The sequence below is a fragment of the Chenopodium album genome, chromosome 16, assembly GCF_948465745.1.
Source record: "Chenopodium album chromosome 16, dcCheAlbu1.1, whole genome shotgun sequence".
Classification (NCBI taxonomy): Eukaryota; Viridiplantae; Streptophyta; class Magnoliopsida; order Caryophyllales; family Amaranthaceae; genus Chenopodium; species Chenopodium album.
Window position 1 is genome coordinate 36,176,886 of NC_137849.1, and position 72,089 is coordinate 36,248,974.

General features: G+C 34.6%; 2 protein-coding genes, 1 long non-coding RNA gene and 1 pseudogene across 13 annotated transcripts; 2 read left to right on the forward strand and 2 right to left on the reverse strand.

The window, feature by feature from the left end:
- Nucleotides 1-3,355: 3,355 nt before the first annotated feature.
- Nucleotides 3,356-5,334, forward strand: LOC145584163 (uncharacterized; annotated as a pseudogene).
- Nucleotides 5,335-8,319: 2,985 nt separating this feature from the next.
- LOC145584164 (uncharacterized) lies at nucleotides 8,320-9,807 on the reverse strand. The gene has a single exon (XM_081641078.1). It carries the CDS (start codon nucleotides 9,805-9,807, stop codon nucleotides 8,320-8,322), a length of 1,488 nt encoding a protein of 495 aa, XP_081497204.1.
- A 6,747-nt stretch (nucleotides 9,808-16,554) lies between these two features.
- LOC145585187 (uncharacterized) lies at nucleotides 16,555-22,262 on the reverse strand. Of its 11 annotated transcripts, none has more exons than XR_014100593.1 (10): nucleotides 22,105-22,262; nucleotides 21,330-21,423; nucleotides 21,119-21,246; nucleotides 20,862-20,912; nucleotides 19,834-19,966; nucleotides 19,620-19,721; nucleotides 19,064-19,151; nucleotides 18,794-18,872; nucleotides 17,809-17,918; nucleotides 16,555-16,853 (listed from the first exon to the last, which is right to left on the reverse strand). It is a non-coding gene; the product is annotated as an uncharacterized LOC145585187 (long non-coding RNA). The 11 variants fall into 11 exon arrangements; XR_014100594.1 differs by having other exon boundaries at nucleotides 20,862-20,967; XR_014100586.1 differs by lacking the exon at nucleotides 21,330-21,423 and having other exon boundaries at nucleotides 17,809-17,886.
- Nucleotides 22,263-53,815: 31,553 nt separating this feature from the next.
- On the forward strand, nucleotides 53,816-54,753 carry LOC145584165 (uncharacterized). Its single transcript, XM_081641079.1, has 3 exons — nucleotides 53,816-54,214; nucleotides 54,312-54,480; nucleotides 54,563-54,753. The coding sequence occupies exons 1-3, from the start codon at nucleotides 53,816-53,818 to the stop codon at nucleotides 54,751-54,753; spliced, it is 759 nt and encodes a 252-aa protein (XP_081497205.1).
- Nucleotides 54,754-72,089: the final 17,336 nt, after the last annotated feature.

Genomic DNA, 72,089 nt, shown 5'->3' on the forward strand with positions numbered 1-72,089 from the left:
TACTATGGGCAACGACGTAACACGTATTGGGCCATTGGGGCAAAGATGGGCGTCGAATAAGTTCGTTGCCCAAAATATTATGGCAACGAAAAATACTTTGTCGCCCAAAGTATCAAATATAGGGCAACGAACTTGGTCGTCGCCCAAAATATTATGGGCGACGAAATGAACAGCACGTAGGCAACTAACTTGTTCGTTGCACAAAATAACCTTTGTGCAACGAAATACAAATTCATCGCCCAATATGTAATGGGCTTCAACCTTTGGGCTTCGGACCCATGTCTAAACCCAATTCGTCGCCCAAGACTTTGGGCGACGAAATATTGGTTTTGGGCTTCGAGTTTAGTTGTTGCCCAAAGTCGAATTTCTTGTAGTGATGTCAAGGTGGACTGACTAAGAAAGAGAAGGCCAAAACTGGAACAGCCCCAAAGCAAGCCAAATCTGGAGCAGCCCCAAAGCAAGCTCCAAAACACAAGAAAAGGAGTCAGTCTAAGCCAACCAGATCCTGCTACACTAGCATCTTCATCACAGCCAGTAAGACAGTCACCTAGAACCAGGGCAAAGACAGGAGTTTCAACATCACAACCTTGTTAGATTATGCATTTCAGAGTTGAATTGTAATGTATGGCTGTTTTTTTGTAATCAAACAATGTATGCCTTTTGTAGGTTGCCAAATCCTGACTTGGAGATTTTTTTTTGGTTGTTTTTTGAACAAGTATGGTTTGGTTCAATATGACAATATGAATTTGTCCTGTGATTATTGTTTCAATACAATCTCTGTTTTTGTTCAATTATTTGCGCTATCAGTTTTGGTTCAAAGTGAATAAGCCAACATTTGTTCTTGGATAATTTAAACATAACTTTGGATAACACTTGTAATTGCAAACAATCTTATGTAAAATAAAGTGCTTTTATTCATGAAAATACAGTACATAATTTGAGATTTGTTCTAACAACCTTATCCATAAAACATACCCCCACCATCCTAACAACCTTAATCATCACTTAGAAACCACAAATAAAAGCACAAAATACATTATCAGGGCCACCCTAACAATTAATTTGATAAATTTCAGCAACTCATCAAGCCTATCAGTAACACCCAAAACACTACCACCTTGCTCTACCTCCATTTCCTCCCCAACCCTAATTATATCCCCTTCCTTCAACCACGCAAAGAAATTGCAGCTTATGCACTTGAAGAACAGCCTCCGTGGGTTTCTTGTGTTTCCCTGAAATCATAACAGCAGCAATCTGGGGAGGAGAACAATCGCAGCGAGTATGCTTCACCCACGCAAAGCTGTCATCCATGGTGATTGCTTTCCTAGCAGTAGACGAGCGAGAATTTCTCATCGAAAATGGTGGAAATTGGGGGATAATTGCTGGCAGACAGAGAGAAATGAACAGAGTTAGAAGTTAGGGTTCATACGAATTAGGGGAAATGATAATATATAGACTTGGGGAGGGGACATTCGTTTAGGAGGGAATTAGGGAAATAATTTTGGAGGGAAATCTTGTTTTTTAGGGATAAGTTAGTAATTACTGTTATAATTAACCATGGTGGTTAAATAATTAGATTAAATGACCATTAAGGTTACCAATGGATAAGTAATTCTAAGTAAGGTTTATCGTTGATAATTAATTTTAAGAACGTTTACCACTTGTAAAATTAAGTAATTGGAGTTCACCAGTGAGAATTTCCCTTTATTTATTTATTTATTTATTTTTACTGTGAACTTTTCCCTACAAACAAATAAGAGAAGTCAATTTTACAGTTATATTTCCTTTGAAAATTGTTTTCATTTGAAAAAAGTAATTGACTTTCATTAAAAATGTCATTTATCAAAACAAACGGAGCCTAATTAACTATAAACTATATGTAATTTATCTTTACTAATCAAGTTACGCAAATCTCTTATGTTTTACCGTCACTTGACCAGTGGCGATTCCAGGAATTTGCTATTATGGGTTTGAAATTTCCAATCGTATACAGTAAAATCAAGTGTCATCGTAATTTAAATAAAATTTTAAATTGATAATTTGGGTGTGCATAATACATTTCAATTTGAAGTGTTTGAGGTTCATTTTAAGGTGGAGATATCAACTTGAATTTTATTTGGGGAGGAATGAGTGTACAATTTTATGATTTTGACTCACGATTTCCCCAAAAAAATACTCTAAACCTTTCATCTCCAAACTGTAAAAAGCCCAAAATATATCAATATTGACATTTACTATTTCACGTCATTTACACATTATCCATTAAATAATTTGATATGAAGTATTAACAATTTTACAACTTCAATCAACAAATTAACTACTTTAATCAATAAATATATTAACAATTTCAATCAACGATTTCACAACTTCAATCAACAATATTGGTATATAACTTCACTCAACAATTCGATCTACAACCTCAAGTCTTCAATCAACAATTTTACAAGCTTAACTAACAATTTTAAAACTTCAAAATTTCAAATTAAACCTTTTAGGATGAGATTGAGGAGAGAGAAATAATCAAACCTTCTTGTATGAGAATGAGAGTGAGGAGAGAGAAATAAGCTAGGAGTAGTATCTTGTCAAAAAAAGAAAAAAAAAAAGCTAGGAGTAGTATACTAGTATGTACGTAGCATTGGGAATTGGGGGATTAAGTAATAAAATAAGAACAAAGTAAAAAAAAAAAAATAAATAAATAAATAAATAAAAAAAATAAAGCACTTCAGCATTTGATAGGTTTCGAACCTTGTGCCTTTGTCTAAAAAAATTTAAGACCTCAACCACTAGACTGTTGTGCATATACTAATGTTCTGTACACTGTTTTAAATTTAACCTTTTTTCTTTACAAAAAAACTTTACGATTTTTTCCGGATCCAGTATGGGTTCAGTTGAACTCACTGAACCCATACTAGAATCGCCACTGCACTTGACCCACTACCTAAACGTTAATTGGCCGAGGAAGTGAGAAACTTCTAAAACACACTGAGTAACTAAAGAATTGTGTTGCCAAAAAAAAAAAAAAAAAACAGTAAAAAAATGATCAACCTATAATTAGTTCTAGGAGTTCATATCTATAAAGCATCCAAATAAATATATTTGCATCAAAAAATCATACTATAAAGCACTTCACTTTGTACCATTTATATTATATAATTGTAATTACACTTGTATACTACACAAAACAAAGCTCTAACTACGAGTACTAATACGTAGTATACTACACCTGAAGAAGATGAAGCATTCATGGATATGGCTAACATTGGAAGTGCCGACCTTAATGCTTATTAGTTTGGTTATCCAGGCATGACTGGCATTTCTTGCACCCCTCAGAAAAAGCAGTGCAAAGGGACTTCTGATGGTCGTCCTGTGGCTGCTTTATTTGTCTGCTAATTCAGTCGCGCTCTTAGTCATTGGATTGATCAGTCGTAGCCCCCAAAGTGATAATGATCCGAGATCAGACATCCTAGCATTTTGGGCACCCTTTCTTCTCCTGCACCTTGGTGGGCCAGACACAATCACTGCTCTGGCTCTCGAAGACAACGAGCTGCGGCATCGCCACGCACTTCAGCTGGCCACCCAAACGGTGGTCACCCTTTATGTCTTTGGGATGTCTATTGCTCCAGGAAGGCATAATCGTCTATGGCTTCCCATGCTCTTCATGTTTGTAGACGGCTTTATTAAATATACTGAGCGAACATGTGCTTTGTATTTTGCAAGCAGGGAAGGTATTAGAGCCTCTCTAGGGGGAAGAACCAATAAGTTCCCTTAATAAGTGGGCTGATGAGTATTATTCTGCTGAAACTTCTCATATTCCGTCTAAATTTGAAGTAATTAACCATTCTCCTAGCGCGAAAGAAGACAATATTATTGACTACAATGATGATTCGGAATCTCATTACAATAAGGAGGCCAAGATTGAGGAGATGGTAAATCATGCCTACAACCTTTATGATAACTTCAAAGGTATTCTAGCAGACGATGTATTGAGCTTAAAGGATGATCACAACCTTGTTGAGCTACTCTTCCTCAAACAACCTATCATTATAGGAGTTAAGATCATAATGACTGAGCTCAACTTGATTTATGATATCTTGCACACAAAGGTGTTTTTGGTATACAAGAAACGAGGTATTTTGCGCATTGCTTGCTTCCTCTCGGTAGTTACGGCATCCTTATTGTTCTTCTTCGCTGTTGGTAGTAAGAAATACAATCCCATTGATGTTGGTGTGACCTTTGCCTTACTCGCGGGTGCTATAGTTCTAGACATAGCTGCTTTTGTTAGGTTCCTGCTTTCCGATTGGTTCATTATCATGGTAACCAAGCTGACGGTTGACAAGCCATCAAGCCTCCTCAATAATGTTTTGCCAGTGTTGCTTAAGTGGTCCATTTGGAGCAGAGACCCTAATGCTGAAAGTTGGTGCCAATTCACCTCAAGCTACAATTTGTTAGACTGCAGTGTCAACCCGGAAGCCTCTAAAGTCCTCGATTTAATTTTTATTAAGCGGATCAAAGATTACTTGATTGACTGGTTTTACGTGGGACAAAAACCAATTAATCATTCTTATCTCAAGTTCATCTTTGAAGAGCTACAACGGAAGGCCAGGCTAGCATTTGGACAAAAAGCGCGCATGGAACAAGTATGTTCAGCTAAAGGTAATTTGGTATTCGAAGATGAATACTTTCTGGTTTCCGAGTACTTGCATCCTTGGACCATGGAAGTTCATGATTATTGTAAAAGCTTGTTGACGTGGCACCTCGCTACTGATTTTTGCTACTGGATGGAGTCTCCTTACTGCAAGGAGCAAAAGCGTGAGCTACATTGTGGAATTTGCAAGCAACTCTCTGATTACTTGGTGTACCTTGTACTAAGACGACAGGAACTGGTGCCACTGGTGGTGAGTAAGTCTGAGGTTCATTTTAAAAGCACGAAAAAAGATATAATTGAGGCATATAGTAAATCAGCAGACCCATCACTTACTAAAATTGATGATAGAATGAGAAAGTTTTGTGATCATGTGGTTACAAACAAATTAGACGATAGAAATGCAGCTGAAGTATCCCAGTACAACGACAGCCAATCCGTCTTCGATGAAGCGTGTTGCTTAGCTAAGCAACTGAATATGTTAGGAGACAATGCAAGAAGTGGGAGGTAATAAGCAAAGTTTAGGTGGAAATGTTGTGTTACGCTGCAATCCGATCCTCGCCTTCGCTAATTTGAGCAAAGGCGGAGAGCTCATAACATTGGTGTGGCTTTTCATGAGTCATCTTGGTTTTCGCCTACCTCTCCCTGAAATAGAAACCCTTCGCACTGCTAAACTCATCATTGGCAAGTGAGAGTAGTACGAATATGTTTCAATGATGCAAATTTAATTTAATTGTCCGTATGTGTTAATTGCTTGATTTTCTATTTCCTTTAAAGCATTGTTAAATAAATTGTTACTAATATCTCTTGGGGATTTATTCACACAATTACATCTTCTATTACAAGCCATATATACCAGTAGCAGCAGTCATTCAAGTGATTGTATTGTGATTTCTAATTCAATAACATTGTACTTATTGTTTGTTATATTAGAAATGAGGCAACAATAATTTGTAAAAAAACCATCCGTTTTTAAAAAGTGGGGTAGTTATAAAAACACAGAGGGAGTATGAAGTTGATTGACTCACGTGAATCTATAGTCTACAAAAGATTTTTCATCGGCCCTTATCAGTTTTACCGAAACTAAAGGAAAGGCTTTGGCCAAGAGCTATAGTATCAAACGCTTGTAACACACACACACACACAAAAAAAAAAATAATATCACTCCGTGTCTAACTTTTATACCTTGCCATTATTTTTCAACATCATCGAAGCGTTCTACTATAAATTAAAGTGGTCATTTTAACTTGAACAGCTTTCCTAAGCTTTAATATAAATTAAAGTATTAGTTCTTGAAGTACGTGGTAAGCAATGAATTGAATAAAGCATGAAGTAATTAATAACTTGCCCAAGTTATTTTTGTAAAAATGAAAAAGATTAAAGGTGGTGATGAATAAAATATTATTGGAGCATGAAGTAAAAGGATAATATTAATTAGCCGGTAATTTTTAAGATAAGGAGATAGATCCTAACCGTACCTCAACCTTTACGGTTTTTTTAGTCTGGTATTTGTGGGTCAGACACTTTAAGAGTGAGGGGGAGGGTAAGGGATCACCATCCTCAAAATGTCCCTATTTTAAGTGGGAATTGAACCCCCAATCTCAAGATCGGAAGGTGACAATCCTTATTACTAGACCAAGCTTAGCTTGGTAGTTAGCCGGTAATTTTTGTTTAAAAAAATGCATATAGTTAAGTAGGAGCCCTTTTTAGAGGTGTTGAGCCTATGAGTAAACCCACATGTGATGATGTGAGTGCAACCGCTGTCACATATTGAAAGAGGGTAAAAGCGAAGAGAAGTATTGGGATGTGTATCCCACATTGAAGAAAAAAGAGAAAGGTGTGTCCACCTTATAAGGCTAAGGGGCTACTCCCATCATTGCCATATAGTTTTGAGGTGGAACCTCCTTGGTCGTATAAAGTGAATAGTTGTGACAGGTGTGGCTTAGACCCATATGTATTCACACGATGTGGCCATCTATCATGAGTGTTACTTTGTCTCCATTTTTTTTAATTATTATTATTATATATATTTTTTATTATTATCCCAACTAAGGTTTATTATCTAATAATCTCAATAATGAGGTTAATTTGCCTCCAATGGTCCTAATGACCAGTGACCTGCTGAAAGAGTTTTTTGTTTTTTTTTTCAATATCCATGTGGCAACACGTGAATGTTCTAAAATTTAAAATTTTAAAAAACATATCAAAATTTTTTTTAAAGAGTGAAAAAAAACTAAAATTCCGATCTAGCCACCCATTTCCCCACCCTTACCTTTGCCGCTGGAACCCTAACCCATCCCCTAAGTTTGTCAGAAACCGGCCGGCTACCCCCATTAACCACCGAAATCGGCCGACAAGCCATATACCACCATATTTAAGCTACCCCCAACCCCAAAAACCAGCCACTCCAACCCCAACCACCACCAACGTAGATCCAAGAATCACCGCTAACCTACTTTATGAGGCATACCCCTCCATCTTCCCTCTCACCGCCACCCTCTTCAATCAAAAAATGGTGGAAACCCATCGTCGTGTTGGTGGTTTTTGGGGTCTGGTTGGTTGGGTGAGTGGTTTTGTAGGTCAGGGTTAGGTTAAATGGTGCGGTTGAGATTCGGCCAGCGGGTTTTGGTGGTTAATGGGGGTGGTCAGCTAGTTTTCCGGCGTATTAATGGGTGGGGTTAGGGTTTGGCGGTGGTTGTTGGTGGCTGAGACTTTTTGTTTTTTTAAGTCTTTTTTTTTTGTTTTTTTTAGACCAATCATGTGTTAACACGTGTCATGGTAACCTATTTAATAGGTTGTTGACTTTGTGTTGACCGGTTGGGATCATTAGAGGCCCATAGTTGGGATTATTAGAAAATCAACCTTAGTTGGGATTATTAAAAGTAAATCGCCAATAATAATTAGAATTATTAAAGTGTATTTTTCCTAATTTTTATTATAAATTTAGAAGGTAATCTAATTGCATAGCAATTCATGTGATTTGTTTTTCTTTCCTTTTTGACTCCATTTTGTCTTCTCCTAAATTTGGAAATATTCGTTCTTATTAAATTTGGTACTCTAATAAGTGTGTTTTTCACGAATATAATTAATGAGTAGCTCATAAATATAAATAAATTAGTGTTTTGTGAACATAAATAAACGAGTTGTTTATGAATTTTTATGAACGAGCATATTTATATTCGTGTTTAAAGTCAATTATTAAACCGAGTTTGAACCCGAGTAGTTTATTGATCACCTCGGTTCATTTACACCCCTGTACATGCATAGCACATCCTATAATTCTCAAATGTGAGGCATTTGGTTCTTGCTCGGAATCTAATTGTAATTGTCTCTCTCTCTCTCTCTATATATATATATATATATATATATTGTAACGAAATTGTTAGAAACTCTCGCTCCTACTTTATTCACCTTTTTTCTACACAAGTTCATATTTTTACATTATCTTATCACTAATAACATTTTTTTTTAACAATTTTTTAAAATTACTTAACTATAATAAGTGAGTAAACCATGAAAGAATGAAAGTAGTATTTACAATATGTGAAAATATGTCAACTAAAAAAAGAGAAAGTAATAATTACATTACTCAGCTAAAATTTTATTGATTAATTGATGTAAGAGAAATTATTGATCATCAAAAAGTAAGAACAAGTGTTAAGATGAGAGTATTTACTTTAATTTCCAAGATGATTCCACTCACCATTTTGGTCGCACGGCATGGGAGTAAGATTGGGACATTCATAAATCTGAAGGTAACTCAAGCTTGGAAATAAGAGCTTTAATTCATGCCAATAGATGTGAAGTTCAGGTAAATGCCGAAGAAGCAATATCTTAACATGTGGGAAGGAATATTGATCAGAATACAGCTTCTGAAGACTACCTAGTCTGACGTATAGCTTTTCGAGGCTGCGAATACTGCTGTGGCTAGACAGTTCTAGCAGTCGTGAAGCTGTGCTGTCATCAGGAGGAGCCTGGAGCTCTAGTTTCTCTATGGTTTTCGGGAGCCCCTGTGTGTATACATATTTCTCGCTTGCCACGTCAGCAGAAGTGTTCAGAACAAAGGCTTTCACCCAAGTGATTTTCAATGTCCTGAGCTCCTGCATCAGGTTGAGAGTTTTGAGATCTTCGTTTGTGGGAAAGCTCATTCTTCTACTGCGAATGCTCAATTTGATGAGCTTGGTCAGGTGTTCCAAATCGTCGAATTCAGCAAATCGCTCATTTGAATCTTTTGGCTGTTGCAGGTTATCAGTAATTATGAACCCCAGGAGTACTCTAAGCTCGGTCAGTAGGGTGATTCCATAGGGGATGTGATTCAGCTGATAGCACTCCGATAAGTCCAAGCATACAAGATCGATTAAGCACCCAATATCGTTGGGAAGAGAAATTAAGTCTTGACATGATCTGAGATCCAATACCCTTTGTTTCTTAAGCTTGCAAACCGAATGTGGTAGCCGTTGAATTCTCAATATCCCTCTAAGGCTCAAAAACCTTATGTCTTTCTCCTCCTTCAATAACCGATCAAATACGCTTATAAACGTGTCTTCCACCATAACATGGCCGCCCATGCCACGGTGAATGTTACCGAGGTGTACTACCTGTAATGTCCAGTTATCGGCTTCATCAAGTCCTCTAGGCTTTTTTATCACCTGTTCGTTCAGCCTATATGCACTTTTGTTGACCATCATCAATAATTTTTTGTTGCCTTTACGCCATTTGTATGCAAATGGACCAGCAGATGATACTTTTTCTCTACCGCTTTCTCGAAGAAAATATGATATTGATTCCAAGCACCAGATGAAACCTGGGCTTATTAGAATTTTGCTGCTTCTGTTGGCACGGATCAGGTTGAAAGACGGCTCAGCTACAAGCTCGGCCAGAAATTGTTCTCCCTCCAACGGATCATCTATTATATCTATTCCTATCAACCAATTAATTAACACTCCTTTGTTAATCTCCAGATTCGATGAAGTTAAGGACTCGAGACTAGTGTAAAGTCCTGAGAATTGGCTGCAACTTACAAGCCGATCTCTCTCAATGAGTGGAAGCCCCATAAATGCTTCCTCGAGATGATATATATCTGTATTATAAGGCTGCATGTCTTGATGAATCGATGGCGATAACCCAGAACCGTTAGCACTCGGCTTTTGAGAATCATACTTCATCGAATCAAGCTCTTCAAGTAGCTCCTTGTACCTTTTCTCATTTTCATGGTCAACAGAAATCAACTCTTCAACAACACCTCGAACTTTTTCAATGACTTTAAATCCGTCCCTGTCAAAAGAGTAGCAAGGTGGTGCTAGGCTTTGTTTGGCTTTTGTCAACTCTTACTTAAATCTTTTTATTTCGTTGACAATATTAAAAGATTCAATTATCCTAATATTTTGATGACCATCTTTTTTCGTCATATTATGATGTAGGGCTGCAAGACTAGAACCATATTTGAATAGGAAACCAAGATGTTGAGTTGATATATACGAACACGACTCCGACATGGATTGTTTTTTTTTTTTTTTTTTTTTTTTTTTTTTGTAAAAATAACAACATACAATTTAATTGTACTACAATACGATTATAATACAATTCAAATATGATGAGAATCTTGAAATAGGAGCAACTGACCTAGTGACTTGCTTAATGACGATGTAGCATTGGTCGTGAAATAAAGAATTTGATTTGGATTTGGTCTTGGACTTGGGACATAGTAATAAAAACAAAGAACTTATAGCAAAAGGCAACGAATTTCTTTAGTTTGGCAAAGGAAAGTAGAGTGCAAGAAAATCACAATTGCCAAATCTCTTTTTCCTGTACTAAGAGATAAAGATGTCTGAAGTAGTGAAAAAGTTGCCAAAAACATACTTTATTTCTTTAAAATACAACACTTCTCGTTACATGCTAGTCAATACATTATTTCAATCTTAATATCTTTTGTTACTTGTTGTTTGAATGATATACTACAAGATGGGGTGAACTATAGTATGTTCTCGAGTGCCTACTTTTCCAGAATATAAAACAAATTACTCTAAGGAATTTATGTAGTGCAAATCAGGTTTAACAAAGAAAACAACCTAGTCTCAATTGGAAGTAAAACCTCAACCCACTTAGAGATTTTTATTAATAACACACATTTTCATTACATCAGGACAAGGGCAAACAACTAGTGAAACATACTAACACTTATTTTTAAATCATATCATGTTTCTATCAGTTATTATATAGAAAATAAAACAAAATAAGCAATAATCTGCAAACACTAATCAACAGACCCCACCAAACTAAAGTAGGATTGTAGACAAAGGGATGGAATGGAAAGAATAAAATAAGATATGGAGCGCGTGCGCAGCCCCCTTTCCCACTTTGCGTTATGAAATGTATTTAATGTTAATCGTGTGTGGTTATCTTGATGATGATTATAAAAATATACGTAAGTTAGGTTTATGGAAATGTGTTTTATTATTGAAGTAAATTTGACCATTTATTATATAAATATACGTAGTGTATCAGTGTATGTTGATTTAAAGTTAAATGTATTTGAATGCTATTGGTTAGGATTTCCCTTGGTTAACATATTAGTTGATAGTTATGTTGGTTAAACATGGATTGTGTTTATTGAAATGTTGGTCAATTTCTTATAAAAAGATCTAAATGAAGATTATGGCTTTATTGGGTCATGAAACTATTTGTTATTGGGTTATGACTTATGAGTACAAGTGATAAAAATAATACAGTAACATTTAGTGTAAAAAAGAGCTTGTACATTTCTGAAAAAGTATACTAAATACATTATGAAAATTAGTATGATATATTATCGTGTCATTACATGCAATGTAATAATATATATATATATATATATATATATATATATATATAGGGAAGGGATCCGGTAAGAAGCCCTTCTTATATAAGAACTCTTTCTTATGTAAGAACATCTTATGTTCTAAACTTTTTCCTATGTTCTAAATTTTTTCAGTTTATGTTCTAAATTTTTTCCATTCTAAAATTTTTCTACTTATGTTCCAAATTATTTCCTACTCCATATGTTCTAATTTTTTTTTAAGCTTATGCTCTAAATTTGTTCCTATGATCTAAATTATTTTTTCAGCTTATGTTTTAAATTTTTTTCCTATGTTCTAAATTATTTTTTCAGCTTATGTTATAAATTTTTTCATGTGCTATAAATTATTTTTCTTATGTTCTAAATTTTTGTTCGCTTATATTCTAAATTTTTGCTATCTTCTAATTTTTTTTTCTTATGTTACTAAATTTTTTCGACTTATGTTCTAAAATCTTTCCAATGTTCTAAATTTATTTCCATATTCTAATTTTTTTTTTCTATGTTCTAAACATTAACTCCTCAAAATTACAAAAATGTCAATACTAAAGGATCATTTTAGATGGTTAGATCAAAACTAATAAAGGGCTAAGATTGGTTCTTATATAACATTGGGTTCTTATATAGAGGAGGGTTCTTACATGAGCATTCCTTTATATATATATATATATATATATATATATATATATATATATATATATATATATATATATATATATATATATATATATATATATATATATATATATGATATGATCTGGTAAGAACCCTTCTTATATAAGAACTCTTTCTTATGTAAGAATACCTTATGTTCTAAACTTTTTCCTATGTTCTAAATTTTTTTCTACTTATGTTCTAAAGTTTTTCCCATATTCTAAATTTTTTCTAGTTATGTTTCAAATTATTTCCAATGTTCTATTTTATTTTTAGCTTATGTTCTAAATTTATTCCTATGTTCTAAATTAATATTTCAGCTTATATTCAAAAAAAATTCTTATATTTTAAAAATTTTCTACTTACGTTCCAAATTATTTTCTATGTTCTAAATTTTTTTAGCTCATGTTCTAAATTTGTTCCTATGTCCCAAATTATTTTTTCAAATTATGTTCTAAATTTTTTCCTATGTTCTAGATTATTTTTTCAGCTTATGCTATAAATTATTTTTTCAACTATAAATTATTTTTTCAACTTATGTTCTAAATTATTTTTCTTATGTTCTAATTTTTTGTCTGATACTTATGTTCTAAATTTTTTCTGCTTATGTTCTAAAAAATTTTCTATGTTCTAAATTTTTTCCTCTATTCTAAATATGAACTCCTCAAAATTACAGAAATGTCATTATTAAAGAATCATTTTAGATGGTTAGATCAAAACTAATAAAGGGTTGAGATTGGTTCTTATATAAGATTGAGTTTTTATATGGAGGAAGGTTCTTACATGAGTCTCTCTCTCTCTCTCTCTCTCTCTCTCTCTCTCTCTCTCTCTCTCTCTCTCTCTCTCTCTCTCTCTCTCTCTCTCTCTCTCTCTCTCTCTCTCTCTCTATATATATATATATATATATATATATATATATATATATATATATATATATATATATATATATATATATATATATATATATATCCCTTTTATTATTTCCATTTTTTTTTTTTGGTGTTTAGAGAGCCACAAGGATGGGTAATGAGAATATATGTTGTCCCTGTTCTATCCTCTAAAAGGCTTTGAAAATTAAAGGTTGCACTTTCTCTTCTCCCCCCGACTCTCTTCTCTCCCGGCTTTTCTCTGCCACCCTCTTTATTTTAGCATCCCTCTCAATCTTTCTCTCCCGACCCGGCCAATCTTTCTCTCCTGGAGTATCTCTCTTTACTAACCCATCTCTCTCTTTATCGTTGTATCACTCTTATCCCCTCTCTCTCACACTCTCTCTCTTTATCACTTTATTTCTTTCTCTTATGGTCTTTCTCCTCTCTGTCCTAGCCCTTGCCTTTTATCTCTATATATATCTCACTTTTTTTCTCCCACCTCTCTCTCTCTCTCTCTCTCTCTCTCTCTCCCTCTCTCTCTCTCTCTCTCTTCGATATTCTATTTATATGTTACTCCGTCCTCAACAACCACTCCATTTCCTTCATGGACATTAACTCTCTCCTATACAATGACCTGACTAATTTTTCTCATACCCATTTTCAAACCCAGCCCCAAAAGCCCTTAGTTTTCCACTAGGTCATATTCGAGATGAGAGAGAAATAATCAACATAATATTTAAAAGAGAAAAGACCATAAACATGGTAATAAAGACAATTTAGTTGATTATTAACCAAGAATATTTTGAAGTACAACTAGATCTATGATTCTTAAACTGAGAAAATTACCAATAAAGAGAAAGTGAAAATTACATAGCATTAAAACAAGGCTTCGTGCTATTGACCCAGAAAAAAGTAAAAAATTAAGGCAATTTCTTTATTGTTCGACTTTTGAACTAAAGAGAGTGAAAATTAAGGCTCTTTGTTTATATGAGTTAAGTATAATACAAGGACCTCACTTTTCAGTTTTTTCACCTTTAAAGACCTCCCACTTTTTTTTCACATTTAAGGACCTAAGGTTAAATTTCAGGCCAATTAACTCACATGCCCTCCGGCCAAAATGTTAGATCCTTGATTATGATAAGTTAAGTCCTTCAAGCATTAATTATATCAAAAAGGAGGTCCTTTCCTCCTAGTAACAATTAAATAGATTATTTCTATAATTATTCAAACAAACTGAAGCTACATATGATACAAACGGATGTTATGAATTTATTAGACAACAAGATAGATTCCATGGCATGATGAAACAAAAACAAAAATTAATACCAACAAACACAAAGTAAATTTTTTAAACTCAGATCACTCTTGGCTTAGGATAAATCGAGTCGGATAAAAAAACACGCTGAACATCTTTTCAACAAATTAATCCAAACAAAAGCAATAATGTCCCCAATACCAAACTTACAGATTCAACCAACAAAACTAAAATTTGAGCTAATTTATCTAAATATATCAAAGTAAAGTAATCAAATTTCAACAAAGTAAGATCTATATTTTACTATTAGCAACAATAATCAGCTTAAAAAAATCCAATTAAAAACAAACCCAATTCAATTAAACTAAAAACACAAACCAAATTAACTCACAATGCCGAGAAATCAAAGAAAGAACACAGAAATTCGAAAAATATAGCATTTTCAATCGATCACCAATGGAACCCAACCAAAGGGAAACAAACTCCGTCAAATAAAGATCATCATCATCTTCTATCTATCTCCTCCTTTAACTCATTAGAAAATTTTGCCCCATAAACCCTAACATTAAAAAATCCCCAAATTCAAACTTTTAATTTCGTCATCAATTTTTTTCCAATCATACCTCTAATGTAATGATGTTGCTAAAATGCCTAGGCAGTTTTTGCTCGGAGTGCTCAAGAGTTCGGAGGATATTGTGAGTTTAAGCTCTGTTGGTGTTGTTAATGGCATGTAGTAGGTTACTCCCTTTTGTCGAGTGCCCTTGTTGTATCCTTTGGTGTAGTGTTTGCAAAATTTGTGATCGGAATCATTAAATGGTTGTTTATTTAATTATGATGAAGAAGTGAAGGTGTGATTAGTTTATCCGAATTTATGCTTTGATTGTTTACCGGCGGATTGTTAAGCATGCAACCCCTACAATGGAAGAAAAGCCATGAGCAGGGGAAGAGAAAGTGCAACCTCATTATGCCATGTCGGTTGTTATTAATTATTGGTGAATTTAGGGTCCACGTGTAAACCATACTTGGGTTAACCTTGGTTAATTTTGGCCGGAAAAGTAAAGTGAGATCCTTAAAGGTGAAAAAAAAAGTGGGAGGTCCTTAAAGGTGAAAAAGTGAAAAGTGAGGTCCTTATATTTAACTCTTGTTTATATAGAAAAAGAAAGGTAAAAAAGAGAAGATGGAAGGATAAGGATGGGTGTGTGAGATATGTCAAGAGTTCATTAAAAAAACTCATAGTCTAAATTGGTTTTATTAATTTCAAGGTTAGGCCAATTGCTATTAATAACCTAATTTTTGATTATTTTTAATAATCCCAACTTTAGGGGGCGTTTTCTTTTAACAGGTTGGGTTAGGGAATTAATTTTGGGGGTTAGGGAAGGGATTGGGGGCGATTTCAAGGTTGGGTTAAGGGAGAGGGGTGTTATACGCAGTGGTCGGTGGGGGAGGCCTACACGGTGGCTTTCGGGGGTTGGGGAAAGGGGTTTTCAGGGTGGGGCTGACTTTGCCGGCACGGGAAGGGTGAGGGTGGGGCTGTTTTCCGGTAAGGGGCAAGGGAGAGGGTTGGGGCTGGTGGTTTTTTTTCTTATTATTTTTATTTTTTTTAAAAAAAAATTATTTTACCTTTTATTTTTTAGACCAATCAGGGATCGCCACGTGTCAAGTAATATGTTATAATAGCTTGTTGACTTTTGTTGACCGGTCGTGACCTAATAGAAAAAAAACGACCTTAAAGTTAAAGTTATTAGAAAATAATCAATAGTTGGGATTAATAATAGTAAATGGTGCAAAGTTGAGATTAATAAAAACCAATTTGTTCTTAAAGAAATAAAAGATTGAATAATTTTTTATATAGTTTTTTGACAATAGTCTAAAAAAAAGCTAGCTCCCAATTGACTCAATACTACAAAGTGAGTAATTAACTCTCTTAACCAAACTAATACAAGAACTAAAATGGGGATTGTGAGTTCAATCATTGTGAGCCGCTTGATATTGCAAATAAAAAGATTGAAGAGATCTATCGCCGGTATTAGCCATAAGATGTTCCATATTTGTTCCCTTTCAACTTGGTAGAGAGTGGATATAACATAGAAATGTAGGTAAAATACGGTGATAGTTTGGGAGCTAAATTATAACAAAAAAAAAAAAAAAAAGACTACAAGAGGAAAGATTCAATATTATTTAATCTTTCTAAAACGCCCAAAATAAAAAGTGGGATTATTACAGTGATACAAAAAGAATATTTTAAAGCCTAATGTAACAGCTAAAGCACTACCCCAATAAAAAAAAATAAAAAAAAAAAAAAAAAAAACCAATTTCATTTCTATTATTATAAATAAAAAACTAATTTAATGTCTCATAAACAAGAAATTTATGCAATAATATATGGAGTAGAACAGAAATATTAGAACGGGGTACATGACATTTACAATTGCTAGGAGCCTATATGTAATATGATCAATATTTAGCAATTTTGCACATGGTGCAAAGATTAAATTCATGGATGCCAAGTTAGATCATCTAGGGGCTTAGTGCAGCGACAACGAGCTCTGCTGAGTGACCACCCTGTTGGAGTGAATGCGAGGGTTCGTTAACATTCTTATCCTGCAATCAATCACAAGAGAACACTTTAATAACTCAACCAAAGGAATGAGAAATTTCCAAACAAGTATAAATAAAATCACGTCATGGATACTCTTGGCTAAAAAGATGTAGCCCTGAATATAATTACGACAGGGGAAGCTGTAAGGAGAAAAGGAGTACTTTCAGAAAAGAGAATACCCTAAACTCCAAATTTGGGGGTGTGAGGGGCGGGGGGGTCAAAGAGTTTTAAAAACATAGGTACTGTGAAGCACACAATTTATGCTTTAAACTCGTAACAAAACCCCTATTACCTTGCAACATGGGGTTGAGATACGGATTTTAAGAAGAGGAGAGACAGAGGAGTAAAGATAAAGACCTATGTGATGAGGAGAGAGAGAAAACATGTTCAAAAAGAAAATGTTGCAATATTTGTGAAACTCCTAAAATAGTATTGTTGCAATATTTGTGAATGAAAAATTAAAACAACAATCTTTACAAAAATTGGTCAATAGGTTATATCTACATGGAAAATATATGTCATATGCACAAGAAAGTAGCTACCAAAACTCAGAAAACACGGGCTACTTGCACAAACTTTATAACATCAAATATTTCAACCTTTTGGGTTTATATATCTAGGAGATTTAAAGGGGAAAATGCCACAACCATCTGGAAGTTGGATCAACATTTTATGACAATTTTAACTACATAAACTCGTAAAATATTAGGCCCTGGAACTGTGAGGAGCTGAGGACTCTCTCCCACTAACATAAGCTATCAGGCAAGAAATATCAGCAACGATTACCAATCTAACCAAATATACCAGAGATAGAAATCAGAAGACTTGATGAGGTTATACTTTAAGAGAATATTCATCAGGTTAAAAAAATCATAATCTGAGTAATTAAGCTACAAAGAAATCATCAATCATGCAGACGCAATATTTTAACAATAATTGAGTCATGGAATAGTTCACCTCCAAATGCCTTTGATGCAGTAGAGGATGAGGTTGCTCGATCCATATCTGTCATTGACTTGATGTAGCATTTATCAGCTGCATATAACAGTAGCACCATGGGACTAAAGCTACATATCATAATCCATGCAAGAAACTCAAAAGGTTAAAACATAGCTTGGAGAGACGCTATTCTTGTTTGACTAAAAAAGCCAATCAATTTCAAAATGCATAAAGGCATACAATTTCCATTACAAGTACTGATACCAAAAGCCTCCAGAACAATATAACCAAACACTGGCATGTGGCATGTGGTGCTTTGTAAATTATTATTTATGTCTTAGTTAGGATATCAGCAGGAATGTTTTCTCGATATTATCTCTGTATTTTCCCTTGCTTTCTTAATTATTTTTTACATGTACATTTCTCAATTTACACGTGCCAATGCAATGTTTCATTTACTAATATATGTTATTATCAAAATAAGTAAAAGTTTGAATCGAGGTGAATATAACTAAGATCCCACATGAAATACTTTTCCTTACTATTACTTGACAAAGTTATTCAAAGTAGAGTAAGCGAATAATGCATAGGTCACAATCAAGGAATTTTACTTTACATATTTTATAAAGTAAATTCCTACTTACTTCCCCACTCTTTTTCAGTCTCCCTCACTTGTTTTTGGTATCTTTCCTCCATCCATTCTCCCTCCTTTTAACCCTAACATTCTCTATCCCTCTCTCAATAAATCTGTTCCCTCTCTCTTCGTCCCCTTACATCTCCTAATTCCTCTTTCCTTGGCGCTCATTTCAAATAAAAAAAAAATCAACAAAAGTCATTATTTCAAACACTCTCTACCTGGACCCGATGAAAAAAACAGGATCACTCATTTCAAATAAAAAAATCAACAAAAGTCATTATTTGAAACACCCTCCACAAAGTAATCAATTTTAATCACAACAAAAAATAAATTTTAAAAAAAATTATTAACCTAGAAGATACATACCTGGAGTACAAATTAACCGTAGCCATCACTGTAGCAGTTGCCATTGCCATCTATTCATAGTGGTGGTGGCTGAAGATCTCTGAATCAGTTTAAAAACAAAAGATGAACAACTTCAAGTGGCATATTTTTTCCCGATTAAGGAAACAAAACAAGAGAAAAAACACAACTTTATTATTTGCTACGACTAATTTGTGCCCTTAATTTGATCTGGTAAAAATACTATAGTTAAATTGCTCCAAATGCTGAACTACTGTCTGTTCATGTTCTCACCAAATGGGTGCACAAGCTCCTTAGATATTGATGCAACATGTTATTTCCAAATCCAAACTCCCAGGAAGTTAGATTAATGCCTGAAAGGCTGAAATACAGAGAAATTGATGGAAAACTTGAAATATATAAGCAAAAAAAGATTAAGCTTAAGCAGCAAAAGGGAATTTTCCAGGAATCACATACTTTATATGGATCGTATAATTATTTACTATATATAATTTGTTGTTCTTGAGCTATAAGGCTACAAGTGATGTCAAATAAAAGACCAACATCAATATCATGTAAAAAAAAAAAAAAAAAAAATTCCACGGGAATTTCCAATTTGCTAATAGAGCTAAAAAGTACCGCATTAAATTTCCAAATAAAAACCTAAACGTACATAACGGTCATTACTAAAAGCCAGAAGAAAATAATAATAAGGTCACAACTGAACATAAAACAAGAAATGGTAAAAAAAAAAAAAAATAAAAAAAAAAAAAACCAAATAAAAAAAATAAAAATAAAAAAAAAAAACCTTAAAATAGCATGAACAAAGCAATTGTAAAGCTTACTCAACTCCTAGTTTCCTGCTCGCCCCCACCCAGCTTCTCATTGTACTCTTTTAAAAGTACTCATCGCATATTTCTCCCTCTTAATTATCTCACTTCCCTTCCTATCCCTATAATTTCAACGTGACTATGTTCAGAAAGCCAATATCTAAGCTCAAAACCAGCAAACATCCTAGAAAACCATCATTTATCTAAAAAGCCATTTAAAAATTTAAATCATACCATGATATTGGCATTGGCATTATCTCAGAAGAGATTCCAGAAACCTAAGACAAATATGCCCATCAACAGCGAAAATTTCAAACTCACTGGAAATTGATCAATAGATTCATCTTCCTACTGCCAAACTCATTTCCTACAATCAAATAATAAACATGCCCATAAGATAGAAGATATCATGCCATCAAAATTACGTATTAAAGTATAGAAAATAAGAGCTGAGAGGCCTGACCTATTACCAAACTATACAAAAAAAGAAATGAAACGAAGAATAAGAAACTAAAAGTTGCAGATTAATTGACAATTTTATGAAAAAAAAGTTTTATAAATATTTCTATTCCTGAAATTAAAATAATACGAAGTAGTACTTAAACTTTCCAGCTACTATACATATCCGAAAGGATAACCAAATTTTATAATGAATAAACATGTATTAATTATAAAGTTCAAGGCTATTCTCTATATATCTAGAAAAGTAGTCACCAAAGACTATTATTAAGCATATTAAATCTCAAGATTCTCAACACATGACTTCAATATCGTATTCAAAACAATGGTAAAGGTAAAGCGAAAGGACAAAAAACTCAGCATACAAGCAGCATAGCAAGATCTAGTTTAAATGGAGAACACAATAAGATAAAAGCGGGAAATTAAGATGCACAGGTTGTAGTTATGTATGAACCTTGAGACCCATTGATTCAGCAACAGTTTTAATTGTCAAAATAATGGTCTTTGGAAATTCTTTCAAAACAAAGCGAGTTTGCCTCTTCACATAATCCTTTATTAAAACAAGGGTAAAATGTCCATGAAGTAAGCAAACTAAGGACCAACTTTTTAGCGGGCACTAAGCATTTACCTATAACCATGTAACTCTAGCAATGTATAGTAACACAATGTACTTAAAGCCAGCAATCAAGATAATTGATAAAAAAATAAAATAAAAAACAAATGTGCATCACTGCAACCAACTGTATCTTTCTTTTTATCAACAACAGTCAATTTAATGTAGTTAAGATTTAAGATGGCTATACCTGAGACAAGGTAATCATCTCCGATGCATTCATTATCATGGGGCTACCTCTCTAGAATTGAAATATCAGGAACTAAGTATTTAAACTAAACAGGAACTACAGCATCCTAATGCAACAAAAGACAGCGATAATTTCAAAATCAAATCAAATCAAATTTACTCCAAAATCATTCGTATAATTGGTTAAAATCTCCATATTATTTCTCCACTAATATTCAATATAAAATTATGAAATTAAAATTATAGAGTAAAACTTACAGCCTCAGTAACACATTGCCAGCATGCTGAACAAGTCCGCATAGATCAGAAACTGAAAGACCATGACTGCTCTCATCCTTAAAGAACATTTCCAGCTTCCTCAATTTGTCGAAAGCACACAAATCTTCCTAAACACAATTTAAAAATCAGAAGAAAAAAAATATATAAAAAAATCTGCAAAAAAAACTCATACAAGCAAGAAGTCACTCACAGAGTTTGAACTACTTATGAGGAGAAAGTTTACAGGTTCGGAGCAAAGCATTTGAGTGGAGTACTCCAGAGCTTTCTATGAGATTATCCGAATCCTAAAATTGAATTGATAACAATTAAAACGAAAACTTGAAATGCTTTGAATCTAATAAAGTAGGAAAACAATTACATGAAAAATCAACATATACAATCCTCAGAACATAGGAAAAAAAAATCAACAAACACAGATCTGCAATTTTAAGGGAAAAAAAGAACAAAATTACATGAAAATTTCAATCCAAATTTTTTTTTAAAAGTAAACCAAAAATTAAGAAAAAAGGCAAATAGAAGTTACAGCAAAAGCTTCAGTCAGTTCTTGAAAATGCCTTCAATAGTGAGCCCCTCTACAACCTTGTTATGTTAGATAAAACAGAAAATATTGCTGGAACAATGAATACCCCAATACTCACTGAAGATTCACGGATCTCCAACAACCTCACCAGCAACAAATTTTCATAAACCACAGGTTACAATTATTTATGTTGTTATTCACCAATTTACCACATTAAAACCAACTAACCAATGTTATTGAATTTATGCTGTATGTAACCGGTTTTTTTTAAAAAAATCTCAAGAATGCATTATATTCTATATATGATCAATTCATTAATCTAAACATTAAATTAAGATATAAACCCTCGATAAATAAGAAATTTTGCTCAAAATACTGTGAGATGATATTAAAATTTGGGGATTCCTCGGAAAACCCGAAATTTAGAAAAGAGATAAAGAATTACCTCAGTGTGGTTGGAGGAGGAGAAAGAAGGGGAATCGCCGAGAAGCAGAGTAAAATCAACAATCGTCATTGATGGACATCCTTCAAAACTCAATTCTGCAAAACCATCACCATCACAATCCTTGTCAATCAGATACATCGAGCTAGAGGGGTGTAAAATGGAAATGTGTGGTTCCTACGTGCGTGGTTACCTTGCATCATACAATTGTTTTGCGGAAAGAACATACTATATAAATGTAAAGAACGTACAAGTGTAATGAAAAAAACATACTATTAAAATGTAATGAACATATAATTAAAGTAAAAAGAACATATTTGCACCAAAAAAATTGAAAAGAACCTATGTTCATATTCTTTTATTGTCAATGTAATGTACTTTTATTTGTGATATAATGTTCATTGCTTATTGTGTATTGTGCTTTGAATTTTGTCTCAAAATTATGGTGAGTATATATATAAATAATGTTCATTACATAACATTTTCATGTTCTTTATTAATATTACATATGTTCTTTAGATAAAAAAAAAAAAAAAAAAAAAAAAAAACATAAAATTGGATATTCTTTACAAAACAGTTATATGTTCTTTGTAAAATAACTATATGTTCTTTATAAAATAGCTATATGTTCTTTCCGCATTTTTTTTTACCTGTACCAAGTAAGGTACAGGCTGTTGTACCTTAAAATTTTCAGTAATAAAAAGTGTTACTCTTATTAATTGTTTGGAATTATTATTATTTATTTATTGGACTAAGAGAGCTAGCTTTGTTGGAAACGGTAATTGTTTCCTTGGGTGTTTGAGTGGAAACGAATTGGAGTGATCTGTCACCACAAAATAACAGTATTTGTTTCCCCACATCACAAACCAAACATCAAGTAACAACAACTGTTACATAAATCCGTTTCTTTGATTGAAAAATGTCGGCCCATACCAAACACCCCCTAAGAATACAATTTAGCTGGGAATACAGTTGAGCACCTTACTTGCATTGAAATTTTGTTTTAAGTCAGTGATTTACATCACGACACACCGATGTTGTTCTATTGTTTGTGAGATTATTTTTTTATCTTAAATATTTTTATACTATTTGTAGTAAACTACTCCTTTATTTTCAACAGGGTGGAGAGTGAAGTGAGAGAAATTCGCCATTGAGAAGTGAGAACACAATGATCGAATCAAAGGAGAGAGAAAGTAGATGACATAAATGAATGGTGAAGCAAAAAATCTAAGGGGAAAAAAGCACGACTACAGGGGACAAAAGCAGAGGGCAAATGTGCAATTCATTAGAATTAATTCCAATAGAAACAATGTTACTAAGCATGGTTTTCATTTGCTATTTATTTATAAGTTTATACATATATATTTAATTATTTATATACCTAAAGACACCAAGAATAGGAAGCCCTTTATGCATGGTAAGACTTCTCTTCATCGACAGAACAACTAAAGTAAAATCTATCAGTCACCTGGCTAGGAGTTCCTACAAGAAATGAAAAAGGAACAAAAAAAATTAGGTAAGATAGGAAACTGCTACACAAGTACAAACTTTAATTCATTTCTAAGTTGCCATATACCAATAGTTGTCCAAGTCTTCTTCAATATAGGCTTTAACTTGGCCAGATCTACGATACTTGCATTCGGCCAGATACCATCATCCACACTGCCAATAATAGCCTTCTTATCTCCAGTTTTTGGATCAACAATCTTAAAAGGTGGAAGGGAAAAACATGAGAAGCTACTAAGAGCATGAATTGACAAATGAGACACAAAGAATCACAATATTTTAATATGAGGATCACCTTTGTGTGTGCATGTATTAATTCATTTTTAAATCTACCAACAACGGTTGCAAACTTGCAACAGCAGCCTTCCTGTGAAACTCCACCTAACAGGTCGAAGCTCAAAGAAATCATCATTTAACTCCGAAAAAACCTAAGTATATCACATCTAAAAGGTCATGGAACTCGCCGCTGCTTAGTCCTATTCTTCCCTTGTCACACCAAAGCGGTAATACCTATAAGAAGATGATAATCTTGGGCTTGAACAAAATCCTTTACCTACATACAGGAGAAAAAACATATCAAGAGCTACACAATAATGGAGGAAATGTTGTCAGGTAGAAATGGAAAATAATAAAATTTCTCTCAAAACATAAGAGTATACTACCTCCGTTAAGTTTTAGTTGCAACTTTAGAATATTTTATATCTCACAAATAATACCCCAAAGTTGCAACTAAAAGTTAACAGAGGTAGTATAACTATTTGGAAATATACTTATATATAGTTGAATATAATATTGAATACACATTGGGAGATTAAACAAACGAACCTTGTATTGATGCAAGCAAACTCCAAGCTTCCATAATCCTTTCTTGTGTTCTTATACAATTTTGTAATTGATTTGAACATAAGGAACATGTGAGATTTTGTGCCATTCAGACTCAGGTTCATCAGGCCCATCATCTTTGGCACGAATTCTTTCTTCCAAAAGTGGACATCTTAAAATGAAGAGTCGTTGTAATTGGGCGAGATGTTTCTTAGTAGGTAGACGTCTCAGGTTCTTGCAGGACAATAATAATAATTCTTGAAGAGATGATAGAGTGCCTATCTACTCGGGGAGTATTTCCAACTCTTTAAAATGACTAAGTTCTAGAAATTTAAGGCTAGGGAGGTGGAGTTGAAGTAGTTGTTGAGGAAGAGAATTGATTTTTATCTGGTTACTTTTTGAAATAGCATTCAATGTAAGATGTGCAAGGGATTGGTTCACGAGTGGAGGAGTCATGGTGTCATCAATGTCATTACAACACAATGTCATAAAAGAGAAATGTCTCCTTCTTCTTTCAATTTCAAGATCCACTCTAGCGAATAGATATTGAAGATAAGGAAGATAAGGTATCCATTCTAGCAGTGAAGAACTCCCAGTTAAATTCAATTTCACAAGGCCTTGCAATTTACTCAAATCTGGGATAGGATACCTTAGTGACATGCAACCATATATATCTAGTTCTACCAATGATGTGCATGTCGTAACACTGGTTGGGATCTTCTCTAACCTCTTACAAGAAATTTCTAATGTACGCAACGAAGAAGTGCACTTGAACATATCATCTGGTAATGAAACCAAGTTTGGATTATGTATAACTAATTCACAAAGAGAAGTTAGGTTAGACCCATGGAAAATATCATTTGGAAGACTAAGAAGGGTTCGACAAGTCTCAAATGCTTAAGAAAAAGGAGTGAACTCATACCAATGGGTAAAGCTCTTAAATTTGGATAATCTTCTAAATGCAACGTCTTTAGTCTTGAACAATATGATAGAGATTGATGAAGTCCTGTCACCTCAGGCGTGTTTTTAATAGTGATAGAAGTAAGATCATAATTTTTGTGATATTTTATGATATCCAAGGGTTCATGACTCTCACTAATTGTCTCAAGATATAAATTTTTTAAGGCTTTAATACTCAAGACTAGACTTATTTTCACAACTTCTAGCTTGTGACACCTACCAATTTCTAAAACCTCAAGACACGGAAATGGGTCTACTGTTGTTGATGTGGTAGCATTAGTAGGAGGCAAAAGATTCAAAACTTTTAAATGTGGAAAATCTCTAATTCGAAGCTCTCTTAGAAATGGGAAAAATCCTTTTTGTAGACACTCATCATCAATATTGTTGCCCTTCGTGGTACCAAGACTTTCATTTATATGATCATCCTCATGCTCACTATTGTATACCTCCTCGCCTATATATTCCACTTTGTGAAAGTTATTTAGACTCAGACACCTTAGATTAGGAAGTTTACTAAGATCATTCATGGGAAGTTTTTGGCAAACACAACCAGAAATTGTAAGTCGTCTGAGACTAACCAAATTATGCAACTCTCTTGGTAGCTCCCTTAACCTTGTCTCTAACAGAATCAACACTTGTAGCTGATATAACTTACATATTGAGTCCGGTAAAATTTTGAGGGGGTTGGATGACAGATCAAGATATCTCAAATGCTTCAAATTCCCAATGATAGGTGACACTTCTGTTATCCCTTTGCCAACCATTATCAAATTTTGCAAGTATCTTGCATGGGCCAACACATTCCAACTCAAGAATTCACTGCTCCATATATTAATAGTTCTTAACTGTTGTATTATATCTTCCCTAAAAGCTTTGCTTTCTTCCTTTTTAAAATTGAATAGCACAAAATGATGACAATAATCAACTGCAATGTATTGATCATCTTTAATGCCCCCAATGAATAAATCCTCTTTGTAAAGTAGGATTGCAAGATCATGCACCAAATGGGGCATCTTACATTGCCATATATCTCTAGTAGCGTTCTCCTTATCTTCCTCTAATTGTAAGAATGAGATATCCAGCAAAATGTTGAAAAAGCTTCCCCCGTCTTTTCCATTGTCAAAAAGGAGTTGCTTGTACTTTCAAGGAATCCTTGAGCAATCCAAAGATTAATTAGCTCATTCTTCTCAATTATGTGGTCTTTTGGGAAGGTCACACAGTATGCAAAGCATTGCTTTAAAGAAAGTGACGGTAAATGTTGATAACTCAAACACAACGATTGCAGCATCTCACTTTTTGACAAAGCATCCCATACTCCTTTTCGCTCTATGAATTCCCAATCCTGTAGATTTTTCTTCGATTGCATTAAACCTCCAATAAATTCTATTGCCAAAGGATGACCATTACATTGCCTAACAATACTTTGTCCTACTTTCTTATGATCAGAAGAAGGAATATTCACTATTCGTTCAAATAGAGACCAACTCTCCTCTTCTGATAATGTTTTCAACTCATATGATTCACCAACCCCTGCACTCATTGCAACCTCTTTACTACGAGTGGTAACCAAAATCACACTACCTTGACAACCCTCAATTGTCTTCAATTGGTCTTTCAAATGATTCCATAAGGCTTTATCTGGAGTCCAAACATCATCAAGTACAAGCAAGAACCTTTTGCCTTTCAACACTCTTTGAAGTTGCTGTATAATTTCTTCCATGGTAGTCTAATCGAATTTCTTTATTAAAAGCAATTCAATCATTTCCCTTAAAATTCTTTCAGCATAGAAATTTTCAGACACACATACCCACATTTTCTTATCAAAATGTTTTGCAACTTTATCTTGGTCGTTGTATATATGTCTTGTTAAAGTTGTCTTACCATAACCTGGGGTAAAACATATTTGAAAAAACATAGTATTAGTAAGTTTATTAGGATAAAAAGGCCTATAGTGGAGAATATTATAAGAATAAAATATAGACCTTCTTTTACAAAAAAAATAGAATAAATCACAGCCCACAAAGTTAGATTGAGAAAATGGTGAGAAAATGTAGTCAACGACTAATATAAATGCTTCAACGACCATATATTATACTTCGTGTAAACAATTTTTGAATTCCATGCAGATTACTCCCACCTTCTCAATTAAGTTTGCCCCTTTATATTTTTGACATAAAATCACCAAATTTTAAATACATCTCAATCTATGTCCACTACTTAAAACTAAAGTCTCACAAACTCTTACTCAGGACATATTCTGATTGACTGAACTGAACTGAATATTTTTTGAGAGAAAGAAATTAAGAACTGAACTGAACTGAAAATAATCAGAAGAAAACAGGCCCTCAATTGGTTTTTAATTTCTACTTAAGTACTTAGTAACAATGTACTATTAACTTTTCCAACTTGTTAACAAGGTTGATTTTTTATTTTATTTGCGTGCTAAAAAATATTCCGCTAAAGGTTTTGGGGATCATTTTAGTTCTATAGGATTCAAATTGAGCTCGAATTTGGCAAATAAATGCATCGTTTTGCAAATAAAAAAGTCTCGCTTTGCGTCTCATTATTTTTTATGCAAAATGAGGGATTTACTTTATCTTTTTTTCAAATCCAAGCTTAATTTAGTTCCATTATGACTAAAATAACCCCTAACACCTTAAACGGGACATTTTATAGCACGCAAATTGAGAAATTTAAAAATTAACCCTATTAAATGGCTGCATAATGGCAGGTCACTACTATACAATTACTAATTGTACTAGGGGATTACAATGAGAAACTTCCTTGAAGATAGGAGCACAACTTGGAAAAGTCAACATCTATATATAATAATAATAATAATAATAATAATAATAATAATAATAATAATAATAATAATAATAATAATAATAATAATAGTAGAAGGATGCTATTGCGTTGTTGAAGCGAGTTCAGGTGTTTGCTAAGACTTAAGATATTGGTGCTCGTGCAGCTTCACACATCTTCCGCAGGATCGGGTTCGCTATAGCTCAAGGGGTGGGGGCCCAAATTGTATCTCGGCCCCCCACAAATTTCTTGTAAATTGATTGACTTTGTAGGTTTTTTGATAATAATAATAATAATAATAATAATAATAATAATAATAATAATAATAATAATAATAATAATAATAATAATAATAATTTGATGGTCAATAGTAGAGGGTACTGTTTGGCAGCGTCTGGTTTCGAAAGTCGGTGTTGTTATGGTTGGCCAGTCTTTGGGAAGTTACTTTGATGGTCTTTAATTTGGTGTTGGGGTGTCTTCAGGTGGTGAGGCAATTCTTCATGATGTGAATCGATTGATTGAGGATCGCAGTTCTGATATTGGACTTTCATTGTTGTTGGTGGATTTTCAAAACGCCATCAATCTAGTTGATCGTACGATCATATTACATGAAGTTCATCGTTGTTGTCCTGGCATTTCGTGATGGGTTGAATTCTGCTATAAAAATCCAACTAGATTGTATTATGGGGACCACACCTTACAGTCGTCTCAGAGGTGCAGCAGGGTGATCCTCTTGGTCATCTACTTTTTTCTTTGGTATTACAACCCCTGGTATATAAAATCGAAAATGCTTTTGAGTTAAGTCTCCAGGAGTGGTATTTGGATGAAGGCACTATTATTGGTGACACTTTGGTGGTGGGGAAGATTTTGCAGCTGATTATGGAGGAAGGACCTCGTTTTGGGTTACATATCAACGTGAAAAAACTAAAGTTTACTGGCCTTCAGAAAACCCTCGAAGCAGGCTTGCGGGTGTCTTTCGGCCAAATATTTCTCGGCCTTCGCATGGTGTTAAGTTGCTTGGTGGTCCTGCTAGTTCCGATTCAGATTTTAGTGGTGAACTTGTGCTGTATAAGGTGACCAAGACCATTGCACTTATAGCTAGGGTTGCTAAGCTCGATGATCCTCGGTGCGAGCCGTTGTTGCTTAAATTAGGGAATGTACCCAAGTTTCCAAACTCTACTTTTCTTTGCGTACTTGTCCTCCTAGTATGTTTGAGGCGGCTTAGCGCACATTCGACGGGGCTCTTCGATATTCCTTAGAGTGTATTGTTACTACTTCGGGACCTGGGTTTAGAGATTGGTAGTGGCGGCTTGCCACCTTACCATTTTCATTTAGAGGGCTTCGTATTTATTCCTCAGTTGATGCTCGTTATTATGCCTTTATTACTTCTCAATTACAGTCTACTGGGTTGCAGACAAAGCCTGGCCTCTTTGGCATGTTGGCATTGTCGGTCTTATTTGAGCCTTTAAGGATGCATTGAGTCTGTTTAATAAAACGGTGGAGTCTGACATTTTAAGTAATCCTAGTGAGATCACTGTCCCTAAATTCATGAATAAATTGGCAAATATATATTTCACAAAGGTTACCGCTTCTATATAATTCACATTTTCTTTATCTCCTCGACAATCAGCATTGTGGAATTCGTAACTGGAAGCTCACACCTCTACTTGGCTTCGGGTGGTTCCTATTTCAAGATTGGGTCAGACGATGAACACAAAGAATTATCGATGTGTGTTGTGCTATCGGTTGGGTGTTCCATTGTTCATTGTCTCGACGCCGTACTCTGCTTGTTCAAGGGTTTTATTGAGGATATTAATATCGGTGATGATGCAATGTTGTGTGCTGGAACTGTGGATATTAAACATTGGCATAATATTGTTCGAAATACCCTTGTTGATATTTGCTATATATAGTTTTGGGATTTCAGCGAGAAAGGAGGTTGACATTGGGTGTCTGGAGGTAATGACGGGGCCCTCTGATCTAGACCTGTAGATGCGTTACTTTATTCTTGGGATTGTGGCTGTGATATCTGTGTTGATTTGACAGAGTTTTCTTATTTGACATAGTCTAAGCTATCTGATTTTGTTCCTATACGGGTTGTGGCTAATGCAGCTGGCCGGAAGCGGGTCAAATATGAATCTAGTTGTTGAGCAGTTGGATACGGATTCCTTCCCATCTCCTTTTCTTCACTTGGGGAATTAGATAAGGAGGTTGTTGTATTGCTGAAGCGAGTTTAGAAGTTCTTGACGACTTAGGATATTGGGGCTCGAGCTGTTACTCATATTTTCACTAGGATAGGACTTGCTATAACTAGAAGAGTAGGGGCCGTGATTGTATCTCGACTTTCCACTAATTTATTGTAGGTTGTATGACTTTGTATGTTTTTTCTTTATAATAATAATAATAATAGTAATAATAATAATATAATAATAATAATAATAGCACACAACAGCAGCGGCGGCGGCGACGACAACAACAACCACAATAATAATAATAATTTGTCAAGCCTGGTGGTGGTATTCGTCCTAAACCTGTGGGAACTGTTATGCGGCGTCTAGTTTCAAAAGTAGGTGATGTTATGGTTAGCCATTCTTTAGGAACTTACTTTGATAGTCTTCAATTTGGTGTAGGGGTTTCTTCAGGTGGTGAGGCAATTGTTCATGTTGTGAATTGGTTGATTCAGGATTGTGGTTCTAATGTTAGACTTTCTATGTTGTTGGCGGATTTTCAAAATGCCTTCAATCTAGTTGATTGTACGGTCATGTTACGTGAAGTTCGTTGTTGTTGTCCAGGAATTTTGCGATGGGTTGAATTATGATATTCTAACCCAGCCAGATTGTATTATGGGGACCACACCTTATGGTCGTCTTGAGGGTGCAGCATGGTGATTCCATTGCTCGTTTACTTTTTGCTTTGGTTTTACAACCACTAGTGTGTAAAATCAGAGACTATTTTGATGTATGTCTGCCTAATACTTTGATGACGGCACTGTTATTAGTGACATATTAATGGTTGGGAAGGTTCTACAATTGATTGTGGAGGAAGGGCCTCATTCTGGGTTACATCTTAACGTGGAAAAAACTGAAGTTTTCTGGCCAACAGAAGACCCTCAAAGCAAGCTTGTGGGTGTCTTTCCACCTAATATTGCACATCCTTTGCGTGGTGTTAAATTTCTTGGTGGTCCCACTAGTTCCGATTCCGATTTTAGTGGTGAGCTTGTGATGTAAAGGGTGACCAATACCATTGCGCTTATGGATAAAATTGCTATGCTTGATGATCCTGAGTGTGAGCTGCTATTACTTAGGGCATGTACCGAAGTTTCTAAACTCCACTTTGCATTGCGTACTTGTCCTCCTAGTACTTTTGAGGCGGCTCAGGAAACATTCGATGGGGATCTTTGATCTTCCTTTGAGCATATTGCTACTGCTTCTGGGCCTGGGTTTGGCGATTGGTAGTGGCAACTTTCCACCTTACCATTTGCGTTTGGAGGGCTTGGTGTTTATTACGTAGGTGATTGATATGTCTATTTTATATAGTGATTTACCCCCGTCCCTTGGTCATAATTAGGAGTATTTTTCGCTCTTTAGAGCCACATTTACTAATATGTGTTTTCTAGTGTTTTCGTAGTTTTGGTATTGTTTTATAGGAAATTGCAGATTTGGAGCATTTTTCCGGAATTATTGGAGCCACTACGAGCATTGGAGGATCATGACCGTTTTCCATAGCCCAAGGCTGGTTAGAGTCGTCAAACCGGTGATTAAGGGCTCGGCATAGAAGGAAATGAGGAAATGGACCGAGTGGTCAAGCCTCGAAGGAGAAATATGAGTTGGGCCAAGATTAGTAGCCCAAACGAGAGTCCAAGCCTTGCCCATGAGGTCCGCCCGATTGGATGGAGGCTTCCTTCGCCCTATCTCGCACTCGACCGGGCGTGAGAGAAGCATTCCCCGAGAAAAAAGGTCAGCCCGGTCTGGCGAGATAGCGCCCAATCGGGTGTGTGTTTCTGAGGATGATTAGCATTGTTTTCAGTTTGTTTTAACTTAGGATTTTGGAGCTTAGTATAACTGTATAAGTACGCTTTTGTTAAGCGAGTTTAGTACGCTTTCCTTAATTCAATTTCTCAGATTTTAGTTTTAAGCTTTAGATTATTTCTCTTGTTTTCTCTCTCTACACTCTTGGTTTATGCAATTTAATAATTCCGTTTACTTTGGTAACAATCTCTTCCCCTTTTATTTTTAGTAATTTAATTTTTTTGATTTATCATGTCTTGTTTAATTGCTTTGCTTAGTTTAGAATTTATTATGTGTGAATAGTTTTAATTCTAGGGATTGTGGGGATCATAAATAATATGAAGGGGTAATTTATTATTGTTGATTGTCAATGCTTGATTAATTTCCTATTGATTGTTTTAATGCTATGCAATTAGATTAAGCCTGGTTTAATTGTATAAGTTAAGCAATATAAATTCGAGATTCGAGAGATGAGAATTGATGTTAAGCTTAGTTTCAATAGGCAGGTTAATTTATAAATGGTTAATTCAAGATTCGAGAGATGCGATTAATACCGGTAGATTAATTCTGTGATCGTAATACGTAGCGAAAGCCCTTTATGATCTGATTAATTGATGCATTGATGATTGATTATTAGTTTTGCCCTAGAATATTATTTATTGGTGAACCTACGCATTCGACTTTTATTAATTGATTTCTCCCTACTTTTATTCTACTTAGTTTAATTTCTTTTAAAACAACAATTTGGTTACTTAATAATTTAGATTATTTTAATTAATTAGGAATATAAAGACTCGTTTCCCTGTGGATTCGACCCTACTTTCCTATCTACTTTAGTTAGAGGACTTAGGTAATTCTTTTGATTAGGAGATATAACTTTATCCTGTCAATAATGTTCGTCATTATGCTTTTCTTGCTTCTTGGTTACAGTCTGCTAGGTTGCAGATAAAACTTTTACGGCATGCTGGCGTTGTTGGTCTAGGATAAGCCTTTGAAGATGCGTTGAGTCTGTTTAATGGAACGGTGGAGTTTGACATTACAAGTAATCCTAGTGAGGTCGCTGCTCCTAAACTCATGAAGAAATTGGCAGATATATATTTCACAAAGGTTACTACTTCTGCAGAATCCGCTTATTCGTTATCTCCTCGGCAATCTTCATTGCGGAAATCGCAGCAGGGAGATCGTACCTCTACTTGGCTTCGAACGGTCCCTATTTCGGGGTTGGGACAAACGATGAACGCTAAGACATACCGATGTGTGTCGTGGTACCGGTTGGGTGTTCCATTGTTTTTTGTCTCGATGTCGTGTTCTGCTTGTTCAAGGGTTTTTTCAGGGGATATTTTCGATAATCATGCGGTGTCGTGTGCTAGTATGGTGGGTATTAAATATCGGCATAATGTTGTTCAGAATACTCTTATTGATGTTTGCTATCGTTCTGGGATTTCAGCCAGAAAGGAGGTTGACATTGGGTTGTCTGGAAGGAACGATGGGGCCCTCAGACCTGTAGATATATTCCTGAGATTATGGTCACGATGTTTGTGTTGACTTGATAGGGTTTTCACCTTTGACACAGTTTGGGCTATCTGACTTTGTTCCTAGACAAGTTATGGCTGATGCGGCTCATCGGAAGCGGGTCAAATACAAACCTAGCTGTCAGACAATTGGATACGGTTTCATTCCCTACTCCTTTTCTTCACTTTAGAGAATGAGGATGTAAGGTCTCAACAATGCAAAACATTAGGGCCCGTGTTGTTGCTTATATATTTACTAGGGTAGGATTTGCTATAACTGGAGGAATGGGGGCCAAGATTGTATCTTGGCTTCCCATTAATTTCTTATAAATTAATTGACTTTGTAGGTTTTTGTTATTTTTATAATAATAATAATAATAATAATAATAATAATAATAATAATAATAATAATAATAATAACAACTTCCACCTAAAGTTATATGCCCTAATAAGACTAATCGGATTAAGACCAGGGAGTATAAACATTACATATATGTGTATGTTATTTGATATGTTTTGTTTTAGATAAGTTGAAATAAATGTAACAACAAAAAAAAAAAAAATTGCGTGTAAAGATTATTTAAAATTTAAAAAAAAAAAAAAAATTGTATAAACGATTAATAGTGTTTGGGTGCTAAAATGGCTTTAGCTTAGGTAATCTTACCTATACAAGCCCAAATAAGTCCAAAGGTATTATAAAAGCCTAAAGGCCCAAAATAAGCCTAATGCACTAATATAGTAATATGGCTCATACTTGCCCACATATGGACTTATAGGGTTCAGAATTACCCTCACTCATGTACTACTATAAATATTAGGAATGAACATGGTTTGGTTTGGTGCGATTTGTGTCCAAACCAAATTAAACCGCAAAATAAGGTTTGGTCAAATTTTCAAACCAAACCAAATCATATTAATGTTGAAACTAAACCAAACCGTAATAATGCGGTTTGGTTGCAGTTTATGATGAGATGAAAAATTGACAAATAATACTTCATTAGTTTATAATCTAGTTTAAATAATTAGCCCAAACGGATTAAATTGTACTACAAAGTTATAATAAAAATAACAATAAACTAATCAAGTGCTAACACATAAAATAATACATAACAATCATAAATCCATAATACATATGTCAACAAAAAAAAAATAAAAAAAAAAAATAAAAAAAAAATCATATGGAGTACTACATTGTAGTCAGTAATAATAGAGTACTAATCGTATAGTTTTTTTTATTTATTTTTCATGTTTTTTTATTTTTCATATAAATATTAAAATACGGTTTATTGGTTTATGGTTTGGTTTATAATTTTTGCAAAACCGAAAACCGTATTTACAAAAAAAATCAAAACCAAATCGTAATTTTATAAGTCGTAAACCAAACCAAACCACTAAAATACGATTAGGTCTGGTTTGGTTACGGTCTAGACCAAACTGTGTACAATCCTAATAAATACCCCTCAAAACCAATTGGTTGTTAGTGTAGTGGTGATTGGGACTATACTTGGTAAGGAGGACTCGTGTTCAATCCCCCACAATAACAATTGGGAGGGGACTGAAACCTAACCACCCATAAGTGAACCCCAAATCCAGATTAGCCCAAAGGGTGAATCGGGTGAAATGCCAAAAAAAAAAAAAAAAAAAAAAAAAAAAAAAAAAAAAAAACCTCAAGGAGCCAAAGGTAAAGAGAGGTCACTCTTACACTAAGATAACAATCCTCCTCCACTCTCTCTCCCCTAAAATCCTCTCAAAGCATGTATTGTTTGGCATCTATCTTAGGACTACAACAATTCAAAAGTGAAACTTGAGACACGAAATCCATCAATGGAGTCGTGATGACGACTAGAAGATGCAAGGATTTTCGGCGAGCGAGATCAAGACTTTGATGCCACTGTACACGCGGTTTCGGCGACCAGCCCGATGAGGCTAGTATCGGAACTAAGGTTTTGGGTTAAAGGTGAAGAAGGGGAGAGAAAGTGGAGTAAGAACAATAAAGGATGTTAAGGAGAGAGAAAATGAGGGGTGGGTTAAAGGTGAAGAGTGCATCTTGTCGCATAGTTCTTATATGCATTTGTTGCTATATGAGGGCGAAACTAGAAAATGGTTTCAGTGGTACATTTTTTGTACTATCACTAGTAGAAAAAAGCATTTGGCCACTGGTTCAAAACCCCCTTTTGCCACCGGTTTTGAACCGGGGGTCAGGTGGGGGGTGGCAATAAGCTTTTAAAAAAGCCACCGGTTCAAAACCGGTGGCAAAAACAAGTATTGCCACCGGTTAACTGGTGGCAAAAACAAGTATTGCCACCGGTTAACTGGTGGCAAAAACAAGTATTGCCACCGGTTAACTGGTGGCAATAATCTGTCCCGTTTTTTTTTTTTTTGATATTAATGAGGATTGCCACCGGTTAACCGGTGGCAATAATGCCCTAAAAAAACAAAAAAAAAAAAATATTTTTTTGCTTTTTTTTCACTTAAAATGTACAGAACACATATATAAATACATAATATACATAATATACATAAAACACATATATATTCATCAATAACTAATAATTGTACACTTTATAAGAGTGAAAAAGCTAAATTTATAATTACAAATAAATTAATGATACAAAAATTCCAATTTACAAGAACTAAATTTATCAAATTACACAACACAAACCAAATGTTTAAAGCATCAGCTTAGTCTTCAAAGGATTAGTTCTCTGGAGCATTAGTCTCTGTAAATTCCATTAGATCAGAAAAACTTGATTCTCTGGAGCATTACAAGCAGCATTTCCTGATAAATAAAAGATGTCATGAGTATGGGATTAGGCTAATTGGCCTAATTTCTAAAACTAATTTTGTTTTAAAAAAAAAACAAAAAACAAAAACAAAAAAACCACCGTAAGGTCCCTAACCGACGACCCACCCACAACCGATGACCCACCCACAACCCACCAGAACCCACGACCCACCCACAACCCACAACCCACCAGAACCCACAACCCACCAGAACCCACAACCCACAACCCACCAGAACCCACAAGAACCTACAACCCACAACCCACGACCCACCCACAACCGACGACCCACCCACAACCGACGACAACCCACCACGACCTCTGACCGAACCCACAACCAAACCAAAACCTTACCCGACACCAAACCCACCAGACAGCAACCCAAAATCAATTCGAAAATAACCCCAAATTAATTTCGAAAATCAATTAACCCCAAAATCAATTCGAAAAAACCCAAAATCAATTCGAAAAAAAACCAAAATCAATTACCCCATAATCAATTCGAAAAACCCCAAAATCAATTCGAGAAAACCCAAAAAAATTCAAAAATCAATTAACCCTAACCTCGAATAATTAAACCCAACAACATGCACTAACCTCGGACTTGGTGGCGGCGGTGGTTAGTGGCGGTGGTTACGCGCAGAAGACAGAAGAGAGAAGGAGAAGAAAGGGGAAAGGAGAGGAGTGAGAAGAAAGGGGAAAGGAGAAGAGAGGGGAAATAAGGAGTGAGATCGAGGGGAAATAAGGAGAACAGAGGAGGAGAGAGGGGAAAGAGGAAGAGAGGGGAAAGAAGAGGAGTACAGATCGAGAGGAGGAGAGAGAAGGAGAAGAGGCGCCTAAGAGAGAAAATCTGAGGGTATTATTAGGGTTAGGGTATTTAAAGGAGAGAGCTAAGGAACAAAATGGGCCGGTTTTTTTTTTTTTTAAGAATGCCACCGGTTTTGAACCGGTGGGATTTATGTTTTTCCCACCGGTTCAGTTTTGAACCGGTGGCAATAATCTCCCCTCAAAATCCCGCCCATTTTCCCCCCATTTTTCCCCACCGGTTTTTAAAAACCGGTGGCCTTGAGGCGGTGCCTATCTTCTTTTTTCACCTAGTGTATTATACATGTATATTGTACCATTTATGTCTTAGTAGTACTATTATATCTCATAGTAGTATAGTATTTTGATATACCATTTACATACTTATTTGTACTATTAGCATAATATTTATACCACTACAACATTTAATGGTACTATTTACCTATAAAATGGTACTTTATACTCTCACTGCAACTGCAACTTCAACTTTATTACTACATTGCCATCCTTTATGCAATGTTTGCATATAGGAGCTATGCGCTAGATCTTAACCAAAGGTGAAGGAGGAGAGAGAAAGTGGAGTAAGAGTGAGTGGGAGTGAAAATGAGGGAGGGTGTGAGAAGTCAGTCATGTAACTATGGCCGCACAAAGTCACAAACAACAAACCCACTTGACTGACGAACTACTTGGTGAGGCTTGCCTCACCCAATAGTTTGTGTTTTCTTTTAACACACTATGTAAAATATTTTGTTTCAATCTCTACCTAAATATTTTCACAAAAAATTTAAAAATTATGATTTTTTCAGTTTAGCTCTTTTATACATAGTATGATATTATATCTATCATTTTAGATAATTCTAGAAATTATAAGAAATTTATTATATTGTGGTTAAAATTTTGTCGAGTGTATCTATGTGCATGTGTGGATTTTTATTTTTTTATACAATTATAAACCTTTGATATTAAATATTGTGTATGTTAAGCTAATGATAGATAGTGAAAATTATTGTGTGTAGCATAGAACGTAACCTAGTTAAGTATAAAATAGTTTCAAGATTGATTTGCATTTAAACTAATTAAATAGTTTTAAATTTTGTGTATGTGTTTCTATATATGGGAAATTTTAGTTTTGAATTAATGTAAAAGTATATAGCATTATAAGCGTAATAAAAAACACAAAATAAATTCAAAAGCACATGCATATTTAAATTTACCTCCAAGCCCAACAATAGCAATGGTGGAGAGATGTTTCTTATCATTGTTTGGACTACATATCATTTCTAGCAACTTTTTCGTATCTTCTTCCCTCCCAACAAATACAAAAGCACTTGCATTTTTTCGAATATGCTCCAAGTTTGTCCTCTCAACATCATCAACACTAGTTTCGCCTCCTTGTCCAACTCATCAAATTTGGTAATGATTTCAAGCCACTTGTGAGTCATCCGAAAGCGGAAGACTATGGGGTTTTTCGAGAGAGTGAAGAAAGTGCACACCTTATTTTTATGCAAGATGTTCTTACCCAATTCAAGTTCTCTACGTAGGATTTCATAGGCGTTGTCATCCATAACATTTTCAACAACATAAGCCATATTCGTGACTTGTTGGAGCCATTTTTTCACAAAGATGTTATCCACATCACGCTTTTCTTTTCCAACAACCTTTAAAAGGTACTTGAGATCATCAAGGTGATCTTTGAAATCCCAAGCAATGCTTTCCCAAGCTTGAGGAACTACAAACTGAGCCGTTGCCTTTACGACATCTAATGGTAAGTCTACCATCTTGCGTTTTTATAAGATAAAAGCTTAAAGAGATTTTTTAAGTCGAAGCTAAGGTTGTTTGTGCAGTGGTAGTCGAATCAAAGAGGAAAAAGTGTTATATAATATGATTTTTTTTTTTTGGGATGTGTTGTGGTTGTTACTTCATTGATCTTGTAACCTATAAAAAATGTGTAAGCATTTTATTCCTTGCTAACTTTAGAGTTAAAGTTATTAGATATTTACTTGTTATCACAAACCTTCCAATATGTGTGAATAAAGTCATTCCTTACTTCTCATCTTGATTTATAATTTTATCTTACCTATCTTGCATTGGCTTTGGGTAAAACAATTGATTCTAACCTTCACTTGAGTTAATATAGAATCACACTTTTAGTTTTCCAAGTAATGAATATATTAGGTTAACTTCGTGTGTTGTGTGATTAATATAAATATTTTACTTTATTTAAAAATTAGTTATTACTCCTTATTCTAAAATTTTGAATTATAATTTCATTCATTTGTAATAAGAAAATATGGGAAAAATTGTCAGAAATATGACATTTCACTGGCCTTTCAAAAATAAAACGACTTTTTAATTGTTCCAAAATAAAATAATATTTGACACAAATCTACTCAAAATGGAACATGGCCAATTGGTTATTTGTTTAATAAGTTGATTGCAACATGTGTCGTATGGTAATTGGTTTCCCTCCATATTTTATTAGTTGCTCCACTTTTTTTTGCGGCCGTATTTTATTAATTGCTCCATTTTTTTTTCAAACTTTTAACACCATTTTACTACGGAGTATTTTTCCTCCCACTAGTAGTCCCATCATATCATACGAAGTATTTAAATATGTTTCATATTCTCTCTCGTCATCTTACTTTTTTTTTGGTTTTATATTATTCGACCAACCCCACTTCTCTCTCCTCATCTTATTTTATTACTTTCTACTTTTCTCTCTAAAACTCTGCGCGTGGAAAAATGGAATAAGTAATAAAATACAAAGGGAGTAGGTTTTTTTTATAACTTTCATTTAAAAAAAAAATAATAATAATGATATGTGCGAATTGTACAACCACAGGCCTCGTCACTAGTCACTACCACGTGCTATTTAATGTCGGATACTGGATCTAATCTGATTCGAAAACTATGATATCCAAACTTTTCTATTGGAGAACTTGCAATTCAAATCCGATCATAAATTTTTGGATACCTGATAAGTGCCAAATATGTCACGATTTATTTAGAAGTTTCTAGTTAGATTTTCATAGTTTTGATGTCTTTTTACTTGGATTTAATAACGTTTTATTACCTTTGTCATGTTTGCGTGTGAAATGTCATTATTGCTCAATTTTGGCTTTTCTTGCATATTTTGGTTGCTTATGGCATTAGATTAAACTTTATTGGTCTATTATTATGTTTAGGAACACTTGGATAAGTCCATTGCTCAAGATTGAAGAAATATAAAACATAAAAGAATAAGTAATGAAGAAATGTGCACTTGATTTGCAAAGATCGAACTTCAAATGCCTATATCTTTTTATCTCCAAAACATTTTGGGGTGATTCCAATTGAAGATGAAAGATTATCTCGAGAGATTTCCAACAACAGGTTATATGCCCAATTCCGATGTAAAACATGGGAGATATGTTCATTTGAACCAGAGCGGTTTGCCAAGTCCGATAGGTTCTGGCGCGCACCCTATGAGGAGCGCCCGCTCCAAACTGAGTGGAATGATTCTGCCTCTCATTGCTGCAGCAAGGAGAACCCGTTCACTAACTTTGGAGCGCCCGCTCCTATGAGGGCTGCTCGGCTTTTTGCAGAGCTTCCTAGGCAATTTAGTAAGGGGTATAAATAGATTTTTTTGCTCATTTTGGAGAGATTAATTGATTTTTTTAGCAGTTTTTAGGTTAGTTTTAGCTTTTTAGAGAGAGAAACTCTAAAATTTTGGAGAGAAAGTGAGAAACACAATGGTTTTCATGGATTTTGGATAATTAAAGGAGGAATTTGATGATTTGAAGATCTCCATATTATATCAATGAGCATTCTTACTCTCTTTTCTCTTTCTGCTTTCTTTAATTGTTTTGTTAATCATGTTTGAGTAGATTTCCTTCTACTAGGTGTTGAGTGAAGATTTGTAATGGTTAATTGAGCTATTTGAGATAAATTTGATGATAATTGTATGATTAAATTGATTGAATTGATGATGGCATGTTGTTTGTTTTAGATTGGATTGATCTCCCATTAAACATGGGCATTGTGTCGTGCCGGGCCGTGCCGTGCCAAATTTTGGCACACCCCAGCCCACAGCACGGCCCGGCCCACGTGCCTAGCGGACCGTGACGTGCCGGGCAGCGGGCCAACCCATATTTTTTAAAAAAATATTTATGTATATAATAAAAAATCGATGTATTTATTTTTTTTAACAACTTAAGTTTATATAAGTAATGTTATTAATTTATGTTTATGTTAATGTTAATATATTTTTTTTTGAACAACTTTAATTTAATTAAGTTTATATAGATAATAAATGTTAAGTTTATATAAACTTAAACATAAATTATTTATATAAACTTATTTATTTATTAATTAAATAAGTTTATTTAATTAAATAGGTTTATATAAATAAGTTTATATAAATGAAGGTGGGTATGGGTTGTGCCACGTGCCGGGCTGGTGGGCCATGCGGAGCCACGGGCCGACGACCGTGCTGCCCACCGTGCCCGTGCCGGATTTCAATTTTTTGTTCACGGCACTGCCCACGGCCCACAAGTGGGCCACCGTGTCGGGCTTGTGCCGTCCACGTGCCGGCACGGCCCATGCCCACCTTTATCTCCCATGATAGCAAACTTAATTGCATATTAATTATAGTTTGACAGGGGATTGTGAATTAGAATTGATATATTTGATTTCATTTTGGGTAAATTCCTTCTATGCACCTAGTCAATGAGGGATCTAGGCTAGGAATTTGAGAGATTGCTCTTAAGTGTAATTAATTCTCATTTGAATTCTTTCTTTGCATGATTGATTGTCAAATGGATTCTCATTAACTTGTTAATTGTTCAAAGTAGATCTTTGCCCCTAGTAGACTTTATAATATCTTGTTCTTTATATGTGTGTTGGTGTAGTTGTAGTGTCCTCTATCCATAAACCGACTTTGGCGTATCTTAAGCATTAGATCGAGAACAATTTAACATTACCGTTCCTTGTGGTTCGACTCCGAATTTGCCACTAGACTTGTTTAGGGGTTAGTTTAGGATTATAATAAATTTTGTTTGGCTGTGAGGAGGTTAGTCAACGACCTAATTTCCCTGCGTTCAGTACCCAGATTTTTAGATCGTATAGTTGGATTTTCGGATTGAATCACTAGATTTTGGATCGGGTAGTATAATTATTTGGAAAAATTCCGATCCGTATCTGTAGGCGTCGTTTGAAGTGTGCCTACGTTAAGCATGTATGAATATGCTTGACACTCATAGGAAGTGGGAATTGACATATACGATTAGGGACAACGATTAGGGACAAGGAAAGTAGGGAGCCGCCAACAAGTTTTTAAGAAACTTGTAAACCGTTCATGGATCATAAAAGGCAACTACGAATAAGGGACAACAATAGGTAACAACGATTGACCCATGAAGGTTACACCCCATCCATAATCCATGAGATTACTAACTCCATATGGTTCGGAACCACGAAAGGAGGATCGGGGATGATGGTACGAAGTGTGTCATGGAGTCAAATTCGCCCGTATTGGTCTCTACTCGATTCTTATAGTGAAAAGTGATTCCTACGATCTCAAAGACATACCAACAAAATATTCAATTCGTTCCAAACTATTATTAGGCTAAATTAGTTGAATATAAATGCAACACATAATTATAAAATATTAGTGATCACTTTAATTAATAACAAGATTAAAAAGGAACATAAACCTGTTGTCCAAATTATCTTATTAGGCGTGATATTAAATTACATATTCCCTTTAAACATGCAATATGGTGATCAATAAATATAATAAAATTAACATTAATATTGGAAGCAATTCAACAATAATATTGTTAGTCAAATCAAATAATTATAAACCTAATCATGATACTAGCAATATTAAAATAAAATAAGTACTTAAATAAATTAATTACTCACATTTCGCGCGCTCCTTTAAATTGCTACATCATGAATAAATTGTTAGTAACGTCAATAAAAAATATAAATCAAATTGAAACAATTAAATTAAAAAGTAGAGTTGATTTGGTCCAAACCCTCAGTTAATTTTACCTTTCACGCCTTGATTTAACACTACTAGAAAACAGGCCATTTTCGACGGAAAAATTCCGTCGGAAACACCCTGAAATCTGTCGGAAAACACATTTCCGACGGAAATTCCGTCGAAACTGGTTGTCGAAAAAGGGTTTGTAGGAAAAAGCACCTTTTCCGTCAGAAACACTTTTCAAACGGATTTCTGACGGAATTTTCCGTCGAAAGTGGTATTTTCGGTGCCGAAAAAATCCGTCGTATATTTCCGACGGATACACTTCCGTTGGAAATTTCCGACGGAAAATTCTTTTAAGAAATTTAAAAAAATACGCCGCGCCACCACCGGCACGGCGTATCACCGCCACAACCCATTACCCTTACGACCTTACCCAACTGCCCGAAGAACCCCAGAAAACCCAGCAACCCACCCTAACTGAAACAAACCCACCACCCTAACCCACCCTAATCGAACCAAACCCACCACCCTAACCCACCCTACTTAACCCTAACCAACCCAAATCCAGATCAACCACCCAAACCAAACCCAGATTTACAATTCTAACCAAAAGACCACCCAAAAATTAACCAAATAAAAATCACAACCACAACAGTACTGCCAAAAACCACCAATACAACCAACAAATTAAATGTGAAAAAAAAGTTCAAAAAAAAAAAAAAACCAAAATTCGACTCAAAAATTAACAATTAAAAAAAACAAAAATTAAAATCAGGATAACATACCTTAACACCAACTTGGATGTTGATTTCTCCTCGAATTTGGTTTAATACGGCTAAATTCGACCATGATACCTCTAGATCTAGAGATTTCATGGTCGAATTTGACCATATAAACCATTAATATGAACCAAAAAGACCATGAGCAGTGGAAAAAGAAGAGAGGCGTGAAAAAGAGAACCATCTGCGCCGGCCTTCACTAAAGCTTTCTCGCGGCAGATTTCAGTTTAGAATGAAAGTAGGTGAAAATAGAGAAGAGGAGAAGAGAGAGGAGATCCGTGAGAAAGAAAAGTGAGGATAGAGAAGTGAGGAAAGAAGAGAGAAGAGGGAAGAGGAGAGGAGCAGAAAGAGAAGATGGAGGAAGAGATGAGAGGAGAGAGAAGCAGAAGAGAGACTAAGAGAGGATAGAGAGCGAAATCAGAAAAATAAAAGGGGGAAGGGGCGCCGTTTTAATTAGGGTTTTAGGGTTTTTTTTTTCTTTTTTTAAACTTAAATTTCGTCGGAAAGGATGTAAATTCCGTCGATAACTTCCGACGGAAATTAAATCCGTCGGAAATTTTTGACGGAATTAATATCCGTTGGAAAATATAACATTTCCGATGGATTATTCATCGGAAGTGAATAATTTTCTGACGGACTACAATTCCGTCGGATATTTCCGATGGATTTTTGACTGAAATAAAATCTATCGGAAATTTCGTACTTTCCGACGGATTTTAGTGGCCGTCGGAATCGTTCCGTCGAAAATGACCTGTTTTCTAGTAGTGTAAGGACGGAACCTCGGGTGTTGTATGGACTCCTTGGAGTGCTTAAGAAAGGAATGATGTAGTTAGGAATATAGGTTTAAGGCTTAGAGTATGAGAGAGTAAGAGAAGATAATGATTTTTGGTGTTGAAAAGAGGAAGAGAGAATGATTTGGTGCCTCGAACTGCAGAAAGGAAGGGGATATTTATCTAGGAAATGAATATGGGGATGCATGGAACCCTAAGCTAGAGCTACAGATAAACCCTAATTAGGGCGCCGTGACAAGGCGTGTGTCTGCCGCGACACGGCAATGGCTGCCGTGATACAGTACAGATTACCGTGTCGCAGTGCGCAATTTTGTCCTAAATACGTATAAATTGATAAAGCGCATGAAGAGTTGTACGCAAAAAGTACGCAGAAAAACCCCGTGTCACGGTACTTGTACCGTGACACGGCAAAGGACACCACGACGCGGCATTGTCCACCGTGGCGCCGTGTCAGGGTGTACAGTCTACCCAAAATTGCGTCTAGATTCATAAACGCGTGGGAAAAACGCAGAAAAGACACGAAAAAAGCACCGTTCGCGACGCGGCATTTGAGCTGCTACGCGGTAATTCTAGTTTTTTACACGTTTTTAAAACTATGATAACTTTTGATATGTAACTTGGAATAAGGCATATAATATATCGTTGGTAATCTTATCAATTCTACTTTCCAACCCAATTAGAATTAGGTCAAAATCATTTGTAGATTTTAAGATATGGTCGTTTTAGTGAAAGGGTGTTGGTTTTGGGCCGAGTTTAGTGTTTGGCTCATATCTTCTTCGTTTTAAATCGGAATTGGGCTTATGATATATCGTTGGAAAGATATTTTAATGTCCTATCCAAAAAAATAATAATTGGATCAAAATTATGTATCCACAAAATCAAATTATCTCATTATTGTGATGTGGACACGAAAAGAGAAAAATAAGTTATGGTTCAGGAAAATGGGCTACGAATTAGGTTGGTTTATGAATTGTATTGGGATTGAATATGTATTTAAGCACTCCAAAGATTAAATACTCAACTCGAATAATAACGGCGGTGAAAGGTTGTTCATTATCGGGCTTGGTTTTGGGGAGACATTTTTAGGTGTCTATAATATTCGATTTAAAAATCCAAATTTTTTTCCAGATATCTGATCCGCAATATTTGAAATTTGTAACCTAATCGAATGCCTGAAAGTTTAGGTTGGTTCATCGAATTTTTTGTTCAAATATTTCGATTAAGTTTTGGAGAAGAAACTAAAAGTTGGCCATAATCGCTTGATTTTTTGCGAGAAATCAAAATGGATAGTGCTACTCAAGCTTTTTAAATTTAAAGAGTTTTTTTTTTTTTTTTTTTAAAAAAAAAAAAATTAAGCAAGTAAATGTTAACAAAATAATATATTTTTATTTGTACAAAATAAATCAAGATGGCAGTACAGTTGCTTCTTTTAAAAAAAAAGGGATAAAATCCAACATATTAGACACAACAACAAGAAACTTATTAGCAGATATTTCCAAATTAAAGGTTATAAAGCCTTCACAACAATATGCATAACAATAGTATGAATACGGGAATTATGTTTTGAACTGGAATAGAGTAACATTATCTATCATCACACCACTCTAAGCAGCATCACCACATCACCATTATCATTTGCTAAGCAAATATTTGAGATAACTGCAAGGTGAAATGTCCTTCCAAGATAATCAACCTGAACCTTTCGAAGGTGAGTCACAAGCCCTTCTTCAGTTGCAAAGTTCCTCAAACACAGAACACAACCATAATCCAACTCAAACACTGATTGTGCGAACAATGTTAAAAGCAGGCATACCATCTTTAGAATCAAATATTATCTATCCCATATTAAATAATTCAAGTTTAAATAAGCACTTGTATCTTTATATTTGAAATATTTGTAACTATTTTTTTTTCCCGATTAAAAACAGAGAAAGAGGCGAGAGTATGCCAAAATAAAAAAAGTAATAATTTGAGTATATTACCAAACAAGACCTTCTTTACTTCCAATGATATATTCCCTTCTTCAAGAATAATGAATTTTATTCATTCTAACGTACGTGTTTTCTCAAAATTCTTCTTCACCCTTCCTTTGTCAGGTTATTTCTTTTTCAAATTTCTCTTTTTTTTCACTTTGGTTTAATATGTCTCTCTTTTTTTTTTTTTTTTTCTTTTTTCATGTTCATCATTCTCTACTCTATTGTAAAATATTTTACATGCAATTTATAAGCTGCTTTTTTTTTTTTTTTTTTTTGACAAAAATTTTTATAAGCTGTTAATTTACTTTATTTGTTTTATTTTCATGCTCTGTTTTAGGCTACAAAAGTTAAGAAACATCACTTGACTTTTCATTGTGGCAAACCTAAGAAGAAGGGAGAAAGGGAGGAGAGTACGCAAAATAAAGTTGCTGCTTGTTACTACTGCAACCCCCTCTGAAATTATCGTCCTCTCATTGGTACGGAATCTTGGGCAAGATGGGTGAGTACTATCTCAAACGGCATGCAAAGACGGTTTTTAAGGCGGCAACAATATGTATAATGATTGTCCTAAGTGTCTCAACAAATTAAAGATAATGGATGATGGAAAGCTTCACGTGAAAAACTGTGATGTTGAACGGTGGGTTAGAACCATCTTAGTTTAGGGAGGGAATTTCTAGTTACGAGTACTCTATTTTAATTCCTACTGTTTTTTTTTTCTTTTTTTTTTTTTTTTTTTTTTTTTTTGTTTGCTAAGAATCAAATTTAATTGGGACACCAATGTTAGCTTGTTTCAAATGCGCGTTATTACGAGTAGTTAGAACTGTCAAAAACCGACCCGAATTGATGAATCCGAACCGTTTCGAATTGTCCAGAAAAGTAACCGAACCGCTAAGAACCTGTTATTTTAAAACCGCAAACCGACTCGGCCTGATTTTTTAAAACCTGAAACTGAACCGATCCAAATGTTTAAGCTGTTAATGAACCGTACCCATTATCAAGCCGAACCGATACAACTTGAAATCGAGAACAACCCGAACCGAGTACTTCAGAACCCGCTAGCAACCTGACCCATTGTAAACCGAAACCGTTTAAACCCGACAAAAACCCAATAAACCCAAATCGTTTACAACCTATAGTTGGTTAGGATTGAACCGTTTATAACCCGTAATAAGTTATGACCGAACCGTTTACAACCCGTAACCGATTATAATCGAACCGTTTATAATTTGTAAGTCTGTAACCCGTTATGACTGTAGAGTTTTTTTTTCCTTTTTTTTTTGGGTATATTTTATCAATAGTAAAACAAAAGGGTTTAATTTGAATTACATAGTATTTATATTGAAAAGGTTTGGAATTTTGATGTCATTGAAACTCTTATGCTAAAATATTATCGTCCTCTAACAAGTAATGGCTTATGGAACACTATATTGTATTAAAAAATTAAAAATCTAAATCAAAAGCTAACTCTAGATTTGTTATTATTATTTGATCCTGAAAATCATTATACCAAAAAGGGACATAAAGCTAAACAACTAATTAATACTCCGTTTGATCTACTGGAATAACTAATTAAAGAATATTGAGGATATACTAGAAGATATACGTTAACGAAACTCGTTAAACACTGGCAAAACCAGTTGTCAAACCAATTGAGTTCAACTCGAACCGATTATGACCTGAACCGATTACAACCCGACCCGATTAGGACCCGATATGTGTTGACCCAAAACCCGCTTTAAACTGACAAACCCCGTTTTTAAACCGACCGAATATAACCCGAACTGATTATGACCCGAACCAATTATAACCCGACCCGAAAAGAAACTGTAATAAAAATAAACCAAACTGAACCGACCCGAAATTATTTAAAACCGACCCGGACTGACCTAATAATAATTTCAACCCGTTACAAACCGAAAACCGATAAACCGAACCCAAAACTGAACCGAAAACCCGATTGACACTCCTACGAGTAGTGTATAACTCGCTTTCTAAGATAAGAAATTTTCTTCCCTTGGGCTTTTAAGAAAGGATAGATGATTGGTTGTAGTGCTTTATGTTAAGCCTTATAGTGTATATTAGTTAATGGCCAACGTGTTAAGGCCATATATGTTTTATATGCTGTATATATATATTTGTAATCACACATATGCTATACAAGAAAAACACATTCCTAACATGGTATCAAGCCAATTACACTCTTAAAACCTAATATTTTTTTTTTGAAGCTTAATTGTAACACCCTAGAAATTCCTTTCTTTTAAAATACCTGTTTTGCCCTGTTTAAAACTTTAAATAGAAATATCTAAGACATTACCGCCACCGTGAAAACGGCTAAGGCAACTATCAAAGACACACAGCAGAAGACTAATTTCAAAACCATTCAAAACAAGTCAACTTGAAAAGTTAATCAATGAAAGTAAAGTCAAACCAAAGTCAAACGAAGTAAAATAAAATCAACCTACGACTTGGAACCATCATAGGCCCTTATTGTAGGGAATATTTCAAGCATTATGATAACCCCAAACTTGAACCCCACTGTGATCATACACTAAAGTACGGTGGCGTTCCAAAGGGAAAGAAAAAGAGCAAAAAGAGTCGCCAACAAGTTTTAGGAACTTGTAAACCCAAAAGACAATCCAAAAGACCGCCAACTACTCCATAAGGTCTTGAACCAAACAGGGTCCGGGGATGAGGGTACGAATCCAATCTTCAAAAGAAAGGACCCGCCCTATAAAATAGGCCTCTACTTTGTTCTGCTCGTATTCATGTGCGCTTTTCGAATAACATACAAACATTATATTAAACCTACCCTGTTTAATCTATGTTGGTTGAATATTAATGCACAAATAATACTATTATTGGCGATCACTTGACTTAAAATCACATTAGCCTAAACCAAAACTAATAATTATCTTATTAAGCGTGATTTCAAGTACCAATTCCCTTTAACAATCATAAAAGGTGTGATCAAGCAATAACAATAAAATATAAATAATATCAAGCAACATAATAAATCAATAACGATGATAATAGCATGATAAGGCATAATAAAGCTCAATAATAATAGCAAGATCCTAGGCATGATACTAACAAGGTTAATAACAAATCCTAGCATGTCACTAAACAATAAAGATCAAAGCTTTAAACCTAACATGGTACTAACATGATATTAGAAAGGATTAAAGGCACCCTAAACATGATACTAGAAAGCATAAAATAACATCCTAACATGATACTAGGAATTAATCAATAATAAACATGCTTTCTACATTGAAAGAGAGTAATAAGATTACATACTTTGAAGCCTCGTACCTCTTTCTAATAACAAAATACACAAGTTAGTAAACTTCAATGAAAATCAATAAAGAATAATTAAAGAATCAAATTGAAATCAAATTAAATAAAGTTTTGACTAGTTTTGGACCAAACCCTCAGAAATTATCAACCTTTCACGTCTAGGGCGAAGGTAACTTCGAACTTGGCTAGGTGTTCCAAGATCTTGTGAATGCGGAATATTGTATGTAAAAAGCTAGTTTAGAAATAGAGAGAAAAATAAAGAATTAAGCAATATTGCTTAGAGAGAGAATAGAGAGAATTAATGAAAGTTGATGAGAATTGATGAGAGTTGATTGTTGATGAGAGATGATGAAAGTTGATGAATGAAAACAGAAGTTCGGACCCTATTTATAAGAAAACAGTCCGGAAAATCATAGAATTTAATAAGGAATAAAACTCCACTCTGTCTCTAACAAACCGACCTTGTCGCCAGATTTTTATCTTGTCGCCAGGCGACAGAGTCTGTCGCGAGGCGACAAAACTGTCGTTTGGCGACAGAGACAGTTTTTGCGGATTTTGTTTTTATCATATCTTTTGATCTAGAAGTCCAAATAAGTCATATAATATGTCGTTGGAAAGATCTTGAAGTCTACTTTCAAATGCAATTAGAATCAGATTAAAATATTTTGTAGATAAAAAGCTATGGACGAAATAGTGAAAGGGTGTCAGCTTTGGATAGAGTTTCGTATATCTTTAATATCTTTTTCGTTATAGCTCGGATTTAATATTATAATATATCATTGGAAAGATAATTTCAAGATCTATCCAGCCATATTAAATTTGGATAAAAAATATGAGGCACGAAAATAATATCTGACTATCTTTGAACATCTTTAAATCCGAATAGAATTAGGAAAGTTTTAAAAAAGGAAAGTTTATATTCAAATCAAATTCCATGATCTTATCTTTTCAAAAAAAGGATAATTAAGATATTTTAGAAACTTATAAAAGATTCTAATCAATCCTAATTAGTTTAGGAATAGGATTAAACCTTTGGACCCTCCTCATGATCATTGGGTCGTAGGTAAAATCCGGTTTGGGCCCAGTTTAGTATTTTGGCCATAACTTCCTCATTATTCATCGGAATTGGGCTTATAATATATCGTTGGAAATGTCTTTTAAAGCCCCATCCAACTACATCATTATTGGACCCTTATCATGGACCAAAATAAACTGAATTGGACGTTTTTATAAAATAGAATGGGTTTTCGAAAACAGAAAGAAGGATTTTAATAAAAACTAACCGCAACACTTGACTTTTCACACTTTCACCTCATTCGATTATGGTTCGACGCAAAAGGTATTCATCACTGGGTTTGGTTTTGGGGAGACACAAATGGGTGTCTACACTTATTAAAACCAAACCAAATTCAAAACCTCTTCATTAGTCATGCATAGTAATAGTATCATAGATAATCAAAGCAATAAACACATCATATACTTATAGAAACTAGCATGATTCACTCTTCACTCAGGCCCATTCATGAATATGTTTCATTACCTGAAAAGCTTCTCTCTATTTGTTTCCACTACTCTCTCCATTAAAAATGGGTCATCATAGGGCCAAGATAAAGACAAGGCCAACAAACACACAAAACACACAATCAGCAAAGCTGAGTACATAAGCGTAATTAACACACTAGCATACAATTCCCAATCAACACACAACTTACCTCATTGCACCTGTTTTTCAAGCATACAACATTCAATAAAAGTTCTCACTCGACACTACATAATTTATTTAATGTTGACTACGCATCAAACGGGTTTCCCCACTAACCTTCCCCAAATAAATTGAGGTTACTGACACGAGAGCTAACCGTGCCAGCATCAATAACCACTCGTAAGTGGCGAAATTCCTGTGCATAATAATAATAAAAGGAATGTACAGCGTCTTGTACTCCAGTAGAAGTTATGATCAAATATAAAGTCACATAACTCCCCCCATATGTTCATACTCAAGGTATATACGTTCCAAGAGTTTTGGTGCGTAATCTCTTTCACTTTACGTTATTTACGTATTATTAAACTTGGTGATGACTCTCAACCATAATCATTTAATCAACAATAATTATTCAAACAATCAAATATACCAATTTAATTGTTGTATAATTAGTGACCACATAATATTTAATGTTGAACCCTTTTTAATTCTAGCTCGGTGCCAATGACACCTTAAACGCATAAAGCGCCACAAATCCTATCCCTCGGTGTTAAAAACACCTTAAGTGCACTAAGGCACCAACATACAATTTATTCCTCGTGTAGATAGACACTTATATAGCTCCTTCCTCATGCTTATAGCATCAATAAAATTATATGAACCATAATAAAATTCCTTTTCAATATTCTAAACCAAATTAAACATTTAGTTTAATTAAACATGCTCTCTAACATGCCACAATTAAATATGTGGTTCATAAACAATGCTCCAAACTATAATTTTCCAACAAATAATCCATCACAAATAAATCATGCCTCATTATTCAATCACCAACAACAACCAAATTCATGAATTCCATTCCAAATCTAGCATGATGCTACTTGTAATCAATTAAGCACATTAGCATGCTACTACATCAATAAAATTATGCTAAGTACGTGAACGTACCTTGTATACGATCTTAAAATCGCCAAGACTAAAAGAAATCGCTCACTTCAATGTCTCCTACAATTTAAAATCATAGAAGAGTATTAAAATCCTCTCTACACAAATTTCCAGCAATATATACTATTATAAACCCCCTCATAATTTAATTAAAATAAGCTGAAATTATTTAAAACATCATACTTTAATCCTAATTAATGGTTAACTAAAATTCCTTAAAGAAACTTGATTTTCAATGCACTACCAAAAATTCCACCATTATATTTTAATGAAAAATTGTTGTAATTAAGCCTTAAAACACTTTAATCAAAGGTTTAACCATTATACATCATAATCCTTCAATAATTTGTAATTCAAGAACCTAGGGTTTTAAAAATTGGGGCTTTTTAATTAAAAACATAATCTAAAAATTAATTAACATAATACTCATAATCACACATCAAAAATCAAATCACAAAACTCATAATTAATAATTAGATCTAAGATTAAATTGATTTTTAAAACAAAGTTTTATTTTTTTTTAATTTTTTTTTGTTCGGAAAGATGAGGTGGCAGCCGACAGCCACCATGAGTGCTTCCAGCGTCGGTGGCTGCCTGCTGCTGGCGGCTGGCGGCCACCGTTGCTGGTGGTGGTCGGCGGTGAGGGGAGCCGAAAAAGGGGAAGGGGAAAAAGAGAAAGAAAAAGAAACAGAAAAATAAAGAGAAAAGGGAGAGAATTTTACCTTGGGTTTTCTCCACTTTGGGCAAAGTTTGATTTGCCTCAAGTGTTGAATATTTATACCCCTTCTCTAGAAACCCTTCTCCCTAAACTTTCCTCTTTTAATTTTCCTAATCCCTTCCCTAATAAAACTTTACTAAAATAAAATTTTCTTTAAATTAAACCCCAACTTAATTAAAATAGTTAATTAAATAAACTTTCCTTTTATAAATATTCCCAAACTTATTTAAAATAAATAATTAAAATACTTTAAATAAAACAATTCAATTTAATTAAATACTTCTCAAAATACTTATTTTAATTAAAATACGAGATATTACATTAATCATCTATCATGGCAGAAGATGGAAAGCTTGACTCTTCGTCTCCGTTCTACCTTGGTGCTGGTGATCAGCCCGGGAATTTGATCACTCATGTGGTCTTGAGAGGAGACAATTACTTGGCGTGGTCGAGGGCAATTACTTTGTCTTTGCGATCCCGTAGAAAATTTGTGTTCGTCGATGGCACGATCACAAAACCGACTAAGAAAAAGAAACTATTGGATTGGGAGACAGTGAATTCAATGCTCATCTCATGGATATTGCGGTCTATGGACCCTAAACTTGCGGCGTCAATGCCTTACTTTGATGAAGCAAAACGCCTCTGGGATTATCTAGATCAGCGTTTTGTGTATCTAATGGCCCACGGCTACAACAACTACGGTGGAAAATCACCGATTGCAAGCAGACCAAGGGTATGTTAATTGAAGAGTATTATACAACCCTTATGGGATTGTTCAATGAACTAACGCGGCTTAAACCTCTCCATGGCTGCGAATGTGGCTGTGCAAGTGTAATGTCGCGGAGAAATTTGCCACGTACAGAGAAGAGGAGGTGCTGCACCAGTTCTTAATTGGTGTCGATGATGATATGTATGCTGTTGTCCGCACTAATCTGCTTTCTCAGCAGCCCCCTGCTGATTTAATCAAGCCTACCAGGCCTTTCTTCAAGAGGAGGGGTCGTACAACATTACTAAGGGGAAGGCTGAGAAAGAGGTAGGGAAGGATGCTCACGCGTTTGCTATCTCTGTTGCCCGTTCGAAGGTGTTCCCGATCGTCGGGATAAATCGAAGTTGACTTATTCTCATTGCAAGAAATCAGGCCATGACAACGAAGGGTGCTTTGCTCTTCATGGATTCCCCGATTGGTGGTTCGAACTTAAGCGCAAAAAGGAGGCTGCTCCTTCCTCTAAGGCACCTAAACCTGCTGCTGCCTCTGTTTTGGGCTTGGGGTAGGCCCCTGCTGCTGGTGTTCCGGCCAATGTCGTGGGTGGTGAGTGGTCTTCTTCTTCGGCAGTATCTTCGGCAGGGGGAGGGTGAGAATGTTTCTATTGCTGATCTTAAGCCTGAAGACATTCGGTTGCTCCTTAATATGGCTAATCACCATCAGCAAGAGAGGTTGCAAGGTGAGCCTTCGTCTTCTTCTTGGATAATTGATACGAGGGCATCTCACCATGTGACCGGTAATGAGTCTTGTTTAGTGGATGTGTGTTCAATCTCGTCTTGCCCTGTGGGTCTTCCCAATGGTGATCAAGTCGTGGCTTGGAAGGAGGGTCGAGTTATCTTGACCAACGACTTAATCTTGGAACATGTTTTATTTGTTCCTAAACTAAAATGCAATTTAATATCAGTGTCTAAATTGATTGATGATTCCAATTGTTTTGTCTGATTCACTAACTCTTTACATGCTATACAGGACCAACGTTCGGGGAGCCTGATTGGAGCAGGTGAACGACAAGAAGGACTCTACTACTTCCGAAGTGTTCCTACATTATGTGCGGTGCAAGCCTCTACGATTTCTGATTTTGAGCTATGGCATCGAAGACTTGGGCATCTGTCAGACAGAGTAGTCAAGTTAGTTCCTAATGTTCGTAATAGTAATACTAGGAAATCATTAAATAAAGCTTATACTGTGTGTCCTCAAGCAAAACAATCAAGAGATGTTTTTCCTAATAGTGATAGTAAAACTAGCCGTATTTTTGAATTGATTCATTGTGACTTGTGGGGTCATACAAAACTCCTTCAACTTGTGGTGCACATTATTTTCTGACATTGGTTGATGATTATTCAAGAGGTGTTTGGGTTTATTTGTTAAATTCTAAAACTGAGGTTTATTCCGCTTTTTGATCTTTCTTTGCTATGATTGAACGTCAGTTTGAGGTGTCAGTAAAATTGGTGAGAAGTGACAATGGTACTGAATTCAATTGCATGCTTCCGTATTTTAATGAATGTGGCATTATTTTCCAAACCTCTTGTGTTGGAACTCCCCAACAAAATGGTCGTGTTGAGCGAAAGCATCAACATATCTTGAATGTAGCCCGTGCTTTGATGTTTCAAGGGAATTTTCCTATTAGATTTTGGGGTGAGTGTGTTCTTGGGGCGGTTTATTTGATTAATCGTACGCCAAATCGTTTATTGCAAAACAAGACGCCATATGAAATGTTGTTTGGTTGTGAACCTAGTTTTGATGAATTATGGGTTTTTGGTTCACTTTGTTTTGCTCATAACCAAAAATCAAAAGGGGATAAATTTGCATCTAGAAGTTGGAAATGTGTGTTTTTGGGTTACCCTCATGGCAAAAAGGGATGGAAATTATATGATCTTGAAACGGGGGAAATATTTGTGTCACGTGACGTTCAATTTCATGAGAATGAATTCCCTTTTACTAATGTTGAGAATGTGAATGAAGTCTCTGTTCATAATATGGCAGCATATGGGGATAATGTTGGGGTTGATTTGGATTTCTTGGAGGACTTAGAAGCTATTTTGGAGGTCACCGAGGCTGCCACAGATGCTACGGCCACCCGAGGGACTGCTACGTCTGCTGAGAACAGTGCAGACAGCAGCCCCCTGCGGTGGATACCCCTGCACGCGACCTGCCTGTGGGTGCTGCTCCTGCCAGCAGCTCTGCCACGCAGGACAGTGTCCCTGCTGCTTCTGGCAGCTCTGGTTTTGTTGGGGACGTGGCAACAAGGGGGTCTTCTTTGTCTATAGAGGTCGTCGAGCCTCATCAAGGCAATCGTGAGCGTCGTCCTCTTAATTGACATCGAGATTATGTTGCACATATTGTTCAAGCGTCAAGTCCTTCCAGTTTACCTCCTTCATGCTCCTCAGGTAACCCTTAACATATAGCACATTTTGTGAATTGTGAAAAATTTTATGTTAGACACAGTATATTTCTTGCAGCTGTGGTTGTAGGCACTGAACCTCGTAATTTCAAAGAAGTAATGATGGATGTAGGGTGGAGATAGGCTATGCAACAAGAAATATCGGCTTTGGAAGATAACCACACTTGGGTAATGGCAGAGTTACCTAAGGGAAAGAAGGCTCTCGGGTGCAGATGGGTCTATAAAATCAAGTATAATTCTGATGGCACTGTTAAACGGTTAAAAACATGCCTTGTTATATTTGGTAATCATCAAGTTGAGGGTATAGACTACATTGAGACATTTGCTCTTGTGGCAAAAATGGTCACTGTTCGTGCTTTCTTGGTCGTTGCAGCTGCAAAGAATTGGGAACGGCATCAAATGGATGTTCATAATGCGTTTCTTCATGGTGATCTTGATGAAGAAGTGTATATGAAACCCCCTCCCGGATTTCATGGTGGCAAACCAGGCTTGGTGTGTCGTCTTAAAAAGTCTCTCTATGGTCTTCGACAAGCTCCGCGTTTTTGGTTTGCGAAGTTGGCCACCTCCCTCAAGAGGTACGGTTTTTCACAGTCGTACTCTGATTATTCATTATTTACTCTACAAAATGGTGATCTGCAACTAAGTGTCCTGGTCTATGTTAATGATTTGATAATTTCTGGTAATCCTTCGTCTGCAATCTCTGAGTTCAAGAATTATTTAAGTACATGCTTTCATATGAAAGATTTGGGTGTTTTGAAATATTTCCTTGGTATTGAGGTTGTTTGGAGTCCCGAAAACATATTTTTGTGCCAGCGGAAATATACTCTTGACATAATTGCAGAAGCAGGTTTATTAGGGGCCAAACCATCCGGCATATCGATTGAGCAAAATCATAATTTGGCAAAATCGGATGGACCCTTTATTGATGATCCGGAGATATATCGACGCTTAGTGGGGCGGCTGATTTACTTGTCATTCACTCATCCAGATTTGGCCTATACGGTTCACATTCTATCTCAATTTATGCACCAACTGCGACAACAACATTAGGATGCCGCATTGCATGTTGTACGATACTTGAAAGGGTGTCCGGGGCAGGGAATTCTTCTTAGCTCTGATTGTGATATGCAATTATCTGGTTGGTGTGACTCGGATTGGGCAAGTTGTCCATTGACGAGAAGATCGATTACTGGTTGGTTGGTGCTTCTTGGTGGTTCTCCTATTTCTTGGAAGACTAAGAAACAAGACACTGTCTCTAAGTCATCGGCAGAGGCCGAGTATCCTTCCATGTCTAAGCAACCGATGAGTTAAAATGGCTGAAGGCTCTTCTCAAGAGCATGGGAGTGGCACATCTTCGTGCAATGCATTTGTTTTGTGATAGTTAATCTACGTTGTATATTGCTCAAAACCCGATTTTCCATGAGCGCACTAAGAACATTGAAGTTGATTGTCATATGTGCGCGACGCGATTCAAGATGGTACAATTCGGCCGTCTCATGTGAAGACGACGGAGCAACTTGCGGATCTTCTTACTAAGGCTTTAGGGACTCAACAATTTACGTATTTATTAGCCAAGTTGGGCATTTGTGATTTGCATGCTCCAACTTGAGGGGGGGTGTTAAGCCTTATAGTGTATATTAGTTAATGGGCCAATGTGTTAAGGCCATATATGTTTTATATGTTGTATATATATACTTGTAATCACACATATGCAATACAAGGAAAACACATTCCTAACACTTTATCATCACAAACAAAGGTTGGTGGACTGGTGTGTGGTTCATATTAGTCGCCAATGTCCCTTCAATGCAACTTATCTTGGTTCGTTGACAATAACATGATAATGCACGGATGGGTGATCATGTTGAAATTAAAGACATACGGATTGTCTCACAATTCATAACATGTAATGCTTAATTGGTTTAATTTACGGTTTTTTCACCATATACCCCTTAATTAGTTGTTAATTCACCTTGTACCCTTGAAAAATTTCAAATTCACTATATACGCTTGAGTTGTTACAAAAAATCACCATTTATCCCTAATGACAATGAGATGAATAAAATTTGGTTAATTGGGCATCGAAACCACTCATCTCCATTGTTAAATCCCCAAAACCACTCCAAATCTCCTTAATCATATCTGTATGATTGATTTTGATGATGAGAAGAGAAAGTTTGAGTGGTTTTAGGATTAAAAAAAGGAATGTGGGTGGTTTCGGGTTATAATTAACCCTAATGATTGACGAAAGTAACAATCATTAGTCATCATAGGTATATGGTGTATTTTTGTGAAAACTCGGGAGTATATGATGAATCTAAAAAAGTTCGAGGGTATATGGTGAATAAACAAAAGACTCAGAGATATATTGTGAAAAAACCGTTTAATTTAATCTATTCAATCTCTCCAATTGTTTTTGCCCTTAGTACACTTTCTACACAACTAGTCAACTACCAAACTTATGACTTGGACAATCTTTGCGTTTGCATATTTTTAAAAGGTTACAAATTCGATCAATTTTTGTTCACTCATGAAGTACTATTTGGTATACTCATAGTCTCACTTCGACGTCCCAATAACATATCTACTCTCAATCTATATGTTTATATCTTGTCTTGTGCAACCTAACTAATAACATGTACAATGCACATGACATGCTTGTAAAAATATATAATCACATAATTTATGTACGCATTACAAATACAATTTTTAAAGTTCAAATCACACAATTAAGAATGACATGTGCACTAAACCAGAACAAGTAAATTAAACTCATATGGAGTGCAAGACTATAAAATATATAGAACCATTATAACCAATTACACAATAAAAAAATGCATCTTTGGATTGCAGAATACAAAGATCTTTTAAATACCGTCCACTAATATAAATATATAGAACAATTATGACCAATTACACAACGAAAAAAATGCATCTTTGAAATGCAGAATACAAAGCTCTTTTCAGAATTCTAGTCATCTTCCTCTGATAGAGTTCCTATTTATCAAATTCTAAAATCAGATTTGTGAACTAATTAAATACACTCTCTTCCTAATTTTTAGAAAACTATAAGCACTAAAAAAAAAAAGCAACATAAATACATATTCAACCTATGCCTATCAAATTCCTCGTTATTGGCCCTTCAAGTGAACCGTCCAGGATCAATCACTATTCATTGTTACCTTCAGAGAAGAAAGAACCAAAATCAGTATGAAAGTGTATTTTTTCTAAAAAAAAACTTGAAATACCTTAGTAACATGAACTCGAACTCGACTCGGTCAAAACTCGGCTCGAGTTGGCTCGACTCAAATTCGACTCGACTCGAGATATTAACGAGCATGAGTTGAGTAAGCTCTAACTCGACTCATATATTTAATAAGAGGTAATATTTTCAAAAGAGAAAGAGTAATTTTTCAATAATCAATGAATAAAAAAGAAATCTATATAAAGTGAGAAAGAAAAAATAAAGGCCTATAATTTAGTAGGGCCAACACTTTAGCAAGCAAATCGTGAGCTATTTGACTCGACCTGAAACTTTAACAAGAACGTGTCGAGAAGATTTTGTTGGCTCGAAATTTTAGCGAGCACGAATTGAACACGTGTAAGAAGTTTTCGAGTCGAGCACTGCTCATGGTCGACTTGCTCGAGTAGCTAGCACCCAACGTGACAACAGAAAAAAAAACGCAAACTATTGGGTGCATCCGCCCGCACCCAACAGTTTGTGCGTCTATGTTAAAATCCCAGCCCATTTACCACCACACACTCTCTCTCTTCTTCTTGGTTAGTTTACGTGGTTGGGCAGTCCGCCTGGCTGCCGGCTGGGCTCCGGCGTGGCTGCAACAGGAAGAAGATAGAGTATGGTGGTCGGTCGGGGCTGTGGCAGGAAGGAGAGAAAGTGGTTGAATTGGTTGTGGTGGTGGTGGGCAGGGGCTGCGACAGGAAGGAGAATGTTGGTGCCATGGTGGTTGAGTTGGTGGGTAATGGTGATATGGTGAAGTCTTGGGCTCTTGGCTAATATCGTGAATCTCTAATAGGAAAGAGAAAGAAAGGAGGAAGAGTGGGAAAGAGGGGAGAGAATAAAGAAAAAAAAATTGTACATCAGCTAATACAAGTAATATATTAGCCAATTGATATTTCATTTTAGTCAACATTAAAGACATTTATAAATATGTATCAGCCAACAAAAGAAATATATCAGCCAACAGAATATACATATCTGTAATCCCCCAAACCTTCGAGTAAATTATATTTATATTTCTTTATTTTCTGTACAATATTTAAACAATTCGGAATGATTTATAAAAATAAAAGTAAAGATTTATATATTTCAATAGCAATATTGTTTTCTTACTCATATTTTGATCAATGTTTTTTAAAACTTCCAACCAACCTACTATTTGAAGGCCTATTTTTCAATAGCAAATTTATAAGAGCATAATTTCCCATTTTAAGCCCAATACTACAATTATAGTCCTATTAAAACTAGAGAATCACTAAGCCCATGTTTGATTCATAAAAACCCCCCAAACTCATCACCTATTCTACGTATACAAGCAAGGAAAACCCCAAGATTTATCTTTTACCTTCCCCTGCATTCACGATCAGCTAGAAGAAAAAAAATCTGACGCTTGCTTGCTGCACACCAGCCACCAACGCAACCCACCTCTGGGGACCACCCTTGCCGCCGCCTAACCATCGTCGCCTAGACACTGGACCACCGGTCCAATCATTCTCTCTCTTTCCTTCTTTCCTTCTTTCTCTTATAAACTCTTGTTTTAATTCAAAAGCTTCAATCTTTATATGATTTATTTCATGACTTTTGGTTATAGTAGTTTGATTATGAGTTTGGATTGTAAAAGATTGAAAATTTATAAGTTTTATGATGTTTAAAATATGAGTTTGATTTTCAAATTTATATAATTAAGAATTTAGGGTTTAAAACCTTGATTTTTCATGGTTTAGGGTTTAAAACGTGACTAATTGATTTAACTAGTTACTTTGTGTTTATATAGTGTTAAATCTTTAGTTTTGATGATTAAAAATAAATTTTCAAATTTTAAATTATTGGGTTTAAACTATTCTAAATCATATTTTTAGAGTAATTTTACTTATACTTTTTGGCTATTCTAATTAAACTATGTTAATGGGTTGCTAATAAAGTTAAAATTTAAAGTTTTTAATTAAATTTCAGAATTTATAATATGAATTTTATTGTTTTAGTATCAAAATAAGAAGTTTTTATATTTCTACATATTTTATTAAGCTACTACTTTGATATTTCAAGCATAGATTGTTGATTTTCCAACAGAAAATAACAAACTAAAATTTCAGATTTTCTTAGGAGCTTAAGTATGCTGTAATTTCATGTATAAAGGTGTATTTTAAGGTTTTCATGAAGGAAATATAAAGAATTATGTATAAGCTTTTGATTTTAATTAAAGGGGAGGTTTTAAGGTGTTATTCAATTGGATTTTAAAGGTTTTAAAGTAAGTTAGGCCCTGTTCTTTTGAGCTTCTGGGCAGAGCAGAGCAGAACAGGGGTCAGTAGAGCAGAGCAGATTAAATTTCAGCAGAGCGGAGCAGAGCAGATTTCAGGATAACAGAGCCATTATTGTTATTATTGTTATTGTTATTGTTATTGTTGTTATTCTTCTTCTTCTTCTTATTATTATTATTATTATTATTATTGTAATTGGTTCTTATTATTCTTGTTATTATTATTATTGTTATTGTTATTATTATTGTTATTCTTATTGTCATTGTTATTGTCATTGTTATTATTATTCTTATTCTTATTCTTATTGTCATTGTTATTGTTATTGTTATTCTTGTTGTTGTTCTTATTTTCATTGTTATTGTTGTTGTTATTCTTGTTCTTGTCCTTATTGTTATTGTTATTGTTGTTGTTATTCTTGTTCTTGTCCTTATTGTTATTGTTATTGTTATTCTTGTTATTCTTGTTCTTGTTCTTATTGTTATTATTATTGTTATTCTTGTTATTCTTCTTGTTATTATTCTTGTTATTCTTCTTGTTATTATTCTTGTTATTCTTGTTATTCTTATTATTATTATTATCATTATTGTTATTATCGTTATTATTATCGTTATTGTTATTATCGTTATTATTATTATCGTTATTAGCGTTATCGTTATTATCGTTATTATTATTGTTATTATCCTTATTATTGTTATTATTATTATTATTATTATTATTATCGTTATTATTATTGTTATTATCGTTATTATTATCGTTATTATCATTATTATTATTATTATTAATAAGTGCGGCATATACCATTGATTGAGGTGAGTGAAAAAATAAATAAATGTGTACCATATTTAACATATGTTAATAGTAGAAAGATTAAAAGACAACGGATTACTTATATTTATTTCACAAAAATTTTAAAATAAAATGATTTAATGAGTAATAATAATTTTACTTATAAATATGTCTTAATCATATATTTTTAAGCCTCAAAATAATAATGATATACAAAGTACTACTTGAAACAACCTCTTTTTTTTTTAATTCTTAAAATGTATGGAAAGATTTGAAAAATAATTCAACTCAATGAACTAACAATCAATACCCACATAAAATGTTTCTACACATTGTGATTCTAATATCAAATGTTTATAAAAAGAAATTGTTATTAATTGTTATTATTATTAATTATTTATTTGAAAGAATTGTTATAATTATTAGAAATTATTAATTAATAATATTATTAAATATTAATTATGAATAGTTTGAATTATTAAATATTATTATTGATAATAATTATTATTATTATTAATTATTATTATGATTAATAAATATTAATTATTATTATTATTAATAATTATTAAAATTATTATTAATATTAATAATTATTAAAATTGTTTTTAATATTAATAATTATTATAATTATTCAAAATAATAAATTATTATTATCATCAATACAATATTAATTATTATTTGAAAACAGAGCAGAGTGTAGACATCTACTTTTGGCCTCTTGTCCCGACAGGAAGTGCAATGATGATAAATAAAACCATCTTCGTGTTAGATCAAAGTGAAGAATACTTATGGATGACTGGCTAAACCGCAAAGACACAAAAAGACTAGCCTAACCCAAAAACAAATATAAACAAGGTCTAATTAACTAAACCGATCATAATTAGGCTTAAGCCCGTACTTAAGACCCAATACTGACGGATTTAGAGGCGCCCAACGCGCATCTCAATGAGTCGCGCTGGTCTGGCGCGCGCAACACCCAGCGCAACTGCTAGTGATGCGCTCGCAAAAGATTCAGAATTTTATAAAAATATATAAAATCGAATCTTACCATAATGCCGCGCGCAAGACATCCAGTTGCGCTGACCATAGCAGCGCAACTAAATCACTTGCGCTGGGATGCCGCGCGCAACTCATCCAGATGCGCGCGACACTTGCTGCGGCAGAATGTTTAAAACCCTAATTGCACCCATTCCCTATAAATAGGGGCTTAATACGAGGCTTAAACACACATAAATTAACCTAAAACTCTGGCAGAAAATCTTGTGAACTTGTGCTACCAAGCCCTCTTGTCCTAAACACTCACCCCTCTTAATCTTTGTTACTACGGTGGAGGTTCCCGAACAAGAAGGATTCCATAAGTGTTCTAAACGGAGATCTAGCAAATAGAAGCGGTAAATTCCCGAGCACTTAGATAAATCACATTTACTTTTCTTGTTTAAAAGAACCTTAATCAATTAAATAGTGTTGATTGACCACTTTAAAAGGATATTTAATTAATCAATTCCACATAGTATCTTGTGTTAAATAAGATTAGAATTGAATAATTAATTGATTGATTGACCACTTAACCCAATGCGAATCTTGTTTATTTTTGTTCCTTTCACGAATTTGAATTAAATAAAGAATAACGACTTTGCAATGTAATTCCTACGTGATTGATGCATGTAAATAAAATTAACTAACTTAGTTTTAGATATCGCGTTGCATATATTGTTTGGTGATGAAATTGTGAAAAAGGAAGAGCTAGTAGAGGCCACACTAGGGCTAGAATAGCGATTCTCCTCTAAAGGGAACGTTATTTTAGTACCCTCGCTCCCGAACTCATTTCTGGTTTATGTAGACTAATTTGGGCATGGGTAAACTTACGATTTGTGCTAATTATCCCATGAACTCCACATGGGAGAAAGGCATGAACGAGGTTTATGAGTTTTCCTAAAACTCATTGGCGACTCCTACTTGTTTCTTACAAAAAAGCGTAATGATAGAATCAATTCTAATTCAAGGTCCCCTAAACAGTTAGGAATTCAAATCCTAATACACCGTAACAAGTGTAAAGTCCTAGGCTTTTAAAGGGCCATGGGCATCTAAGGAGAAGGATCCCCTACTATGGGAACACCCTCCTTACACAGAGCAGAGCAGATTTCTTTTAAGCAGAGCAGAGCATATTTGATTTGAGCAGAGCAAAGTAGAGTAAAGCAGAGCAGCTCTAAAGAACGGGGCCTTAGTATTGCTGTAAATTTGGTTGTTTGGGTATTAATTGAGATCTTATTGTTTGGTTTAGGAGATGACTTTATAGAAGGTGATTTCTAGTTTGTAAAGTGGCATACCAATTTGTTTACTCAAGGTACGTATGAGTTACGAAACCTTGCCTTTAGATGCATGTTTAGGGATATATCGAGAACTTAGTATCATGTATAGAGAAGACTGGGCTAAATTGTTTGGTTATACATTGTGATTTTCGTATATTGTGTATGAGGCATGTTTGAGATATAAGTATATGACTACGGTTGTGGGTGATGTATAAGTGATTGTCTTATCAATTGGATATGTTATGATTAATTAAAGGTTATGGATTCTTGGTTGTCTATAAGTGGAATTAATTTTGATAATGGTTCCATGAGGTTAATTTTTAATACTCTTTCATGAATTAATTATGATGAGTAGCTAAAGGGAGTTTATTAAAGTCTTTTAAGAAGAGGTTCGAGATTTGAAGTGCCCTATGAACTTGAGGTGTTTATACACCGAGGTAGTTAAAGGATTCAATACTAAATATTGTTTGCCACTAAGAAATCAAGAATTGAATTAGAAATTTAGATTGCTTGGAATGATGTGATACGAGTCATTGTTTTGTATACGAGTCATCACCAAGTCTAAACTTGTAAATCACGTAAAGTGCAAGATGGATGAGCAATAAAAATCTGGATTTGTGCACATCTGGAGTAATGACAATCAGGGGTTGGGGTACACGGGGTATTAGCCGTGCACTTTTCTAGAGGCCCTCTGATCTACGAGTCTATTTGTAACACCCAAATAATTCTCTCTTTAAACCTGTGAGTACCCTGAACAATATCCAAGAGAATTACTAACGTGCTACCACCACGTGTTCAAACGTTAAGGCTATATCAGAATTAGCAGCGGAAAAACTGAATCGGTTATAAATAAGTTTCAAAACCAATAAACAAAACCAAATTAAACTTACAACTTGGAACCATTAAGGCCCTTATTTAAAACCCAAATTAGTTAAATTAGTATAAAATGAAATCGAGTTTAATGAATTCAAAAGTAAGTAGCAAAATAAGTTGTGAAAAGCAACCAACACTCCACTCAAAATCCCACCACCTAGATGCGAATGCTGCATGTGTAAGAACCTGTGGTTAATCTGCTCCCCAATATTACAAGTGTAAAAATTGGATCGTCACAGGGTCATTGAAAGGCGAAGGCCATGACGAAAGATAGACACACAAAACATGCAATCAGCAAAGCTGAGTACATACAAGCTGCGAAATATAATAAGAAATCCCTAGCATGCTACTAATAATCAATCATCACGCATCATTAAATTATATATTCAACACACAACTCAACTATCAGTTTTACTAAGACTTCACTAGTTGATAGTAATTAAATCATTTCATTTTATTCATTAGATTAAGCAATAGATAAGGTTGTCCATCTCATGCTCCATTTGGAACATCAATAAAAGAAAAACCCCATGCCTCCTTTCGGAAACATCAATAAAACATCCAACGACCACGGGCGCAACTCCGTGACCGTAGCTAATATGAGATCTCATCTAACTCCTAGTTTTTGAAAAGTATTTGAAATAAGAGACTCGTAGATCAGACGGCCTCTAGAAAACTGCATGGCTAATACCCCGTGTACCCCAAGCCCTGATTGTCATTACTCCAGATGTGCACAAATCCAGAGTTTTATTGTTCATCCTTCTTGCACTTTACGTGATTTACAAGTTTAGACTTGGTGATGACTCATATGCAAAACAATACAATCAATCCAATATCAATTCAATCAACTAAAGCAAGTTTCCAATTTCAATTCTTGATTTATCAGTGACAAGCAACATTTATTATTTATTCCTTTAACTTTCTCGGTGTATAAACACATTGAGTGCATAAAGCACCCCATCTCCCTTTACTCATTCTATCTCCATGATCATGAACTATTAATAAATGAATCATTTCACCAAATCACATACATTTGCCTCTAAGCGCATAAATAATACTTGCAATGTAGAATAGTGCACAACACACGGAAATCACAATGTATAACCAAACAATTTAGCCCAATCTTCTCTATACATGATACTAAGTTCTTGATACATCCCTAAACATAAAGGCAAGGTTTCGTAACTCATACATACCTTGTATAAACTAGTCGCCTTCTACAAAAACCTCTCCTAAACCAAACAACAAGAAGTAAATCAACACCCAAGCAAATAAATTTACAGCAATACCAAACTACTTTAAAGCCTCTTAAACCATCAAAATAATGCTTTTAAATTACTCCCAATAGCCAAAGTTAATAATTCATTAGTTCACTATAAGTTTATGTGCTAAAATCATAAAAATGTAGCTTATAACATAAAATTTCAGCAACTTTAAAGTAAGTGAATAATCTGAAAATTTGGTTTAAGTATATAAAATAACCCCATAAATATAATTACTTGAAATAATTATTATATAGTAGGTTAGTGTGTTAAAAACCCAAAAATATACCACTTCAATGCAATTAGAGGCTTCAAAATAAAAAGTATAAAATCTGAAAATTTATTCTTGAGATTAGAATTTAAAGTTCAAGGCTTTTTTAATCTTATAATACCCACAATCATTATTTTATGAGATTAGAAGCATAAAAATATGAAATTAACACAACTCGTTCATAAAAATTGAAACTTTAATAATCTGAAAATTTATATATGATCAAAATAATTATACTTTAACGTAATTTAAACATAGTATGATTTGGTAACTTGATTAGCGCGTTTTCAAGCCCTAAAACATGAAAAATCAATATTTAAGCCCTTATTTTCTTAATTAAACAAATATGAAATTTTGTATCATAAATTAAACATGTCAAAACTCATAAATTCATAATCTTTTATAACCCATGTATAATATCAAACCATAATAATAATAATAATTTAGAACAAAATTTGAACAAAGATTGAAACTTTAAACCAATTTAATAAAACAAAGAGAAGTAAAGAAAAGAGAGAGAGAGAAAGGGGCGAACAACAGTCGCGGGGTTGCTGGTGGTCGCCGGCGAGTAGGTGTTCGGTGGTTGGGCGGTGAAGGCAGCAGCAAGCTTCGATTTTTTTATTTTTTATTTTTTTTGTTTTGTTGATCGTGAAATAGGAGGAAGAAAGAGAAATTGAGGTTTCTCCTTTTTTTTTTTTTTTTTTTTTTTTTTGTATGTAGAATAGGTGAGGGTTTAGGGAGTGTTATAAATTAAATATGGGCTTAGTTATTCTCTAGTTCTAATAGGACTAGGATTGTAGTATTGGGCTTAAAGTGAGTGGATTTTAGAAAAAGACTAAGCTTGGTAATTAAAGGGTTGGACTTGCATAATAATTCATGATTAAAATATGGGTAGTGAAATAATTTAATGCAACAATTTTATTAAATTTATAAACATTAAATTTATCTGCTTATATAAAATAAATTTTGTAAATAAATAATCATAATTAAATATTCACATAAATATGTTAAAATATAATTTTAAATTTCATAAAATTACGGAGGATTACAATCCCCCCCTCTTTAAAGAAGTTTCGTCCCCGAAACTTAACCCAAAATCCATAATTTCTCAAGGTTATTCAAACTTATATGTTTTGTATTGCTGTAAATTGCTTGCTTTTCAACATGTATACTCAACAAACTGAACTTTATGCTCAATAAACTCGTACTTGGCCAAAGTTTACATACTTTAATTGCATGTAAACATAATGTATAATAATAAGAAAAATCGTGCAAACTCAAGCAATAAATAGCATAATTGAGGTAAAAAGCGTGAAATCACATCGCATTCTACCCCCCTTAAAAGAAAAGAGTTACGCCCACGTAACTCACCTCATCCAATAACTCAGAATACTTCTGTTTTCATCTCTTCTTTTGTAGTGGCTTATCTCCAACTTGTTTTCCTTCAATATCCAAAAAATTTCATTGTGAGGCTCCTACTCCTCGAGTATACCAAAATATTACTAATAAAACCAAAAATTTGTTGAAATACTCGATTCATCAAATCCAAAAAGATTGCTAAAGCATGGTTGAACCCAAAAGGCAAGACTATAACTCATGGTGCTTATATCTAGTCCTAAAAGATGCTATAGTGATATCTTTATTAGTTACTCTCAATTAGTGATTTCTCAACCACAAATCATTATTTGAAAACATATTGTAACATTTCGATTACTCAAACAATTTTGACCTTCAGCAACAAATATTTATTCCTTATGATTACATCAATAGATAATCTCATATTCACATCATGCTTTTATACACAAATAAAATTGGTGCTCCTCAAGGTAAACTCAACTCCTCTTTTAGGTGGTATTCTTGAGATTTTTCTTGGAAAAACATCTAAAAACTCATTCACAAAATTAACATGTTCAATTTTCTTATTCTCATCCACACTCAAGTTGGACATAACAAAAGTACAAATGACATTCCTTTACTCAACAACTTCCTAACCTTCGAGGTAGAAACAATCTCATAACCCATAGATATCCCAAAACATCTATAAGGCACAAACTTTCCTAAAAGATCTCTCAAGTGTACTTTCTATATCTCACAATCTATTCCCAAAATAACATCTAAGTCCCCTAGATCAAACTCAATAAGACTAGGTGGAAAGATAACTTTCCTTATTTTCAAAGGCAAGCCTTTAAATAGTATATCACATTAAACAATTTTGCCCGTGGGCAGGCTGTCTGACACATTCACAGAAATCGATTCAAATAGATAAAGTGAATAGAGAAAGTACCGGTAATCACATCTGAGAACCTCTCAGCCTTTCCTTTACTCATTATTGACAAACGCTCGGGAGTGTTGTTCCTTCCCTGATTACCATTGTTGCCATTACCAGTATTATTGTTGCCATTATGTTACCAATACCAAACTTCCCATTCTGACCACTTTGCCCATTACTCTTTCCCCCCTGGTTATAAGAATTACTAGACCTCTGTTGGTTATTTCCACCATTCCCTTGTTGGTTCAGCTTTGTGTAACACTCATACTCCCTATGCCCTTCTTATTAAAGAACCTACAAGTCACTAAATTCCCATCACAGTCTCTCCCAGGGTGATTCCTACTACACTACTTGCAGAAGAATTTCCTCTCCCCATTGCTATCATTAGAAGAATTGTTAACCTCTTGGTTACCCTTCTCACATGAGTTCCCATTCCTAAACCTCTTAAAATTACCTTGGTTTTAAGGTTTCCCAAAGTCTTTCCTTTCCTCCCCAGCCTTAGCACTCTCACCCGTATCCTTAGAGTTTAGATAGTACAGGTGTGTAGCCGTCTCATATACCTTATCTAGGGTCTTAAAAACTTTCCCAGCTAGATCTTTCTTTAATTGCTTGGTCAACCCCTGCTCAAACCTCTGAGCCTTTAGTTCTTCAGTCGGTACGACCTCAGGAGTAAACCTAGCAAGGGTCATGAACTTATTATAATACTCTGAGATTGACATTTCTCCCATTTTCAGACTTATAAACTCTTGAGCCTTTTGTTTCTTCAGAAATGGAGGGTAAAACTTGTCCCTCAAAGAGGTCTTAAACACTTCCCATCCAAAGTTGGGTTTGGCTCTAATGGTCACAACATTGTCCCTCCACCAGATATCGGCCTCGTCCTTAAGGTACATAGGGGCCTGGTCCACTTTCATACTCTCAAGACAGTTGAGTGCCACGAACAGTTTGTCGAACTCTCGAATCCAGCTTTCTAGGAAGATAGGGTCAGCACCTCCCTTAAAAATTGGTGGCCTAACTTAGGCCAGCTTCTTAGCTTCTTAAACATCTCTGCTTGGGGGTCGACTTGGTCTCCCCAATTTTGGTTCAGATTTTCAGCCAACAAATGAATAGCATCAGCTAAGGCAACGTTTTCAACCATTCTAGTTCTACGCCTAAAAGAGAATAAATATGCACTCCAATTTAAATGAAATTTAAATACCATTTGCATATATTCATTCCATCACAATATTACATTTTGCCACATAAATTGGTTCAAAAGGGTACCTTAGGTTTGCACCCCCTTGTCCCAAGCAAAATCATATTATATAAGCACGATTCATACGCAGGATTAAATAAAGTTAAGAAAATAATTCCCATCCCGCGCCACTCTTACTAAACTTAATCATAAACAAAGAAATTATCCCAGAATTATACGTTCACAAAAATTTAACTTGTTCTGACTTACGAATAAAGTAAAATGGAGCTCTTAAAATAAAATAACAACTCTTATTATAACTTAAATAAAGGTATTAATCCCAAATAATAACTCTATAGCTCTGGCTACTTATTAAAAATCCAATATTCAAAATAAAAACTAGAATGAGGTTCTAATAACCATTATTAATGACAAATGCCTTATTCATACTAACTCCACTCTAACAAGTATAATCTTCAAGGAATCACATTGAAGTTCTTGTCTTTCTTCTCATCATAAGTATTAACATCAAAATTAGGGTCATTTCATCCTCCGAGTCCTCAATAGTTATCGGCTTGTTAAACAGATTTGGGTTCCTAGTAGCTCTCTTCCCAACATTTGGATCCTCGGGTTCCGGTTGGAAATGAAATAAGAGTATACTCGTGAAAAATTCTCTGGTAAGTTTTTATCTTATTCTTTTTATTCTTCATTGTCTCAAACTCATATAAGCACTGGTAATCTTCCTCGTCAAGTTGATCTACTGTAATGATCCTTTCCATAGTTTCAAGAGTATTTTCACTTCGAGTATCACTCTCGTTCTCAGACATGACTACTGGGTCACTCATCTTTCTACGTCAACCCAATGCAATGAACATTAAAAAAGCATGACACAAGCACATCATAGAATAAATCAATTAGATCACCATTTGCAACAAGTAAATAACAAAATAAACACCTCATATGACCATTAAATGGAACATAATGTATGAAATGTGCATGAATTCCCT

Excerpts from the sequence above, each read along its gene's own strand:
- LOC145584164 (XM_081641078.1), bottom strand. The coding sequence starts at position 9,807 with ATGAAGTATGATTCTCAAAAGCCGAGTGCTAACGGTTCTGGGTTATCG.
- LOC145584165 (XM_081641079.1), top strand. The coding sequence starts at position 53,816 with ATGGCAGAAGATGGAAAGCTTGACTCTTCGTCTCCGTTCTACCTTGGT. Across the intron at positions 54,215-54,311 it reads CGATTGCAAGCAGACCAAGG|TGTAATGTCGCGGAGAAATT; the intron begins GTATGTTAATTG and ends TGGCTGTGCAAG. Across the intron at positions 54,481-54,562 it reads TTTCTTCAAGAGGAGGGGTC|GTGTTCCCGATCGTCGGGAT; the intron begins GTACAACATTAC and ends GCCCGTTCGAAG.